At 41.8% G+C, this 72,089-nt stretch overlaps 2 protein-coding genes across 4 annotated transcripts; one reads left to right on the top strand and one right to left on the bottom strand.

Annotated features, from left to right (window-relative positions):
* Positions 1 to 17,962: 17,962 nt before the first annotated feature.
* LOC115155746 (macrophage receptor MARCO) lies at positions 17,963 to 26,351 on the bottom strand. 2 transcript variants are annotated; one of them, XM_029702662.1, is made up of 14 exons: positions 26,091 to 26,351; positions 24,697 to 24,798; positions 24,246 to 24,536; positions 24,042 to 24,068; positions 23,868 to 23,921; positions 21,963 to 22,043; positions 21,710 to 21,754; positions 20,366 to 20,443; positions 19,876 to 19,920; positions 19,617 to 19,706; positions 19,399 to 19,416; positions 19,153 to 19,218; positions 18,627 to 18,791; positions 17,963 to 18,436 (listed from the first exon to the last, which is right to left on the bottom strand). In XM_029702662.1, exons 1-14 carry the CDS (start codon positions 26,206 to 26,208, stop codon positions 18,306 to 18,308), a joined length of 1,311 nt encoding a protein of 436 aa, XP_029558522.1. In that variant the 5' UTR covers positions 26,209 to 26,351; the 3' UTR covers positions 17,963 to 18,305. The 2 variants fall into 2 exon arrangements, with proteins under 2 accessions (XP_029558522.1, XP_029558521.1); XM_029702661.1 differs by having other exon boundaries at positions 19,372 to 19,416; positions 26,091 to 26,348.
* A 13,733-nt stretch (positions 26,352 to 40,084) lies between these two features.
* Positions 40,085 to 44,540, top strand: LOC115155745 (homeobox protein engrailed-1-B-like). 2 transcript variants are annotated; one of them, XM_029702659.1, is made up of 2 exons: positions 40,085 to 41,012; positions 43,451 to 44,540. In XM_029702659.1, exons 1-2 carry the CDS (start codon positions 40,478 to 40,480, stop codon positions 43,771 to 43,773), a joined length of 858 nt encoding a protein of 285 aa, XP_029558519.1. In that variant the 5' UTR covers positions 40,085 to 40,477; the 3' UTR covers positions 43,774 to 44,540. The 2 variants fall into 2 exon arrangements, with proteins under 2 accessions (XP_029558519.1, XP_029558520.1); XM_029702660.1 differs by having other exon boundaries at positions 40,086 to 41,012; positions 43,454 to 44,540.
* The last annotated feature ends 27,549 nt before the right edge of the window (positions 44,541 to 72,089 follow it).

Genomic DNA, 72,089 nt, shown 5'->3' with positions numbered 1-72,089 from the left:
AGAGATCCCTTTTATGTCTCTATTTAGGTTTGGTCAGGGTGTGATTTGGGTGGGCATTCTATGTCTGTTTTTCTATGTTTGGGATTGCTTTGTTTTGGCCGGGTATGGCTTCCAATCAGGAACAGCTGTACATCGTTGTTGCTGATTGGGAGTCATACTTAGGCAGCCTGTTTTTCCTTTGGGTTTTGTGGGCAGATGTTTTCCGTATAGCTTCTGTGCCTTATGGAACTGTGTAGTCGTTGTTTGGTTTATTTTTGTAAGTGTTCACTTTTCTTCAAATGAAAAAGATGAGCATTCATATTCCCGCTGAGTTTTGGTCCTATGTTCCCGACGACTGTTACAGAACTACCCACCACAAGATGACCAAGCAGCAGGGATTGGAGCACCGGCCTGAAGATTGGACCTGGCTGAAGGAACGGCAATATTGGGAGGACAAGTTACGGGAGCTACGGGAACCTGAGAGGCACCTCCAATCATTTTTTTGGGGGGGGCACACGGGTAGTTTGGTGGGGCCAGGATTAAGCCCCAAGCCAACTCCCCGTGCTTATAGGAAGCAGCCTGTCATTAGTCAGGTCCCGTGCTATGGGGTGATACGCATGGCGTTGAGGCCGAGTATTCACAGGCCGGTGTGCGAGGTGCCAGCGCCCCGCATTTGCCAGGGAGAAGTGGGCATCCAGCCAGTACGGGCGGTGCCAGTCCTGCGATCAAGACCGCCTGTGCGCCTCCACGGCCCGGTATATCCACAGCCAGCATCACGCACCAGGCCTCCAGTGCGTCAGCCTGGTCCAACTCAGCCTGTTCCCGCTCCCCACACTAGCCCCGAGGTGCATGTCCCCAAACTGGCACATCCAGTACCAGCACCACGCATCAGGCTTCCAGTGCGTCAGTCCAGTCCAACTCGGCCGGTTCCTGCTCCCCGCACTAGCCCTGAGGTGCGTGTCCCCAAACTGGCACATCCAGTACCAGCACCACGCATCAGGCTTCCAGTGCGTCAGCCCAGTCCTGAGTGTCCGGCAACAGTACCTCGTCCAGAGTGTCCGGCAACAGTACCTCGTCCAGAGTGTCCGGCAACAGTACCTCGTCCAGAGTGTCCGGCAACAGTACCTCGTCCAGAGTGTCCGGCAACAGTACCTCGTCCAGAGTGTCCGTTAACAGTACCTCGTCCAGAGTGTCCGGCAACAGTACCTCGTCCAGAGTATCCGGCAACAGTACCTCGTCCAGAGTATCCAGCAACAGTGTCTAGTCCGGAACCGAGTGAGTCTGCCTACTCTCCGGAACCGAGTGAGACGGCCTACTGTCCGGCACCGAGTGAGTCTGCCTACTGTCCGGCACCGAGTGAGTCTGCCTACAGTCCGGCACCGAGTGAGTCTGCCTACAGTCCGGCACCGAGTGAGTCTGCCTACAGTCCGGAACCGAGTGAGTCTGCCTACAGTCCGGAGCCGCCAGAGCCGCCCCCCAGTCCGGAGCCGCCAGAGCCGCCCGCCAGTCCGGAGCCGCCAGAGCCGCCCGCCTGTCCGGAGCCGCCAGAGCCGCCCGCCTGTCCGGAGCCGCCAGAGACGCCCGCCTGTCCGGAGCCGCCAGAGTTGCCCGCCAGCCGGGCGCAGCCAGAGTCGCCGGGCACAGCCAGAGTCGCCCTCCAGTCCGGGGCCCGCTGCGAGGGTCCCCAGTCCGTGGTTGGCGGCAGTAGATCACGCTCTAGGGGAGCCATTGAAGTGGGGTGAGCCAGTGGTGGAGCGGGGTCTGCGTCCCGCTCCAGAGCCTCCACCGCAGAGAAATGCCCACCCAGACCCTCCCCTATAGGTTCAGGTTGTGCGGCCGGAGTCTGCACCTTTGGGGGGGGGGGGGGGGGTACTGTCACGCCCTGACCTGAGAGATCCCTTTTATGTCTCTATTTAGGTTTGGTTAGGGTGTGATTTGGGTGGGCATTCTATGTCTGTTTTTCTATGTTTGGGATTGCTTTGTTTCGGCCGGGTATGGCTTCCAATCAGGAACAGCTGTACATCGTTGTTGCTGATTGGGAGTCATACTTAGGCAGCCTGTTTTTCCTTTGGGGTTTGTGGGTAGATGTTTTCCATATAGCTTCTGTGCCTTATGGAACTGTGTAGTCGTTGTTTGGTTTATTTTTGTAAGTGTTCACTTTTCTTCAAATGAAAAAGATGAGCATTCATATTCCCGCTGCGTTTTGGTCCTGTGTTCCCGACGACCGTTACACCTCAGCCCCCTCTGTGGAAGGGTCAGGAGGGTACTAAACACTCAGAGACGGGCCTTTACCCATGACTCACACACTCTATCAGGGGACTCCACTATGGTATTCTGGGAGTGCCATATCATACTTAGGGTTCTTCAGGGCTCAGCTCCAGTCCATTTAGAATTCATTAGACATTACCTTATGTAGGGCTACATTTAAATACAACACATTTCTACTTTGTAGAATAATGTCAGCTTTAATTTGGGACTGTAAATAAGAACTCAACTCCTAAAGCAAAATAACTAATGCCTATTGACTCGTGTCTGAGTGTCTTGTTGATGAGTTTAGAAGCAGCCATTAGAGTGGATGTTTTGTACTAGTGAGAGGGAAAGAAGAATGGAGTCTGCTGCTGCTTGGCTGTGTGTGTGATATGACTGTCCCTAAAGCTCTGCAGCTGAGACCACAGTGATCGTCTGTAGGCCTGAGGAGGCGTTTATATTTAAACACACAGCACCTAAACAAACACCAGGCTCTACTAACTGAGCTACAGAGAACTACATGGTTTTTATTAGTACTACTCAATTCTACCACAATACCACTATGCTGACGCAATACTGACACAATACCAAAACACTACTGCTATACAATATATTCTGTTATATTCTGTAGTATGTGACTGCTTCACACAGACAATATGCTTTACACAGCTCCCCATTCTGTGTCCATGGTTGACTTGTTGATGCATTAGCTGTTAAATCATTGTTAGTCTAATGTAATGGGCATGGCTTCTATTTGTTCTTGGGAAACATGTTTCTCCACAAGGCGATGCGTCAGATAGCATGAAATGTTGGCTGTTTGACTATAGGGCGAGGCAGAAGTGGGGAGATATTATCACAGAATCAAAGAGAAAGAGAGAGAGAGCGAGAAAGAGAGAGGCAAAGAAAGAGAGAGATAGCTACTGTATATAGGGAAAGAGGGAATGGGAGAGCGAGAAAGAGAGAGGCAAAGAAAGAGAGAGATAGCTACTGTATATAGGGAAAGAGGGAATGGGAGAGAGAGAGAGAGAGAGGTAAAGGGAGGGGGAGAGTGAGGGGGATGTTAACTGAAGTGAAAAGACTGTCACTTTTCAACAAGTTGGCGTGACACTGCTCTCCGTTTTCCCTCTAAAAAGAACAGAATGTGTTCCCTCTAATCAAGCGTGCCACTGATGCTTCCCAGTCACTTTGACTGATTAAAAACCTACATCTCAGTCTCAGTCCTGCATGTTGATGTGGTTCAAGGTAGTAGTGGCCATACTGATTCTCAGAGCTAGACAAGAGCAAGAATTAGCAGCATGATGATTGAGAAGCCTACCTGCAATAATTCTCAACTGTATTCCGATTATTCAGAAGCCATAAATATGATTATGAAACTGTTACATTTCTAGTAAAAGTAAAAGTTTGGTGCTGAATCTCAATGAATGATTTCCTACTACGCACACACTGGTTGAATCAACGTTGTTTCCACATCATTTCAATGAAATTACATTGAACCAACGTGGAATAGACGTTGAATTGACATTTGTGCCCAGTGGGTTGTGAGTGAGTTATTTCCTCTTACTGTCAGACTCATCAGAATCATTCAGAGTTTGCCTGATTACCTTATTGGTCACACAGTGCATTCCATTGTGATGCAAAAGCATAATTTTCTGAGGGAAAGTACAGAGAATGCCTCTTTTAGTTTTCTATGCCAATGAACAGATGTCCTTCCCTTCAACTATTGTCCCTTCTGTGAGCCCCTTCTCTTTTAATCATGGTCTCATCTGTCTCTGAGCCACTTCTAATGAACTTTTAAAAAAACACAATTATATGAATAAATCTGCCGCCAAGGCAGATATAGCCACTCACAAACACCCACTGAAATGTCCTCCTTCTGGGAATAACAGTAGGCGAAAGTGGAAAAGGGGACTCATGACATCTTGAAAATCATTTTACAGAAAATGCTAAAAACAGAGAAAGGTGTGTATTGGAATTGTCTGACCTCAAAATAGTTTCCTCACCTTTAACACATATTCAGATTCTCTCATCTTTTCTCCTTCCTAATGCTTATCTATTTAATCATGTTTACACTTTATGTTGTCTCTTGAGGATGATATCAGGTTATCCTAAATAAACGGATTATAATCCGGGATAAATTATTTTCTCCGTACCTGGAGAGTTTACACACTGACCATCTAGCTGCTTGAATGACTTAAGCTGCTTATTGTATTTTTCCAATTATCACAAGTGTGTATGATTAGCTGACTAACTAATTAGCTAATTGCTCTGTACTTATAGACAAAACCCCCTGAATGAAAACAGATTTTTTTCCACTCTTTCCCTTCCTCCTATTGGACAGTCCTTTATTCTATCTTCTCATCTTCCTCCCCTGTATCCTTCCTCTCCCTGTTCTTCTGTCCTCATATCTTCTCCTCTTCCTCCCCTGTATCCTTCCTCTCCCTGTTCTTCTGTCCTCATATCTTCTCCTCTTCCTCCCCTGTATCCTTCCTCTCCCTGTTCTTCTGTCCTCATATCTTCTCCTCTTCCTCCCCTGTATCCTTCCTCTCCCTGTTCTTCTGTCCTCATATCTTCTCCTCTTCCTCCCCTGTATCCTTCCTCTCCCTGTTCTTATGTCCTCATATCTTCTCCTCTTCCTCCCCTGTATCCTTCCTCTCCCTGTTCTTCTGTCATCATATCTTCTCCTCTTCCTCCCCTGTATCCTTCCTCTCCCTGTTCTTCTGTCCTCATATCTTCTCCTCTTCCTCCCCTGTATCCTTCCTCTCCCTGTTCTTCTGTCCTCATATCTTCTCCTCTTCCTCCCCTGTATCCTTCCTCTCCCTGTTCTTCTGTCATCATATCTTCTCCTCTTCCTCCCCTGTATCCTTCCTCTCCCTGTTCTTCTGTCCTCATATCTTCTCCTCTTCCTCCCCTGTATCCTTCCTCTCCCTGTTCTTCTGTCCTCATATCTTCTCCTCTTCCTCCCCTGTATCCTTCCTCTCCCTGTTCTTCTGTCCTCATATCTTCTCCTCTTCCTCCCCTGTATCCTTCCTCTCCCTGTTCTTCTGTCCTCATATCTTCTCCTCTTCCTCCCCTGTAGCCTTCCTCTCCCTGGTCTTCTTTCCTCATATCTCTCCTATTTCCGCATTCTCTGTGTGGCTCTGAGGTCAAAGGTCAGCTCTGCTGGGTTTCCTGTCCATGCATACTAATGACAGCTCTCTGTCTTCTCTCATCCCTTCCCCTCATCTCCGACAGAGAAGAAACAGAGTGAATACAGTTCTGAGCAGGCTCTAAGGGTACATATGTAGCACAGTATGAAGCTTAAAGCCCAGATGTCTCCAAGCGTCAAGGTTGAACAACCCATAACATTTACCACCTCACATCCTATAATATCCACAACCTTCACTGAGAGTGCTCGAAACAGAGTGATGGTGAATAAGTCAAGTGACTGTGTCGTCATGACAACAACGTGGGGATGTGTCATCATCCTGACAATGGCCTGGATGTTCTGTACACATTGTCAGCCATTTGATGCAACAAACGTGCCATCGCTGTCCTGAGCGAGGTCCCCGGACCGTCACTGTGACCATTCCCCCCACTGAGAGGGACACACTGAGCACCTAACACTACATCATGCAGATGTAACAAATGTACTGTAGTATTTGTGGGTTACTACCACCAATATAACAGGAAACAATCCCGAAAAGAGATGAACTGTCATATTTGTTTTTGTTTTCTCTCTCTCTTTTCTTTTCGGATCTACAAAGACTAACTGGAACATGATGCCATGTTGCTATTGGAAGCAACAACATCTCTATTTAATGCCTGACACTTTTATCTATTTGCATTTTATTAAGTGCATAGTGACTGACTTGGCATTTTCAACCGAATTGAGTGATAAGATCCGAGCAAACAAACGTTTAACCCTTATCTGTTTACCATGTTTATTTCAAAGGCTGCTAAAAGTGCCATTCTACAAAAGCAGAAGACCACAGATTTTATGGGAGATACATTTATTATTTCATTTCCCCCATCACCACAAATGTTCAGAATTTCTAACCACTGTCACATCCTTCCTTCTCCAAAAAAAGACAGGCACTCAAAAAAAGACAAGTAAGCTAACCACTAACGGTAGTGGGTACTGTATCTTTTGTGTCTGTGACATTTATTACTATTCAGCTCATGTAAGTTTTATCAACTATTGTTGCTCTGGCCTCCTGAGTGTTCTCTATCTACCTTTCACCTCTCTTTCTGGGAGGGAGGTTGGGAGTAGTCTCTAATGGTACAACAAAGCCAGCAGTCATTGCTCTCGATTCCAGAGTAGACATCGTCTGAATCAGTAACTGTCCTCGTCCTGTGCCTGTCAGGTTCTTTGTGGCTTCACTGGACTTTGATGTCCCTGCTTTGAGCCCCTTTCAAAGGACCAACCCCAAAGACACCAGCTTATACAGGCAATTAGAATTCGTTTTTTAGTCTTCTAATGAATTTGACAAATTCTGGCTAAATGTAAAGACATAAGGCCATACTGAATGTTTGAAACCTACAGCATCAAAACAGTTGCTGATTCCCCCGTGGGAATCGAACCCACAACCCTGGTGTTGCAAACACCATGCTCTACCAACTGAGCCACAGGAAAGACATGCTTTCACAGCAAATATTTGGACAACCTGTAATAGTTAATCACAGGGCATTCTGCCTCAGTGCATGTTTGGTGGTGGAACTAGGAGTGCTGAGGCAGCTTGTCCACTCCTGTGATTCTCTATTTTGAGTTTGTACTGTTTTGATTCAGTGTCGTCTCAAAGAAGCGCTGTGGGAACGATCAGCTGTGACGGCTAGAGACAGGCTCAAGTCCCTGGACTTTGAAATTAAATGTGGGTCTGTAGAGGAGCAGAAGAGATAGGAGATAGGAGTCAGCATGTCCTATATTCTCCAACTTCACTGTAAAATGTCCTCTATTAAGCTCAGTGGTGAGTAATACTATACACAGATACAGCATTGAAAAGCCTGGATGTAAAATCCCTAGAGGAAAAAGAACATGAGTAGGAGTTTCTGACATTTATGTGGGACTGTGGAGTGAGCAAAGGAGATGAAAATCACACTGTCCTATAATCTCCAACCTCACTGAAATATGTCCTTAAAAACCTTCAGCTGGGATTGATACAGTAGCCACAGAGCCCATATTACAAACTCTACAAAAAGACCATTACGCTCTTTTAATCTCACACACAAAAGGTTTGCTTTGTGTGTGAGATGTATCCACCGATGTATCCACTGTGTCCTGGCAGTGTCCATCACTGAGACAGAGCCATAGTGGCTGAGTTATGTCTCTTCTCTCCTCTCAGCTCCGATATCTTTAAACTCAGGATCTTGTGAAACAGGCATGTTTCTTAGATGTGTCACATCTCTATTCATGGACCGTATGATTAATGCAGAAGTTACACAGGGCAGAGAATCCATCACCCAACATGGCCACCCCCAGGGCATCAGAGTGGACGGTGGGATGCGCTGCTGCTATCAGGAGTTTCCCATCATTCTCTCTGGAGTGGGCTAACGTCAGCATCGCTCCTTGACATTCACCACTTTAGTGGCGTCACACAGATGATCCCTCCAGCCACTTAATATTCTATAAAGAGAGAGAGAGAGAGAGAGAGAGAGAGAGAGAGAGAGAGAGAGAGAGAGAGAGAGAGAGATAAGGGAGAGGGACAATGGCAATATCATGAGTAGGCTACAGTAAGATGTGTATTATGTTGTAAAATCTTAAATAAATATATTAAAATGCTATAAAACTACAAAATGGCCAGACTTTGGGGTGTTGAGGAAAACACTAGATCCCTTTGATTTAGGGGAGAGTGGGGTAAGTTGAGCCAAAGGGGTAACCTCATCCCCAAATGTTTCTGGGAAACCATACACAAAATTAATAAGTTGACCAAGTATTTAGGAAGAGGTCATCATTTCATTGAGTCTGTGAAGGAAGAAACCACATGGAAAAAGTGGTAAGCAAGTTAGGTCCAAAAAACAGATTTTCACCAAGTCAAATGAATTTATTGTGTTCAAATCAAATGTATTGGTCACATACACATATTTAGCAGATGTTATTGTGGGTGTAGCGAAATGCTTGTGTTCCTAGCTCCAACAGTGCAGTAGTATTTAACAATTCACAACAATACACAAATCTAAAAGTAAAGGAATGGAGTTAAGAAATATAGAGTAGAATAGAATACAGTATATACATATGAGATGTGTAAAGCAGCATGTTAACATTATTAAAGTGGCCAGTGATTCCATGTCTATGTATATAGGGCCGGAACCTTCAAGGTGCGGGGTTGAGTTGTCACGACTTCTGCCGAAGTCGATGCCCCTCCTTGTTCGGGTGGTGCTCGGCGGTCGACGTCACCGGTCTTCAAGCCATCATTGATCCATTTTTCATTTTCCATTGGTTTTGTCTTGTCTTCCTACACACCTGGTTCCAATCACATTAATTACATGCTGTGTATTAACCCTCTGTTTCCCCTCATGTCCTTGTCGGAGATTGTTGGTGGTTATATGTTTGTGTATTTTGTATAGGTGTGTTGCGGGTATGTTTACCCATGTTATTTTATTTATGTACGTTGGTTTTTGGAGTTTGTTTTATCTTAATTAAACTACTCCAGTTACACTAAGTTGGTTTCTCCTGCGCCTGACTTCCCTGTCACCTACACACACGACAATGACATGAGTAGCCGGGTTGTAAAAATGTCCAAAAACCTGTTTTCACTTCGTCATTATGGGGTACTGTGTGTAGACTGATGAGGAAAATGGTTTATTTAATCCATTTTAGAATAAGGCTGTAATGTAACAAAATGTGGAAAAAGTTAAGTGGTATGAATACTTTCTGAATCCACTGTACCTCATAACTGGGTTAAGTTGCGCCAAGAGACTGTAATGTTTACATGAATTCTGATTATTTCCAGGGATACACAACATCATAAAATATATGTAGATATAGTGTATTTGTTAGACAGTTTACCATATTTCCCTTTACGAAGTGGTGCTGAATGTAAAAATGGCTCTACTTACCCCTCTCTCCTCTATTCTTGGAGTACACACATCTAGCTACAGTTCCTGTATTCATCTAGGTTTGGCACCACTGACACAGTCGGAGCCAACGCTGCTAAGAGGCCTATTTGGCAAGTCAGGGGAAACAGTCATGGATAATGACACTCCTTGTTACTAAACTCCCGTCCACACAGAGTGCTGTTTGCTTGCCCTTTAACACCTCATCTGACATGCACCGTATACAAATGAGACTATGTCTCCCACGCGGCCACTCTCAAAGGTTAGCGTCTGCACACCGCATGGCAGATGAGGCATTTTAATGAGCCCATTTGATTAGGTTGGCTGAATCAGACCCCACTCGGCTATCCAGGTACACATACAAAAAGAGTCAATAGGAGCAACGGCGAGGTTTAATAGATATTAAAGCTGGGTGGTAGGACCACACCTCAGCAATCAGGCACGCTCACATGAGTGGATATATGACTCGTTTCAGGAAACTAGGGGTATGTTGCGGGTCACTACTTCACAGGAGACTTTTTTTCAAATTAAAATGCATTTTGGGCAGAAATGCCTTCTGGAACATGTAAACTTTCATGTGCCTTAATAACAGACTTGTATACCATCTGTAAATACGAATAAAATTGTTAAATTACAAGCCTACTTGGTTTAGCTACAGAAAGCCAGCAACCTTCCTAATAGCCATTATTGGCTTAGATAATGAGTGGGCTGGACATGACGAGAGATGAGTTCGGATTGGTCTGCCATATAGCATTCTTCTGTCTATTTGAGCTGGTCAGTATGTGTAGGTAATCCTGTCTAAAGCGACTTTATTTTTTATGTATTGCACATTTGAACTGCATAAATGTTGCTCTCCACTTTCTGGAGGATCAAGTTTTGACATCAGTGGAATTAGAGCATGATAGCTAAGGAGATGGGGAAAACACCTGTCTCCAGATTACATCTTCAAACTAAGGGCAACCATTACATCTGTGACAGGGAGAAGCGTCCATCCATGTATACGGGTAAGATAGTCTAGCTAGCTACATTTTCAGATATTACACGTTTCTAATTTTGACAGATAGTTGTTTCATTTCAAGTTAAAGTGTACTGTTAGCAAGCTAGCTAACGTTAGCTGGCTGGCTCGCTAGCTAATGTCACATGTATTATCTTATTATTCGTATCTCAGAGCCATTTGCTTTGCTAGTTATACCCTAATGTTAGCTAGCTAATTGAACCTGGTTGGTTAGTTACCGGCAGATTCATGCAGGATAGTAATGTCATGAGTTGGGATTATGGCTCATTGTTTACCTAGCTAGTTAGCTACATGTCTTAACAAAAGACTCCACTATGCAAGTAACCATTTCAATGCAATGTCACTGCGACAACTGTTGATAAACATAGCTAGTAAATTTGCTCTGGCTATCTACTCTGATTTCAGAGCACTCTCGTCTGAGTGTGCAAGTGCACAGAATAACTTACGAATTTACGAAGCTCAACACCTGTTGAATATGGCTGGTGTCAGTAAATGTTGGCAAAACAAAGTAAATTGTTGCCAGCAGCACAGTTGCAGTCACCAACGCTCTGGTTCACATAAAAACAGCGTAACCAACTCTGCTAGGGCAAGTAAAATGGTCAGTGAGCTGTTCTCTCATTTGTGTCCGGAATTAGCTAACAAGCTAGCCAACGTTAGCTAGTTAGCTTGGGTGCTTGACAGTTGTTGTTAGAACAGGACGCTCAGATCAACCCTTAAAGAGATGGGTGGGGCTAAAGCTTAACAGGGTGTGAACGATGCTGAATGGGTGTAGACAAAGAAGAGCTCTTCAGTAGGTATCAAAACATTCAAAGGCCATTTTCTCAAAAGTGAGGTTACAAGTTTATTAACTTTCAAAGCAGAATTACTTTCCCATTGTTCCTCAAATGCAGTGTATGATATATCATTTTGTAGCTTTGTGTCTCTGCTTTTATCCAATGTTAAAAACACAATTTCAAATTTTGCTACGTAAGACCGAATCAAGGTGGTCGGTCACATATTAGAGCTGAAGAACTGAAAAGCTGACAGACCATGCTCCATTCTCAGGTGAACTCCATTTGATAATTCAACAGGTGTTCTGCTGAATTGTTTAAAGTGCTTAAAACTTGTTGATGATGTTAGAACAGTGTTTTATCATACGGTAGTGGTACACTTTCTCCATGTTCCCCACTGATACTTTGTCAGGGAAATGTCCAGCATCTTCATCAACATCTGAAGTCTAGTGATGAATTTAAGAGACAGTGACATTGATCCACCTCGATGATAGAAGCAATATAGCTTTGTGAGCATAATCAATTTGATTGACTGATTGCGAAGTGTTTGTCCCCCAGCTTTTTTAGAGGAGATGATTATGGGGGAAAGAGTGCTGCCTACAACTGAACACCAGCTAACCCCTGCTGCTTCCCTCTTGGCCCAAGATGGCTGCCACTGCCTGCTCAGTCAGTCGCTGTCGCCTCAAGTCAAATTATTTGGGGAAGAAAGATACTGGTGATAATTGCCTGTTAAGTAATGTTCACAGTACTTGTTTTCATTTTGCTGTAGATACTGGACAATTGCGATGCAAAGAAAGTGAATTGACGATGCGTGTGTGTGTGTGTGTTGGCAGTAGCTGAGGGAGGCTAGATATGTGCCCTCTGATCCCCTTTCCACCAGCTGTGCCTCGTCATGCCATCCCTGGGTGGGTGCCACCCCACCAGCCTGCCCTTACCCGGCACACACAATAGCACACTGCTACACACACACTGCCACGCACACTCAAACTGTCACACATTGACTAACTGGGACTGCCGGGGAAGTAAACTGTTTCAATAGTCATTTGAGCCAAAAAGGTCATAGGATTAAAAGAACACTTAACGATAGAAGAATATAATAAAGATGGGAAAATGTAGACAATCTACATAACCTGTCATTCTTGTAACCAGTCATTTGAAGGAAGTGATTATGAGGCTCCTTTAGCTCAGAGACAGGGTGAAATTAGGTTGTTTACAAGTAAGCCCTTCAAATATGCAAATATGCAGAGAAGTATATCTCTGTGTCCGTATGAAGGAAGTTAGAGGTAGTTTCGCAAGCCAATACTAACTAGCGTTAGCAAAATGACTGGAAGTCTATGGGTGTCTGTAAGCATGCTAGCAATGGATCGCTAGTTAGCAATGGCTCACGCAACTACCACAACTTACTTCATACTGGACACAGAGACATAAAAATGGTATCCACAAGTTCATCTGACTCTGGGGAAGTAGATAAAGGGCCTCATTGCCCAAATCCCGAAGTATCCCTTTAAGCCCATGCAGACTCACCAATGTGTCCCATATCCCCCTTTGGTCCCTGTGGTCCTGGCAGCCCAGGGGGTCCTGAACAGTTAGTGGCTACACTGTCTGTATGACACGTAGTCAGAGTTACTGTATACACACACACACACACACACACACACACACACACACACACACACACACACACACACACACACACACACACACACACACACACACACACACACACACACACACACACTATCCACTAAAGAGAATCAAATACATGCACATTATCACACCTAACACAGGGGAACTTCAGTACTTTTTAACATCATATAAATTATCTCTCTGTTTCAACAGATGTAGGATCTTAATTTGAGCCAGTTTGCTACAGCAGGAAAATAATAATAAACAGGAAATGTGAAATATTATGTGGATTATAATTAATGGACATTTTTGTAGGGGTTGATACATTTTTCAAAAGGGAAAATTGAGTCTGAAATTTCAATGTGGAAATTACAAACTTCAGAAGCCTTTTGAAACCTCAAATACACTATAGGTTTGAAATTTCCTGCATATCAGGAAAGTTATCCCGCAACAGGGTGATCAAATGAAGATCCTTCATCTGTATGTGATATCTGTCCTAGAGTACAAAAGAGATAACACTTCACCTCAAACTGTACATTTACATGTCACCCACTGGCCCTCTTTGAAACAAACGTGTCCCATGTAAATATAGGATTGCACAGCACTCTTCCTTAATTTAGCCTAATGTTTGCATATGAGGGCAACATTAGTATCTGAACACGCAATATCTTTGAAAACGTGGTAATACACTATGGTGATCTGTCAGGGGCAGCACCTTTGACAGATAATTAAATGTTTGCACCTTTAACTCTGCTCTCCTAGTACTAAGGATGACCAACCTATTTTGATCACTTTCAGACTAATCCAAAAATAGTGTAGACGTGTTGATTGAACAATGCATAGAAAAGACAAGTATGACAGCAGCTCATTTTGACTCAAGCCTTGTGTAAATGGAAGCAGATCATGGCCTATTAACGCTGAGTATTAGAATACATAAGAAACATAGACTTATCAGCAACTAATACAATATATTTGATATACCATGATGAAGTAAAGCCATGTTAAGTTCAGTTGATCCATAAAATAAGATATATTTCCCCCATGAAGCGTGGCACTGCTTTCCCTGGCTCTATGGCTGGCAGTTCTTTTGGCATGTGTGGCATGGCAGGTCCTGTCAATTTTTGAGTGGTCTTGGCAGAGCCTGTCTCAGGGAGCAGGTCTGACCCTGTCTTCTGTCCGAGGCCCATGGCCAGAGAAAAAGAATGATCGATGATTTGTCATCTGGACTACGCTGTGTTGCGGTGCGGCAGGGGCATCCAGCTGGCCTCGATCCACGGACGCCGTCCTGTCACGGAGTGGACACACCGACAATGTAGCCAACAGCAAACGTCACCCCTCAGCACTCCCCATGCTGACAGCCTATTGTTCAAAAGGTGAGGGAAACTGCCACTGTTATAAAATCGAGGAGGGTTACAGTTTCATGCAGTCTTATAACCAAATACTTCCCCAATTTTCTTGCAAGTGTCCTTTGTCAGTGTTAACTCGGTCATACGATTAGCACATAAATGAAATGATTTTCATTGAAATAATACAAAATGTTAGGCTTTAATGGTTCTTTAATGGCAAACACAAAGAAAGACTTTCCAAACATGCTCAGTGAGAATACCGGAGCAGAACACAATCCAATGGGCATGAAACCAAATTCCTAAAGGCCACTCAGGGAGAAAGGTGTGAGGATACAGATTTGTGGATCAAATGCTCCGGCATGCAGTGTGCCAAATTGAATGATGATGAGGACACTTCAGGCACAAATGGAATAAAAACACAGAAAGAAGTGTCTGGCCTTGGCTGGAGTGCTGCCTGCTCTAGTGAAAAACATGGACACACCATAATAAACAAGGTCAAAAGCTGTCAGGAGAGGTTACCTAAAAGCACACCACCATAATAGCCTTTTCTTCTCACTGCTGTTTAGGCAGAGAGTCACGCCAAGGTAGACCAGCAAACAATGGTCTTAACCCTTGACAGGAATTTCTGCTGTTGAATACAATGTGTCTCAAGAGGAACACTGGGCATTTACAGTTGAAGTCGGAAGTTTACATACACTTAGGTTGAAGTCATTAAAACTCATTTTTCAACCACTCCACAAACTTCTTGTTAACAAACTATAGTTTTGGCAAGTCGGTTAGGACATCTACTGTCTGCATGACACAAGTAATTTTTCCAATAATTGTTTACAGACAGATTATTTCACTTATAATTCACTGTATCACAAATCCAGTGGGTCGGAACTTTACATACACTAAGTTGACTGTGCCTTTAAACAGCTTGGAAAATTCCAGAAAATGATGTCATGGCTTTAGAAGTTTTTGATAGGCTAATTGACATCATTTGAGTCAATTGGAGGTGTACTTGTGGAAGTATATCAAGGCCTACCTTCAAACTCAGTGCATCTTTGCTTGAAATCATGGGAAAATCAAAAGAAATCAGTCAAGACCTCAGAAAAAAAACACTTGTAGACCTCCACAAGTCTGGTTCATCCTTGGGAGCAATTTCCAAACTCCTGAAGGTACCACGTTCATCTGTACAAACAATAGGACGCAAGTATAAACACCATGGGACCACGCAGCCGTCATACCGCTCAGGAAGAAGACGCGTTCTGTCTCCTAGAGATGAACGTACTTTGGTGCGAAAAGTGCAAATCAATCACAGAACAACAGCAAAGGACCTTGTGAAGATGCTGGAGGAAACAGGCACAAAAGTATCTATATCCACAGTAAAACGAGTCCTATATCGACATAACCTGAAAGGCCGCTGAGCAAGGAAGAAGCCACTGCTCCAAAACCGTCATAAAAAGCCAGACTACGGTTTGCAACTGCACATGGGGACAAAGATTGTACTTTTTGGAGAAATGCCCTCTGGTCTGATGAAACAAAAATAAAACTGTTTGGCCATAATGACCATCGTTATGTTTGGAGGAAAAAGGGGGAGGCTTGCAAGCCGAAGAACACCATCCCAACCGTGAAGCACGGGGGTGGCAGCATCGTGATGTGGGGGTGCTTTGCTGCAGGAGGGACTGGTGCACTTCACAAAATAGATGGCTTCATGAGGAAGGAAAAGTATGTGGATATATTGAAGCAACATCTCAAGACATCAATCAGGAAGCTAAAGCTTGGTTGCAAATGGGTCTTCCAAATGGACAATGACCCCAAGCATACTTCCAAAGTTGTGGCAAAATGGTTTCAAGACAACAAAGTCAAGGTATTGGAGTGGCCATCACAAAGCCCTAACCTCAAGAAAAAGCCATATCGCTGTCCAGTGTCTGTGTTCTTTTGCCCAATTTAATCTTTTATTTTTATTGGCCAGTCTGAGATATGGCTTTTTCTTTGCAACTCTGCCTAGAAGGCAAGCATCCCGGAGTCGCCTCTGCACTGTTGACGTTGAGACTGGTGTTTTGCGGGTACTATTTAATGAAGCTGCCAGTTGAGGACTTGTTGAGGATTCTGTTTCTCAAACTAGACACTCTAATAATGTACTTGTCCTCTTGCTCAGTTGTGCACCGGGGCCTCCCACTCCTTATAATCTGGTAAGAGACAGTTTGCGCTGTTCTGTGAAGGGAGTAGTACACAGCGTTGTACGAGATCTTCAGGTTCTTGGCAATTTCTCGCATGGTATAGCCTTCATTTCTCAGAACAAGAATAGACTGACGAGTTTCAGAAGAAAGGTCTTTGTTTCTGTCCATTTTGAGCCTGTAATCGAACCCACAAATGCTGACGCTCCTGATACTCGACTAGTCTAAAGAAGGCCAGGTGTATTGCTTCTTTAATCAGGACAACATATTTCAGCTGTGCTAACATAATTGCAAAAGGGTTTTCTAATGATCAATTAGCCTTTTAAAATGCTAAACTTGGATTAGCTAACACAATGTGGCATTGGGACACAGGAGTGATGGTTGCTGATAATGGGCCTCTGTACACCTATGTAGATATTCCATTAAAAATCTGCCATTTCCAGTTACAATAGTATTTTACAACATTAACAATGTCTACACTGTGTTTCTGATCAATTTGATGTTATTTTAATAGACAAAAAATGTACTTTTCTTTCAAAAACAAGGACATTTCTAAGTGACCCCAAACCTTTGAACGGTATTGTATGTTATGTGTCTGCATATTTCTCTTCCATTAGCACATATTGAGACATCTCTATACACTAGGGCCGTGGTAGTAATAGGCAGTAATGTGTTATGAATATTTGTCTAAACGTCTGTGCTGCTCATTGTCTCTGACTGCTCTGAGGTGGCTGAGTTCACACAGGTCAGGAGGACAGGGAGGTCACGCTCATTACCCTTTCTGTCACTGCCCGCCCCCCTCCTCTTTCCCTCTCTCCCTTCCTTCCTCCCTCCCTCCGCTCCTATCATTTATTTATCTGCGCCAGACCTCAAATACATTCGGTGGTTCAGGGGTCAGGGAGCGGGCCGGGGCGACCCCGGTTTCGACTGGCTAATGAACGAGGGAGACAGACCCCCTCATGTTTATTTCCCAGCTTTGCTGAGAGCAGGAGTCCCGGGAGAGACAGAGACAAAGCTGCTGAATGATAATCAGCACTTTGTGTTTTAATATGCCTGGTCCCCTGGCATATGGATGGAGAGATGGAAGGATGAGGAGAGAAGCGAGCCACTTATAGGAGGGATGATGGTGGTGTCTAAGGAAGTGACTCAGGTTCGCGTCCCCTGAAAGGGAATGGTCGTAGACGAATGAGCCGTGAATCAAATGCTCTGTCGCTCCCCTGAAAGCAGGTGGCTGTTTCTGTCTTACACTAAGAGCACCTCATTCTACAATACAGACCATTTCATTTTCACGAGACATTGCTTAACTGGGCAGCAAATGAAAGTGTTGGCATATGTTGAATGTGAAACATTTTGTTTCACACTGAATAGTTTCTTATTGCAAAGTGCAAAGCTGCATGTCTCAAACTGTTAGCCATTTTCTAGATCACGGGACCCAAATGTGCTTGGATACATTTATTTAATCATTTGGACACCAGCCCTAGATAATATTTACACTCAAGTTATTTTGGTCCCTTAACTTCACTTTATCTAATGTAACATGACTGACTGGCTGTGTCATATAGAAGTGTTGACCCCAATTCTGTATGTCTGTCAGGAAGGAGGTGCTTGTCCTTCAGACTGACTTTTAACCATGCTGGCCTAAGCAGAATGATGTCTTGGTGTGTTTGTGTGTGTATGTGTAAGAGGGTGATGGTGAGTGGGTGGAGGACTGGGATCAAGTGGGATAAAGAGGTGAAAGTAGATGTCACACAGCATTTCACAACATTTAAACAAACTGCATCTGACTCATTTTGTCTGATTTTTCACTGTTTTACTTCAAACTGGTGAAACTGGTTTACAAAATGCAATTCAGTTTTCTCTGTATAAACTTTCATCCAGGGTACATTATTACAGGTAGTTATAAGTTAGCTTCATGTTAGTTAAATGCCATGTTTATTGAAATGCCTATAAGTTATTAATGTTTTAATAAGATGAGACAAAGTAGATGCAACAAGTCTCAATACTATTAACTACAGTCTTTGACACATTAATATTTCTACGTGTGTGTGTGTGTGTGTGTATCTCTCTATGCATCTCTCCTCCAGTCTTTTCGATGGAGTCCAGGAGTCTCTCCTTTGGATCCAGGACACACTCACACACACTGCACCCCAGCGTCCTCATTGTGTTGACAATTGTTGATGCCCATGCCGTTGTGGGGGCAGTCAAACACACTGGACTCTGTGCCTGTGCAGCGCAGGTCATCAAACCAGATCTTACCCACTCCTAAAAGAATCACAACATAATCCACAGGCCAAGTCCAGGAGATTCAACAATGAACAATGACAAATTCATGAATATATATAGAGAAAAACAAAACTCAACCAGGAAGGATCTCTATACATCCTCAGTAGGAACAAACAGACAAAACCAAATGGAGGATCTATGGAAGTGATAAAGTAGAGGATGGACTCACCGGGGCTTGCCGTGAAGACTGTAGAGGCTCTTTGGTACCCCAGCATCTTGCAGAGCACCGTCCCATCCAATGTGTCGAAGCTGTCGTCACACACCGTACCCCACTGCCTCAACCACATCACCTCCACTCTCCCACGAGTACCCCCACCAACAATGCGCACATTCGCTGTCACAAAAGAGAGAGACATTTAAATATGCCTTATACACGCAAATTATTGAAAATGAACAGTACTGTATTCCAGGTCCATAGTCCAATGATTATTCACATTAATATTCAGTTAAATTAATACATAGCATTTTTACATACAGTTTATATTTATGTAAACAAATGCACACCAGCACATATGTGTGTGTGTGTGTGTGTGTGTGTGTGTGTGTGTGTGTGTGTGTGTGTGTGTGTGTGTGTGTGTGTGTGTGTGTGTCTGTGAGGCTCCATAGGTCCTCACAGTGTGTGTGTGTGTGTGTGTGTGTGTGTGTGTGTGTGTGTGTGTGTGTGTGTGTGTGTGTGTGAGGCTCCATAGGTCCACCTGTACTTTCACCCTTTTCTCCACGTGGACCTTGGCTTCCAGGACTTCCCTGCAACCCTGGAATACCTAGGACATGCAGAAGTTAAAATTAAACACACACACACACACACACACACACTCACACGCAATCCCGCACGAACGCACAAACACACAAATTAAACACACTCACACGCAATCACGCATGCACGCACACACACACACACACACAGACACACACACCAGCAGGTCCTCTTGTTCCATTAACACCAGCAGGTCCTCTTGGTCCTGCGGAAGAAGAACAAGAGCCACAAATTTGTACAAAAAGTCATACATGACACTTCACATGATTAAAATAACTAACGTTAGGATAATATAATAAAGATGGGAAAATGTAGACAATCTACATAACCTGTCATTCTTGTAATCAGTCATATGAAGGACGTGATTACGAGGCTTCTATAGCTCAGAGACAGGGTGAAATTCACCTTCAGGTCCTATGGGTCCAGGTTCTCCTGTCGGCCCTGTGTCACCCTTCAGACCACGGGCCCCTTTTACTCCATCACGCCCCTGGACACCTGGAAGATTCACAGCACACTATGTCACACTCGCTCTACAATGTGGAGGCTACAGTAAAGATGAAAATGCAAAAATCTGAAAAAATTTGCACACAGTCACACACACTAACATGTAAAGGCAACCTCATGCTTGGCCTCATGAAACAGTTAAACATCAACAGTTATTTACCAGTGTCCCCTTTAGTTCCATTCTGGCCTGATATCCCTGGTAAACCTGTGAAGAGGTTGGAAGGTAAAGGTTAGAGGTGGCAACAAGAGTAAAGAGTAGACCAGGTTCAGCTTGTTGTTGAATAGTAAAAAAATTGGTTGTTTACAAGTAAGCCATTCAAATATGCAAATATGCACAGAGAAGTATATCTCTGTGTACAGTACGAAGGAAGTTAGAGGTAGTTTTACGAGCCAATGATAACTAGCATTTGCACAATGACAGAACATCTATGGGTATCTGCTAGCATGCTAGCATAGGACTTCCAGCCATTGTGATAGACTTCCAGTCATTGCACTAGTTAGCATTGGCTCACGCAACTACCACAACTTACTTCATACTGGACACAGAGACATAAAAATGGTATCCACAAGTTCATCTGACTCTGGGGAAGTAGATAAAGGGCCTCATTGCCCAAATCCCAAAGTATCCCTTTAAGCCTATGCAGACTCACCAATGTGTCCCATATCCCCCTTTGGTCCCTGTGGTCCTGGCAGCCCAGGGGGTCCTGAACAGTTAGTGGCTAAACTGTCTGTATGACACATAGTCAGAGTTACTGTATACACACACACACACACACACACACACACACACACACACACACACACACACACACACACACACACACACACACACACACACACACACACACACACACACACACACACACACAGACTATCCACTAAAGATAATCAAATACATGCACATTAAAACATTAACATCATATACATTTTCTCCGGCACCATAGCAGTGGCTACTTGTCGTGAAGTGGCTATGCTAAGAACAATGTACTGTATTTGAACTGAAGCAAGCAGAACTCCAAACTACCTTTATTTCCAGAATGCATTCACTCAGCACTTCTAATTTCAATTCAGATGACATAAAATGGACAGATTTCACAATAATGATCTGCTGATATGGTTTCCGTATTAATGTGACAACAGGAACAGAAACTAAGGCTGAAATGGAAATGGAACTACTGCATGAAAAGGTCACAAGTTAATTTGAGGAAGTCATGATGACTTTATATTTATGATAACTCATAATATAGGATAATATAAAAGATACATTTAGTGGGGAATATTTATACTTATGACTGTTAACCCCAAAAGTGGAGTTTGAGTCTATTGTCAGGAGTCAATCTACTACCTATTCAAGGGAGGAAGGGAATCGAGCCTTGTGCTCACCAGGCTGTTAAGACTATTAACAGTGAGGGGGATTAAGTTCAAATATACATTTTCTTTCCTGGAGAGAAATAATAGTATCTGCCTGGGCAGCAGCAGCTTTAACCATCTAACCTACACTTTTTCAAATGCATTAATGTCACCCCTCGAAAGCTTTTGAAGAGTCAGGGCTAGGTTTTCAGCTATAAAAAATGCAATCAAATATGAATCAAGGGCATATTTATTTGGATTGGGCTGTGGGACATCAAGTGCACGACACACATTTAGTCTGTGACGGATGGGGTGAGAGCGGGGGAGAGAGGCGGAGTCAGAAGGAAAAGGGGGGAATATTCAGTATTCCTGACACAATTAGACAACTCCACCTGCAGACCCGGCCCCTGTGAAACTGTCAATAATGAATCTAGCCTCCGAATGTCTCTTAGACTAAAAGAGCTCACTAATACCACAGTACTTCAACCAAACTATGGTGAAATATTCCCAGGATGTCCACTAGGGAGCTGTAAAGTTAGTGTTGATGCATGGGTAATTGTCGTGGTAAACAGTCAACTTATCCACCATGTTCTCCACAACTCTACTGCTTGAGTTCTATACCATGTTAGTAATAATGGATTTACCGGGTGCACCAGCTGGTCCTTGTGGTCCAGTGGCACCATCTTCACCTGAAACATTGACATGTTATAGAGTTGAGGTACTGAATGGAGATCAATAGTGGTATAACCACAAGTGTACTCTGTGTGAGCCAGTGGACATGAGCATTAAGAACCACAGACTACTAAATGCATTGTTATGACATAAAAGACCAGTAATAATGTCACATTTCCTATTGGGGTTTAGATTGAGGTTATCAGTAGGAGTAAGGTGAATCACCTTTGGGTCCTGGTTCCCCTGGTTTTCCCTTGGCTCCAGTCTGGCCATCAACTCCAGGGTCTCCTTTTTGTCCTGTCTCACCTGGAACACAGTAACCCTCTCACTATCTACTGTCTCACCTGGAACACAGTTACCCTCTCACTATCTACTGTCTCACCTGGAACACAGTAACCCTCTCACTATCTACTGTCTCACCTGGAATACACAGTAACCCTCTCACTATCTATTCTCTCACCTGGAACACACAGTAACCCTCTCACTATCTACTGTCTCGCCTGGAACACAGTAACCCTCTCACTATCTACTGTCTCACCTGGAATACACAGTAACCCTCTCACTATCTACTGTCTCACCTGGAATACACAGTAACCCTCTCACTATCTACTGTCTCACCTGGAACACACAGTAACCCTTTCACTATCTACTCTCACCTGGTACACACAGTAATCCTCTCACTATCTACTGTCTCACCTGGAATACAGTAACCCTCTCACTATCTACTGTCTCACCTGGAACACACAGTAACCCTCTCACTAACTTCTGTCTCACGTGGAACACACAGTAACCCTCTCACTAACTTCTGTCTCTCACCTGGAATACACAGTAACCCTCTCACTATTTACTGTCTCACCTAAAACACACAGTAACCCTCTCACTAACTTCTGTCTCTCACCTGGAACACACAGAAACCCTCTCACTAACATCTGTCTCTCACCTGGAATACACAGTAACCCTCTCACTATCTACTGTCTCACCTGGAACACACAGTAACCCTCTCACTATCTACTGTCTCGCCTGGAACACACAGTAACCCTCTCACTATCTACTCTCTCACCTGGAACACAGTAACCCTCTCACTATCTACTGTCTCACCTAGAACACACAGTAACCCTCTCACTATCTACTGTCTCACCTGGAACACAGTAACCCTCTCACTATCTACTGTCTCATCTGGAACACAGTAACCCTCTCACTATCTACTGTCTCACCTGGAACACACAGTAACCCTCTCACTATCTACTGTCTCACCTGGAACACACAGTAACCATCTCACTATCTACTGTCTCACCTGGAACACAGTTACCCTCTCACTATCTACTGTCTCACGTGGAACACAGAAACCCTTTCACTATCTACTGTCTCACGTGGAACACAGTAACCCTTTCACTATCTACTGTCCCACGTGGAACACAAAAACCCTTTCACTATCTACCGTCTCATGTGGAACACAGTAACCCTTTCACTATCTACTTATATAGAAAAGCAAACATTAAATGTTACTGAGTGAATTACATCAAATTAGCTTTACATAGAACAGCCACATATCACTTGACAGAGAAAGGTCTGTATGAAACATAATTGATATTGAGTTTGATGGATTCTTAATTTTTCTTTGATGAATTATGTTATAGTGAAAAATACAATCATTGCCTCAAAAAAAGGCACTTATCCATGTTATCTGACTGAAACTGTCTGCCTGCTTACGAAACGGGTGTAGTTAGCATCCACTCTATAGTGTGATGAAGGATGGCATTTTGGTAGGACGACCTATTGGAAAACACTTGACTCAGACTCTAATGATAATATGTTAGCTTGTGTGAAAGTCCATCCCTGATTGAGACTTCATACAGGGGTAAATGCATTGACTAAGCAGTGGGTTATTATGAAACGGAGAGGCAGGAAGATAATTCATCCTCCACTTTCTCTGATCCTGATTGGAGATGACAGGTCATCAGTTCATCATTACTGGACAGACGAGAAGCTAAATGCTAATGCTACATATTTCCTCTCCTACAACCCTCCAATGTGTGGTAGAGTTAGATTGGTGCTGAGCTAACATTGGCTGTTGCAGTGACACAGTGATGCCACTACAATGGAGCAATGTAAAGCTTTAGGTGGACTCGCCTGTGTCTCCCTTCTCCCCCCTCGCACCAGTTGCCCCGCTCACACCACGTGGACCTAGGGAAACCATAGCATCAAATTACATGGGAAATACAAGCTTGTGGTGTAAGGGGCATTGATACCTCTCTTACTCTCTTCTGTGGTTGTTGATTTTGCACTAAGGATGAGGGGACTTACCAATAGGTCCTTGTGGGCCTGGTGGAGCTGCAATGCAAAAATAACCTGCATTATTACACCAGATACACTCTTGTGTTGTAATTTGTACTTTGCAAAGCATAATGACAAAATATGTGTGCATACCTATGTCCATGTGTAACCATATTTTCTGTAAAATGTAAGATCTATCAACCTGGACATCCTGCCATTTCTTACAGTAACTACCTTTGAGGAATCTGAGTGCATTCACTGTGTCCTGAAGGAGAGTGGTGCTGGCATTTATCACGCCCAGGTCTGTCCTCAGCTGGCCCAGCTGTCCATCCTCCCCACATAGGCTGCTGACCTGGGTCTGTAACCTCCCCAGGTCTCCTCTGAGAGAGTTGGACTCCAGGCTGGTGTTTCTGGCCAGGGTATGTAGGTCCTCCTCCTGGTCCGTCCCCAAGGGGATGTGGATGCCGGTCAGCGCCGTTGTCCTGGAGCCAGAGGAGGAGAAACAACAAGACTCCTTCGAAAAGACTGGGGGAGAGGTGCACAGAGACAGACAAATACTGTCACTAATACAGGAAGTCGTGTGTTGACGCAGTTCAAGATATAATGGAAAATCTGGTTTCTCCTTTACATTAGACAAACGTGCTTGAACCATTTTGGACATAAAACCAACCAATGGTTGATGTACCTTTGTAAAGGAGGAAGGCATTCAGTGCAGTCAGAAGGATGAGGTAAACGACAATAACATTCAGACATCGCTGTGCTCCTCTGGCCTTGGCTGGTTTCAGATCTGAAACATGTTGACATGAACACAAACAACATTTATGCTACATTCCAAATGGGCCCCTACCACCTACTCCGCTACGCACTTGTCCAAGTCAAGCAGTGGGTTACTCTGGTAGAACGAGCTGATGTGATCCTCTCCTCTTTCTACTGATGTCTCCATGTTACTCCAAAGTGACAGACAACACCCCTGAGATCCTCATCAAGACCATCTTATAACAACGCATCATTACGTAAAAAACATAAAAACCCACGCATTTGACACATAGCGAAAGTCATCTGATTTGGGGCTGAGGTTGCAAAAATGAGCTATATTGACAGTGTTAACAGCAATCTGTTGAAAAAGGAAAGTAGCATGGGGTATATCCGTTTGGATGATCCTGACACTAAATTCTACATCTCCTGCTAAGAATGTCAGTTCCATTGCCTTTCACAGGAAGTACTGTTTCTCGAGAAGTATACCAAAAGTATACAAAAACATTATCTTTCATTGAAACTGCTACACAAAAGCATACAAGCAATCATATTGCTTAAACCTATCCAATTCATGTTCTGTCAAGGGGTGGGGATTACAGGTAGGGATTTAGAATTCAGATAAATGCATCCCTTGGAATATGGAGAAATGATCTCAACAAACCCACAGACATGGCTGCACTCTTCTGGCCATTTCTCTATTTCTGCCTCAGTGTAGAAAGTCAGGATGTTGAGCTTGGTTAATAGCACTCATCTACTGTAGGTTGCCACAGCAGGTGCGTCTGGCCAGCGAATATAAAGTTACAATTCGGTGCTGTCTGCGGTCTCTGCACATGGCGAAAGCTCTTTGGCTAGAATGGTTCTTTTTTGCAGTGCACAGGCAGTACTTCTACTTCTGTTTCAGTCTCCACCACCACTTTCAGATTGTGTGTACCATAGCAATCTTATCCCTCCCAGTTATGTCCTCACAAGGATTGTCTCCCTGAAGAGTTTGAATGTAGTTACAATAAATTACCATTCACTGCATTGAAGATCATCCAAGCCACTTTATAATGTAATAATATAATACATCCAGACAGTTTTATCCAAAGCGCCATGCTCTACCAACTGAGCTACAGCGGATCACACTTTGCACCAATTCAAGGTGAATTGGGTAAAGAACATACTTTGAAATAAGAAAGGCCACATAGAGCCCTAGCACCAGGGGTGGAATATAAGAAAAATCACACAAATAGCTCACTACTGTTGAATCACCAGGCCTTGGCGCAAGAAGAACTTACAAGTAAAAATGTTGCCCCTGTGACCCCCAGGTCCACCCATGCTTACCGCTGCTCTGGAAGGTGTACATGTCTGTCCTGCTCAGTTTCATGTCCAAGTCAAGCAGTGGGTTACTCTGGTAGAACGAGCTGATGTGATCCTCTCCTCTTTCTACTGATGTCTCCATGTTACTCCAAAGTGACAGACAACACCCCTGAGATCCTCATCAAGACCATCTTATAACAACGCATCATTACGTAAAAAACATAAAAACCCACCCATTTGACACATAGCGAAAGTCATCTGATTTGGGGCTGAGGTTGCAAAAATGAGCTATATTGACAGTGTTAACAGCAATCTGTTGAAAAAGGGAAGTAGCATGGGGTATATCCGTTTGGATGATCCTGACACTAAATTCTACATCTCCTGCTAAGAATGTCAGTTCCATTGCCTTTCACAGGAAGTACTGTTTCTTGAGAAGTATACCAAAAGTATACAAAAACATTATCTTTCATTGAAACTTACAAGCAACGAAAACAACATTACAACTCTCTCTCTCTCTCTCTCTCTGGTGGGGATCTCAGTGGGTCAAAGGTTATATAGGTTACTGTTACCCCCTGTTGCCTTCTCTCTCCATCTATGCTCTTACTCCTTCTTTCTCCTTTCTTCCTTCAACTGTTTTGTTGTCTCTCTCTATCCCCTCCTCTCTCTCCTTCTCTATCCCTCTCTCTTAGATGTGAAATCCCAACGAGAGGACAGCACTGAACAGGCTCATCTGATTTTTGATTGCATCCTGCCACCTTGTGGTCATTGGACAGAAGGCAATCTAAGGAATGAAAACAACACTTCCCTGCCTTTATTTATTTATTTATTTCACCTTTATTTAACCAGGTAGGCAAGTTGAGAACAAGTTCTCATTTACAATTGCGACCTGGCCAAGATAAAGCAAAGCAGTTCGACAACATACAAAAACACAGAGTTACACATGGAGTAAAACAACATACAATCAATGATGCAGTAGAAAAAAACAAGACTATATACAATGTGAGCAAATGATGTGAGATAAGGGAGGTAAAGGCAAAAAAATGCCATGGTGGCAAAGTAAATAAAGTATGGCAAGAAAAACACTGGAATGGTAGATTTGTAGTTTGAAGAAAGTTAAAAGTTAAAATATAAATAATATGGTGCAAAGGAGCAAAATAAATAAAATAAATAAATACAGTAGGGGAAAAGGTAGTAGTTTGGGCTCAATTAAAGATGGGCTATGTACAGGTGCAGAGATCTGTGAGCTGCTCTGACAACTGGTGCTTAAAGCTAGTGAGGGAGATAAGTGTTTCCAGTTTTAGAGATTTTTGTAGTTCGTTCCAGTCATTGGCAGCTGAGAACTGGAAGGAGAGACGACCAAAGGAGGAGTTGGCTTTAGGGGTGACCAGAGAGATATACCTGCTGGAGCGCGTGCTGCAGGTGGGTGCTGCTATGGTGACCAGTGAGCGGAGATAAGGGGGGACTTTACCTAGCAGGGTCTTGTAGATGACCTGGAGCCAATGTGTTTGGCGACGATTATGAAGTGAAGGCCAGCCAACGAGAGCATACAGGTCGCAGTGGTGGGTTGTATATGGGGCTTTGGTGACAAAGAATTTTATAGAGCCAATAGCTTACCTTTAGAAGTGTTTACTTCAGGCTGACTACTAGCATATATTGTGTTGCAATGTCCCATAACTGTCAAAATCAACTTGAATATCGACTAAATTAGTTTTGCAGCGACACAATTCGAAAGGAAGGCTACAGCTACATTTTTCCCTTGTACTGTTTGCAATTCACATATTATTATTTTGATTCCCATTATTATATTAATTAAGGAATAATGCCCTCAGAAGCCAGTGTTTGAAGGATATATTGGTACAGGTGTCAGGCCTGAGACGAAGTCGAGGGCTGGCAAACAGTGCCAATATATCCTCCAAACATCGGCATCTCGGGCATTATCCCTTAATTAATATAATAATGGGAATCAAAATAATAATTTGTGAATTGCCAACAGTTACCAATATATTCAAATAATGATTGACATATTTTCATTAAAAACATTATTTTGATGAATGTACTCATACTATTTCATAATTCCACAAGATATAGTCCCTACACAAATCTAGGGTTGCTGTACTTTGGAATATAACCATTAAGACACATGAAATACCCAAACATATGTTCAACAACCACACCACAGTACAATACTATAATGCATTTAAAATATCCACACTCTATACAATACTACGTTATCCTTCAATATAATATCAAACACATTCTGTATCCCATCTGGTGATAATGGGCTGCGTCTAGACATGGCAGCCAGACCCAGATCTCCCGCCTAAACACTGGCACAGGATCTGGTCTGACCAGTCGAAAGACCACTGTTGCAAAACATCAGAACCGGGCCACCCGTGCGAACGCAGCCACTGACTCACTCCAATATCTAATACAAAATCATACACCTAACAAGACAAACAGAGCTCTAGTGGGCAAACCAAAAATAAATAATCATTTTTAAAAAGATTTTAAAAAACAACAACAAAAATAGGGGGTTAACTAAAGCTTCATAGGCTACACATCATAATAATCTGTTCTGAAAAGGGGTCAGAGAAAGGGGGTAGTAGAACTTCTCTAACGTTTTTCAATGTGATACAAGTATTGTATTTTTTCCACTTCCCAAAGAAATGTGTCCATTCTTCGTATTAGTCGCAAAAAAGATAATCTGTCAAGCTGCTACCCTGCTAAGTAAGAGGTGCCATTCTCCTAAAGTGGGAGTGTGAGCTGACTTCCATTGTTGAATTAGTAACCTTCTACCTAACACCCCTGCAGGTTGGACCCAGTCCTAGTCTGAGGTGGAAAGGTCCTCAGTAGAGGAAGGGTCTCCCAGCATATATAGCCAAGGACAAAATGGGACCTGGAACCCTACAACCCTCAATGCTTTCATGTACCTGTGACCAGAACTCTTGAGCTGTGGGATTGCCCCACAAGACATGTACAGGTGGGCCCTCTGCAAGACATCTCCAGCAGTCAGGGTTGTCTTTTAACTTGGCCCAGTGGAGCTTGGAGGGTGTCCAGTATATTCTGTTGATGACCTTAAAGTGAATCAGTCTGGTTCGAATTTCCCTTGACATTTTCCTGGAATTTTTTGGGATGTCTGACCATTCTTTTTCTGAGAAAGAAACCTCTAGATCAGCTTCCCATACAATTTTTGAATGAAGAGGTTTCTGAGCACTCCTTTAGTAGCAGGCCATAATAGAGTGAGGCTTCGTGTCCCTTGCCATAAATAGAAAGGATATGTGAAGGAACGTTACCAGAGAGAGGAGCGCCAGGGGGTCCAAAAGTACTTCTAAGCAAACTCAGAATTAGTAAATGTCTCCAAAATTGGTGCCAAATTCCTCCTGCAGGTCCCCAAATGATTTAATGTTACTGTCCCAATAGAGGTCACCTTATACCTTTCTGAAGCCATACGCTACAAAAAAAATGGGATTTGGCAATACACAATTTAGGGTCCACCACAAACTGGAGCCTAGATTTGAAAAAGAATCAAAAAACAGCATACTGTATGTGAGACTCCAGACCCATTGTAAGCACATGTGATATGATGGGATGGGCTCATGGCTCAGATGGCAGGGCAGCAATAACACAGCTAAGAAGAGGAAGAGGGTGACAGAGGTGATTTTCTAAAATGTACCATGGAGGGGTCCTTTCAGGGGACAGGGAACAATGCGCTAGATGTCTCAGACTAAATGCATAATTGTAAAGCAATAAGTCGGGGATCCACAGTCCACCCTGGTCCACGGGTCTCTGAGGTTTTCGCAAAGCGCATTTTAGGGCATTTTCCATTCCACTAGATATTATTACACAGCCTATGTAACTCAAGAAAGTCTTTTATAGGTTTTCTAATAGGGAGACCTTGCAGAATGTAGTTCAATTTTGGAACAACGTTCATTTTTATAATATTGGCCTTACTCCACAGAAATAGGAAAAGGGGGGTCCACCTATCAATATTTCATTTTAATCGATCTAGGAGGGGCTCTATGTTCAGACAGCTGGGGTGGAAATGTGATACCAAGGTAGTTTAAGCCCTTGTCTGGCCACTTAAAGTTGCCTGCCTGAAACAGTGTTTCAGGGCAGTAGGAGTTCAGGGGGAGGGCTTATCCTGATCATTTAGAGAAACAACTGATAGTTGACAGTAATGATGGGACAGATTTTCCTGGGTCTGAAACAAACAGCAATATGTAATCGTCATAGAGCATCAGTTTGTGCGTAGTTGGACCTATCTGGATACCAGGAAAGTTGTGGTCGAGACGGATAGCTGCCGCTAATGGTTCCAGTGCCAAAGCAAAAAGATGGGGACTAAGTCCGTAACCCGGTCTTGAGCCTCGGTACAGCGAAGCATGGTGAGATAAATCCATTTCTTACCACTGCTGCAGTTGGTTCACTATATAACAACCAGATCCACATAATATCAACTGAGCACCTGACATTATCGGAGGAACTGTGATTGCGAATAAACCCCACGTAATCTGGACCAGGGTGGATACAACCTTATCCAACCTGTTTCTAGGATCTTTGGTAATACCTTTCGGTCACAGTTAATAAGATAAATTGGTCTATAACTCTTACAGTTTGTTGGGTCCTTATCCTTTTTCAGAATAAGTGTGATAAGAGCTTGAGAAACAGTGGAGGGTAGCGAGCCACTATCCATAGACTCCTCATACGTGTCCAGTAACATAGGAACCATCTCCACCACAAATTGTTTATAAAATTCAAGGGTAAAGCCACCTGGCCCTGGAGATTTGCCTGAGGGCAGTTTTTTAATCACATCCACTATTTCCTCCACTGTTATGGGGGCCTCAAGAGAATCCTTTTGTTCACTGGACAGAGTGGGAAGATTTAACTTGCTAAGAAAGGATTCAATTTCCCTGGGTTCTGCATTAGACTCAGAGCTATACAGACCTACATAAAAGTCCTTAAAAGTTGTATTAATATCTGTTGTTCTGGTCAGCAGTGAGCCCGCCCGGTCTCTAACCCCGGATTCTTCCACTTGTATCTGCTTCTCAAGTTCCAGTTGTTTGGCAGCGCTCTCCTTTTTTTGTGTGAGGTATGTTGGATTATGTGGCCCCTAAGGAAGACCTTGAGAGCCTCCCATGCCACCCCAGGGGATGGGGCAGAATGTAGATTAGTCTCTTTATACAAGTCAATTTGAGCATTCAAAGAATACCTGAAGTCAACATCTAATAATACACTGGAATTCAGCCTCCACCAATGAGATATACTTTATTTACTAAAGGGAACTATTCAGAGACTCATTGTGCATGAGAGGGTGGAGAAGAGGAGAGGGCTAGAAATGAGGAAATAGTCAAGCCTAGAATAAACATGATGTGGGGAGGAATACAATGTATAGTCTCTTGTTGTAGGATTAAACATTCTCCACACATCAAACAAACCTAGAGCCTTACAGAGGCTATCTGATACCCCAAATGACATACGTGGGCGGGAGGGAGATGGGCTACTCCGGTCCAGAATGGGATCAAGAACCTGATTATAGTCTCCTCCCATTAGAATTGGATAATCACCCATCCCAGCCAGTCTGCATTATAGGTCCCCCAATAAAGCAGGATCATCGATGTTGGGGGCATATATATTAGCCAGAATCAAAGCATGTCCCTGAATCTCAGCAAGAATAATAACTATCTGCACATTTTCATCCTTAGATACTTTAAGAAATGTAAATTGTAGATGTTTATGGACTAAAATTGCTACACTGCTCTTACTAGACCCAGTAGAAAAAAGTACATGACCCACCCAGCCTCTACACAGATTCTTGGACTCCATCTCTGAGATGCATCTCCTATCGAAAGGATTAATTAGATGACTCATTCCCTTTGTGTTCAATGTTGAGAAGCTCAGCCCCTTATTTCCGTCGGAAAGCATTAAATCGACATGCATGATGCGTTAAGCACAGCGTAGCCTTGGGAAGGGAAGAAGAACTACACCCTACAAAAACAAAACAACAAAACTGAAATGGCATGGTCATAAGTGAGCAGACCAAAACTATTTGGCACTCAACTACACTAAACATAGGGCCCGTGATTCGCTAACTAAAATGCGGCTGAAAAGACGGCACCACTGCATGAGCTAAGAAGTGCCTTCGGAAAGTATTCAGAAAGTATTTCCACATTTTGTTAGGTTACAGCCTTATTCTAAAATGTATTAAATTGGGTTTTTTTCACTCATCAATCTACACACAATACCCCATAATGACATCGCAATACCCCATAATGACAAAGCAAAAGCCGTTATTTAGAAATGTTTGCAAACTTCTAAAAAACGTTTTACTGAAATATGACGTTTACATAAGTATTCAGACCCTTTACTCAGTACATTGTTGAAGGACTTTTGTCAGCGATTACAGCCTCGGGTCTTCTTGGGTATGACGCAAAAAATTTGGCACACCTGTATTTTGGGAGTTTCTCCCAATCTTCTCTGCAGATCCTCTCAAACTCTGTCAGGTTGGATGGGGAGCGTCGCTGCACAGCTATTTTTAGGTCTCCAGGGATGATCAGGTTCGAGTCCGGGCTCGATCTGGGCCACTCAAGGACATTCAGAGACTTGTCCCGAAGCTACACCTGCGTTGTCTTGGCTGTGTGCTTAGGGTTGTTGTCCTTTTGGAAAGTGAACCTCTGGAGCACATTTTCATCAAGGATCTCTCTGTACTTTGCTCCTTTCATCTTTCTCTCGATCCTGACTAGTCTCCCAGTCATTGCCGCTGAAAGACATCCCCACAGCATGATGCTGCCACCAACATGCTTCACTGTAGGGATGGTGCCAGGCTTCCTCCAGACGTGACGCTTGGCATTCAGGCCAAAGAGTTCAATCTTGGTTTCATAAGACCAGAGAATCTTTTCTCTCATGGTCTTAGAGTCTTTAGGTGCCTTTTGGCAAACTCCAAGCAGACTGTCATGTGCCTTTTACTGAGGAGTGGCTTCCATCTTGTCACTCTACCATAAAAGCCTGATTAGTGGAGTGCTGCAGAGATGTTTGTCCTTCTGGAAGGTTCTCCCATCTCCACAGAGGAACTCTGGAGCTTTGTCAGAGTGACCATTGGGTTCTTGGTCACCTCCCTGACCAAGACCCTTCTCCCCCGATTGCTCAGTTTGGCTGGGCGGCCAGTTCTAGGAAGAGTCTCGGTGGTTCCAAACTTCTTCCATTTAAGAATGATGGAGGCCACTGTGTTCTTGGGGACCTTCAATGCTGCAGAAATATTTTGGTACTCTTCCCCAGATCTGTGCCTCGTCACAAACCTGTCTCGAAGCTCAAAGGCCAATTCCTTCAACCTCATGGTTTGGTTTTTGCTTTGACATGCACTGTCAACTGTTGGGGGCAAAAAAAAAGCTCAAAGTAAAAAACTGTTATTTCGTCCCTGAAACCTAGCTAAGTTAACTTACATGTAAAAACCGAACACTGTTATGATGAGTTGGGGGAGACAGCATAGAACCGCGAATAACAAAAAGCCCTCTTGGAAAGCTATATAAAAGTGAACTCTTGCTGACAACAACTTAACAAACTAAGCACAGTCTCAGCTTTCCTAGCGATGTAACCAACAACTTACTTGGTTCAAGTCTGGGCTGAATACCTATGCTACTGTCCCGCTATGCGTTAGCTAGCTACGGGCAGCCATCAGCACTTGCCAGCCAGCTCCCCTTAGCTAGCTAGCCAGCCATCATTCCATCCAATGTTCTCTCGTAGCCTGCTCACACGCACCCCACACCAATGTTATGGCGAGTAGGGGTCAGTAACGGATAGTGAGGATGGGTAAGTGTTTGAACTGTCCCTTATGATGAACTTGACAGGGTGGTGAAAGTGCAAGGTGATGAGCTTGATGCTCCTTTCCAATGGGTATCCAAGGGCTTATTCTGGTGACATGATGATCAATGCTTGGCTGCCATTTGACAAATTAAAATTATCTCGCTCTTTTGTCCATAATAATTTGATAATGTAGGCTATAACCGCACTGTATCTGCAAGCTGTTGGCTAGAGCACTTGCCAATACCAGTGGGCACATTCGTTATATAACGCACAAAAGACACCACCATGTCAAACAAACAAATTATCTGTGGCATTTATAAAATTGTACCGAAACTTCCTGTTTCCATTACAGCTGTCGTGATTTTTTTTATATGGTATGACTTTACAATAATAAATACTGGGGTTAGTGTGCCTTATTCTTAGCCTCGTCAACCAGCCTGATCTCACGAGCTTACATGAATGGTCTTGTAATACAAGGCTACCTTATTCTGGCTTAGGATCAATAATGGTAGGACGAAATTGGAAGGGACTTGTGAGGGTGTGCTGCTGTGAATGACCACTAGGTGGTTCCCTGACATTGCACTAACAGAACTGGCATCAAACACACTGCTAAGACATTTGATTCTGCTATGATAAGCTGTTATATTTTGACAGTTATTGTCTTCTACCCCACATTTCAAGTGATCCTTAATTACATTACTGACGTTCTGATATGAAGAGACATTGTTTGTTGTCCCTTAATGATTACTATTTATTGTTTTACATTTTGTTCTCAGACAACAGCTACAGTATGTCTGACAATGCCAACAATGTAGGTTCATATCATACAATCTCTTGTCCCATATAATTGGCATGTAGCGAATATCTTTGTATTTTCTATCCCTAAGAGTTGTAGGGCCTACACACTTGTTCCATAGAAAATAGGCTTATGTATTATTAGGTTAGGTGCCTTCAGAAAGTGTTCACACCTCTGGACTTTTTCCACATTTGGTTGTTACAGGCTGAACTGTAACCCCATAAAGTGGAATTATGCCTTTTGAAATGTTTACTAATTCATTTAAAATGAAAAGCTGAAATGTTTTGCGTCAATAAGTTTTCAACCCTTTTGTTATGGCAAGCCTAAATAACATTCAGGAGTAAACATTTGCTTAATAAGTCACATAATAAGTTGCATGAACTCACTCTGTGTGCAATAACAGTATTTAACATGATTTTTGAATGACTATTTCATCTCTGTACGCCACACATACAAGTAAGTTACTGTAAGGTCCCTCAGTGGAGCAGTGCATTTCAAACACAGATTCAACCACAAAGACCAGGCAGGTTTTCCAATGCCTCGCAAAGAAGCGCACTTATTGGTAAAGGGGTAACAAACAACAAAAAAAGCAGCCATTGTATATCCCATTGAGCATGGTGACGTTATTAATTACACTTTGGATGTGTATCAATACACCCAGTCACTACAAAGATACAGGCATCCTTCCTAACTCAGTTGCTGGAGAAGAAGGACACTGCTCAGGGATTTCACCATGAGGCCAATGTTACAGAGCTTAATGGCTGTGATAGGAAAAAACTGAAGATGGATCAACAACATTGTAGTTACTCCACAAAACTAACCTAATTGACAGAGTGAAAAGAAGGAAGCCTGTACAGAATAAACATATTCCAAAACATGCATCTTGTAGTGCAATAAGGCACTAAAGCAAAACTGCAGAAATTAACTTCATGTCTTGAATACAAAGCGTTATGTTTGGGGCAAATCCAACAGAACACATCACGAAGTACCACTCGTTACATTTTCAAGCATGGTGGTGGCTGCACCACGTTAAGGGTATATGCTTGTCATTGGCAAGGAGTACATAGTTTTTTTTATGATGAAAATAAACAGAATCGAGCTAAGCACAAGCAAAGTCCTAAAAGATAACCTGGTTCAGTCTGTTTTCCAACAGACACCGGGAGACAAATTCACCTTTCAGCAGGATAATCTATAACACAAGGCCAAATATACACTGGAGTTGCTTACCAAGAAGACATTGAATGTTTCTGAGTGATCTAGTTACAGTTTTGATTTATATTGGCTTGAAAATCTATGGCAAGACTTAAAAATGTCTGTTTATCAATGATCAACAAGCAACATGACAGAGCCTGAAGAATGTTTTTAAGAATAATGTGGAAATATTGTGCAATCCAGGTGTGGGAAGCTCTTAGAGATTTACCCCAAAAGACTCACAACTGTAATCACTGCCAAAGGCGATTCTAACAGACTCCGGGGGTTGAATACTTTTCTAATCAAGATATATTAGTGCTTTATTTTTCATGAATTTCTTACAAATGTTAGAATTTTTCTTCCACTTTGACATTACAATTAAATACATTTGAATCCCACTTTGTAACACAACAAATATGGAAAAAGTAAAGTGGTGTGAATACTTTCTGAAAGCACGGTATGTTAAAAAAATGTTTTTTAAATAATGTGTAGTTTGGTAATTAGGCTATCAAATTATTACTGGCCATTGGTGGACATATTAGATTATTGTTCTACCATGCTTAAAAATATCGCCCAATATAATAATCTGGCCTATGTCTTGCAGTGTGATAGGTCATTCTGCAGTGTAGAATTCTGTTTTATAAATAGTAAATTAAATCTGTTTTCATTTTAGTTGTTCCAGTATACTAGGCCCTATAGTGAATTGTAAAGACAGAAAATCGTAAATTATCTTATAATTAAAACCATATGCGCCTTTATCTCATTCTCCTAACTTCCAGTAAATTCTCTGTTGAACTTCATTGCCCTATGTCAGGAAAGATTCACACTTACAATTCCATAATACCATATAAAAGAAAAACACATCATGGATAAAGAGAAAATAGTTTTGAAGTTTAGGCCTACTGTTGATTAATACCCATGACCGCTATTGTTGAGGATATTACAGATTTGCATGTCTGTTTCAAAAGGAAAACTGTGGATTGGAGGCACGCATATGAATGTTTATTAAATTCTGCCGAACAACCCGCAGGCATCCTTCTCTGTCAGATACGACATTTCCCTAATATTTGTCTATACACTGGATGGCAAAACATACAGTTGAACTGTCCTAAAAGTTTGTAAACAAATGACCATCAGATTGAGAGAATAATTTTACTTTAGTAAAATCACTTTAGTAACGGATTATATGTTATGTATTCCTTTTAAATGACAAAGTAAGCTTGTGGAATGTAGGCCCAATCGTCCTACAAAGGGTAACAAATAAAATGCTTAATTGAACTCAGGCATAAAGCATTGAAGTAGTACATTGGTGTTGGCTAATTAAGCAATAAGGCCCGAGGTGGTGTGGTATATGGCCAATATCCCACAGCTAAGGGCTGTTCTTAATCTCGACGCAACGCGGAGTGCTAGGACACAGGCTTTAGCTGTGGTATAATGGCCATGTATCACAAAATCCCGAGGTACCTTATTGCTATTATGAACTGGTTACCAACATAATTAGAGCAGTAAAAATACATGTTTTATCATACCCATGCTATTCGGTCTGATATACCACGGCTGTCAGCCAATCAGCATTCAGAGCTCGAACCACCCAGTTTATAATATAGCCTGAATGAAACAAACGGGTCAAATATAAAACAAGATGCGTATCATAGGCTATAGGCAATCAATATATGCTTTGTAATGAAATATTATGGAAAGGTAGGCAGGCCCTATATATATATATATATATCAAACTCATTCCACAAAAGGCCGAATGTCTGGTTTTTTTCATCTTTCAATTAAGTCAACCACAAATACCTTACTAATTAGTGACCTTAATTCATCAATCAAGTACAAGGGAGAAGCAAAAACCCGCAGAGACTCGGCCCTCCGTGGAATGAGTTTGACATATATGTATATATGCAACGTTTCAAGAACAACTGTTTCCAAAAAGACGTGAACATTCCAACTGTATGAACAAAGCGCATCGTCAGTTCCAAAGGCATCGCCACCCCCAGACAGCCTGCATGTACAGGTGACTGACTGCATGGTGTGACTTATGAAGTGAGTTGAAGCTGGCTGATTAAACGCTGCATGGTCAAAATAATGAGGATAAATCCTCCATCGAATGGATCTTGAAATTTGAATGCTGGCCTATGGATTAATTTGTTGACGTTAGGACACAGATAGTCAGTCTGTGCGTGTGTGCGTGTGTGCGCGAGCGCGTGCGTGTGTGTGTGTGTGTGTAAGAGAGAGGGAGAGATACTTATAGTATCAAACTATCATATATTATTTTCAAACAAATTCACCGCATCTAAAAAATATGCCACCTAACATATGCCTCTCCAATAGCTTACTAGGCCTGTAGGCCTGTGTTCCTTTCACAGCCACTGCGCGATGCATCATTGATGTGTAACAACCGTTTTGGAACACCTTGTTCTCTGGATTTGTCGAGTAAAATGTGCTTGTAGTCTTCATGGTGATTCAACATTTAAATTAATAATTTGATACCGCAGAAACGGCTTTTTCCGGTCCATTTCCCGTTAACGTATCCAAAGGTGTTTACATTATAAAAGCTACATCCATATCTCCGCCGTAGAGGACCCGGCTCCAGAAGGCTACATGAAAGGTGATATGAATTACTGAACGTTACACCGTCAGTAAAGTCATCTGTGTAAATGGCGTCTCCGAGGACCCTGGTATTATTCAGTGCGCTTTATGAGGACCCTGAGAATGAAGTGCTTCTCCCATGCCTATATTTGAGCCTCAGCCCCGTGCACTTTTTTGATTAATCCTCCTGCGCGGGATTGATGACAGAGCTTTTGACTGACTTTTTCCTCTGTTCGGTGTGATGGACGCCTAGCTGATCAAGCGGAATGAAGAGTAATTAAAAGCTATAAATTATCCTTAGCAGTCCCTCTCAAGGCGTCTCTTTGCAGGCAAGATAACAGTTCCTGCGCCCATTTACCGTCTGAAAAGAATTGCGTCTCACAATGGCTACTTTGCAAAATGGAATAGTGATAGTGTCCTAATTTAAATGTAATTAAGTACCAGCAAATAGCTTGTCGATAGAGATTTCCGTTTTGTAGGCCCAACTGAAATGAAACAATGTGGGCTGGACGTATGATTGCGTTGCATCTGCATGGCCTACACGCTAGTCATTATAATTATTCATTTGTTTTGAATTCATGTGAAGCGCATCGCTTTTGCTATAACGTTTTGGTGTGTGCGTGTGCGTGCGTGTGCTCCTATAATGCCATTACACCCCACAGACAGGTGTGTTAGTGGGCCTATACATAATTAAAAAAAATTAAATTGATAAACAAAGAATCGAAAGACGGTATAGAACACGGGCTCATGTTGTGGACATGAACATGCATAAATCAAAACACATCATGGATCACTCATCTGGTTATGATGTATTTGATTATGGGTGAAGCCACTCATCTGGTTATGATGTATTTGATTATGGGTGAAAGCCACTCATCTGGTTATGATGTATTTGATTATGGGTGAAGCCACTCATCTGGTTATGATGTATTTGATTATGGGTGAAGCCACTCATCTGGTTATGATGTATTTGATTATGGGTGAAGCCACTCATCTGGTTATGATGTATTTGATTATGGGTGAAGCCACTCATCTGGTTATGATGTATTTGATTATGGGTGAAGCCACTCATCTGGTTATGTCTGCACATTTGTTTGTGGGACCAAGGCACACGTGAATTAAATTAGCCTGCATATATCAATATTCACACACACACACACACACACACACACACACACACACACACACACACACACACACACACACACACACACACACACACACACACACACACACACACACACACACAAATAAATAATCAATAGACCTATATATTAAAAATCAATGAATGAATTGTGCGCTATCACCACGTTGTTTGGAGTAGCATTTGTGCAGGCATAAACCCATTTAGCTTCCTATTCATTTGGGCATATATCATAAAGATAAAATCTAACCTATAAAAAGGCGACGTATGTGGGCTATACGCATTTGCAATTGTATAATGTGTATACATCCGTATAGTTTAGGCCTACTACTGTGTTCTCCAATCGGTCTAGCATTCTTTTGCTGAAAATACAACAGGCAGGTTTGCAGCAGGAGAGTAGCGGTGATAATCTTGTTGGGTTTTCTTAAAACCCATTTGGTACCATCTAGCCTACTTACCCAGAGATGCGAGACTTTATTGGATCTCGTCTCCCGTGTCCAAAAGTGTCTCGGTCATTGATTGGCCCACTGCACGTTCGAAGGGGTTCACGCGCTTCCGGTTAGTGTGGGAAACGTGTGGGAGAAGCTGAGTGATGTGAGGAGTTGGTGAAGATCGAACTGTCATATAGACAGTGGTGAAAAGCTTGTGGCTGCGAGAGGAGCGTGCAATGCCTTGTCAGTCTTGTCATAGTCGACTACCATGACACGTTGGTGCGTTACGCACGAGGGATGTCAACAATTTAGAAATCAAAATGTGCACCAAATCAGAAAGGGAGTAATTCTCCTTTAGTGTGCACCGTATTGCTTCATTCTTGTCATATTTGGATACAAATACACACAAACAAGTGGAATTGGTTAGGAGCCTGCATCGACCCCTTTGCAACCATTTTCAGTGATGGAGGGGCAAAGGGATCTACACAGCCCGGAGTTGAGTGAAGGGGAGAGCGTTTCTCCTTCTCCCAGTCTGCCTTCGCCGCCCATCCTGCCTCTCCAAGCAGCGCAGCAGGCGCACAGAACCACCAACTTTTTTATTGACAATATTCTACGGCCAGATTTCGGCTGCAGGAAGGAGCAGGGCTTAGGTGCGAGGGAGAGGGAGAGGTCGCAGACTTCCAGCCGAGAGCGCGCCCACCCTTTGGTCGCCAGACCGACTCATCCTGGAACGCCATGCCAGGACTCCAATTGCAGCAGCGACAGCACTTCTTCCTCCACCTCGTCCTTGGCTTTGTCTCCAACCCCCAAAAAGAGCACCTCGTCCTCGAAAGCCAACGAGAGCTCCGGAGGCAGCACGCCCAAGTTCGGCGAGAACACTTCTCCTGTTATGGTTGTGAACGGCGTTAGTGGCGGCGCAGCGCCCTCCCCCGAGTCCCAGCCGCTGCTGTGGCCTGCCTGGGTGTATTGCACTAGATACTCGGACAGGCCCTCATCTGGTGAGGCAATAGTTGTTTAAAAGCTTTATCAGGGTATTGTAGCCTAATGCGTGATTTTATAAATGCGCAATAGTCAATTTGCAGAAATAGTAGTCTTTCCTCAACATGCTTGTATTTGATATGTTTTAAATTAATTCGTACCTTTATTTGTGAAATAAAACTATATTTTATACTCTCTTTTCGCACTGTGATGAAGGACAAAATATGTAGGCTATAGTGCATGCTTAGTGGTCCTGTTACTGCATGAAAATAATGATTGCAAAATATAGGCTAACATAATCAATGTTCAACTGGAATCAAACCTTCTCCATTTTAAATGATGCTATAAGCTATTATTTGTAAAGAATCCTTTATTTATTACAAAAATATAAGGAGCAAAAAAGCACAATTAGGCCACCTGGACAATTGTGTGTTGATATTATACATAACTACTGTAATAGGATTGTGTAGCATCAGTATTAACCTACTGTATATTTTGTAATTTATATATTGATCTTGAGTAATGTATTGATTTGATGCTATTCAAGATGGTCTACCAATATCTGTCATTCACGTGGTGCAAGTTGGAAAATATTCACTGATTGGCTTAGTTGTCTGATAAACTTAGTCTAGCATGTGCACATTCTACAAATAAAGTAAAATGAATGGAAACAGTGAAACATCGAGTAGTTTGTTTTCAAGAGCATATTTGAGAACATATCAGAACATGTTAACAACATGTCGTTGATGACTGTGTGGCCGAACATGACCACTGGTTGCATCTTGTAGGCTAAAGGCCTACAAAAAAATCCTTGCAGATGTGACATGTTTTAAAATAATGTAACTTAAAATGAGAACATAGTCCATTAATTGAATCGAAAGAGAGATATAGTTCTTACATTTGACATAATACAACTTTAGGCTCATACAGGGCCTATATAGGCTATACGTGTATATTATTCATTACCTACAATCATTTTAATGGACCGTGTTCAATATATTTTTAAATCTCAATGAGACTATAAAAATCAAGGTTGAATATAATTAAGTTAAAGAAGGTGCACTTGAAAAACGAGAACCTGGAAAATAATCTCATTGCTGTCGACATTTTGAATTAATTAACAATTTTGACTGTCTTGATAGAGGATGTATATTATCTGTGTATGCACTTAGTGTAATTCTCCCAACTTACTTTGTTAATCATGTTTACGTTAAATGGTAAGCATGCACAATGTTTATTTTGTTTGGACTAAGAAAGTCCAATGGTTCCAATGGTGTTTTGGCATGTGAATAAATTAGCTTTTCATAATTAAAATACACTTGTCCAAAAGACTGCGTTTTATATATATTTTTTCATTTAACTAGGTAAGTCAGTTAAGAACAAATTCTTATTTACAATAACAGCCTACCGGGGAACAGTGGGTTAACTGCCTTGTTCAGGGACAGAACGACAGATTTGTACCTTGTCAGCTCGGGGATTCGATCCAGGAACCTTTCAGTTACTAGTCCAACGCACTAACTACTAGACTACCTGCCGTAGGTATTGACAAAATCATTGCAAAAATAATGATAGGGAATCTAAAGATAGGCCTATATAAATCAATATAAAATAAAAAACAATTTACTGAATATTTTGTATTTGTGTTAGAAAAAGTAGATAGGCCTAGCATCAAATAGTCTACAAAAGAAATATTAACGGATACATTATATTTCCTGTTTCCTATCATATTGTTTATTTGTGGCTGTTTGTTTGTCTCAAGCCCCATGATAATGTTGTATATTTAAATATATACTGTAGCGTACCCATACGCACATAGGCCTATACCTAAATATGCATTTTGGGCGAAATATTTTAACGTAAATTCAGGATATCTGAATGAATGCCTTTATTAGCCTATGTCAACAAAGCTAGAGATCACTGAGCTTTAATGATTCTGTTTTTAGTAGGCTTTTGATCAACACGGCCTATAACAGACACACTTGCCAAAAGTCCTAAAACTTGTATGTTGTAAAATTGCTGTAGTTGGCTTTAAGTTTTAGAGTTTGCATATTTTTGCTAAATAATTATGATAGTCGACCCACAGCTACTTCACACAAAGGCCTGCCACTGAGTGCAGCATGGACCTTACTCTTTTCACTAGCCAAATGTTATTCACAGTGATTATTAAAGGCCTACCATTGGGATGGCCATTACGTTATATAGCCTACAGCAAATACTTACCCTATAATAACGTTTAATTTATTATTGTTTATTATTATTAGCCTACCATCATTACATTGTTTATTTATTATTATTATGAATATAGGATCATGGTTATTATTAGGGCACGTTGCTTTTATTATTTGGCTATTTTTATGAAATCTAACCTAAAATCAGCAATGGAATTGTTTCTGGTTGATGAAGGATCTCTGGCGCTCGCTGAATATTTATATTCCCGTTTTTATTGTCGTTCCTACTGTAGGCCCAAGGACACGGAAATTGAAAAAGACGAAAAACGAAAAGGAAGACAAGCGACCCAGAACGGCGTTCACGGCTGAGCAGCTTCAAAGACTGAAGACGGAGTTCCAGGCCAACCGTTATATCACGGAGCAGAGGAGACAGTCTCTAGCCCAGGAGCTCAACCTCAATGAGTCACAAATCAAAATCTGGTTCCAGAACAAACGGGCCAAAATCAAAAAGGCCAACGGCTATAAGAACGGCCTGGCTCTCCAGCTCATGGCGCAAGGATTGTACAACCATTCCACCACCACCATTCAGGAAGACAAGGAGGAGAGTGACTGAGACTTCGTTTTCCCCAAATGTGCTACAAACTCGGAAAACTATGGTGCAGGAGTCACCTTTTGGGGACGAAATATTTGTGGATAGTCAAGGCTAGTGTAAAATATGTTCAATTTGTTGAAAGGCTTGTGTATGAACATAAACGATAAAAAAAATATGCATACAAGCTACGAACATGATGGAAAATGAATAGCCAAAAATTAGACTGTCTAGATAATTTAAGAAGGGGATACAGTACTACTCACCCTGCACTTGGATAATGATGTGATTGTTATCTTTGTCGCTTTAGGCCTAATGTTGTGTGATCTCTCTCTCTTATATCAAACCTCGATGAATTTACAGACTGCGTGATCTGCCACTTCAAGCCAAAGATTTTATCGAAGAAAAAAAACAGCCTGAAAAAACCCATCTATGAATCTCTCTCTTATAGACTATACTTTCTTCCCGAACTGCGAGTCCCTAACAATCAGTAGGCCACTGTTTTTAGATAGTTGCCTGCCGCTTGATGTATGCCTCAACCTACGTTTGGGCCTGAAAGATTGGCCTATATGACTCATCTCGTGTTGGATTCGCGATATCTTGGAATACTACAACGAAATATGTTATCTCCCTCGACAGTTAGAGGGAATATATTATCTACTACATCTAAACCATGTTTCCAAATTAACATTTTTTTATTGGAAAAAAGGCAGCACTACTCTTTTTTGTATTGTGCACTACTCTGTGCAATAGGTTCAAGGATTAAATGAATAAATCGTAGTGTGTATGGAGTTGGTTTGCAGCTCATTGATTCAAGTGAGTGGGGTCACTGTATCCATATTCACATGGTGTATTTTACAAAGGAACATTTTATTATGAGGCATGATGATATCAGGCCTGTTCAGAGCGTTGCAGGGCAAGAAATTGCCTTGCCGTGCACTACTACAGTTCTCACACATTTCCTTAACTCTTTGTGTTGCACTAGAAAGATAAAACTCACCATTTGCTTGTGTAACGAATGAGAGCCAGTCAGAGCACGCGGCTCAAAGTGTGGCTGGATTCATAGGTCACGCGACTCCCTTCGAGATCATGCGCACGGTCTGTGTGCACAAGGTTGGGTCCACGAGTAAGTAAGATTGCTTACTTTTTCACTTTAGGCCTATATTGCTGGTAAATAAAACATGAAAATAACATTATTAATGACAATTATACTCAATTATGACACAATTATGACATGCCGTATTCTTGCATTCTTCTTGATATAACATTTAGATTTAAAACATCTTCCCAAACATTTGGATATTATAGCCTGATCATTTGAAAATAAATGATTCATTTGAATTCTGATCTGCTCACAACATAACGCTGCATCTGATCTAAACGGATGAAAACGACGAGCAGGTAAATAGCCTTTAATGAAGTCCATAAAACTCAACTCACCCTAATGTATTAGATCACATGTTAAGCATGATAAGATGCGCTTTCCTTTTCCGGGGATAAACGGGCCCAGATACATAATAATACAAGTGCACTGCCCTTTGTGTACAAATGTGGCTTATTTTTTTTGACAAAACGGAACCCATAGCCACACACATCTTATAGGCCTATAACAACGATGCATGAAGGAGACTATTGACACGCAACCCCTACAAGCCTATTCGACCTGTCTTTGCCAGGAATGTAGGCCGAAGGCTGTCGTAAACATAAGTAAACTGTAGCCTATAGATCGTTTTACATGTTTTTACAGTTATGAGCAAACTGACAAATATTCAGTGTCTCTCTCTCTCTCTCTCTCTCTCTCTCTCTCTCTCTCTCTCTCTCTCTCTCGCTGTGTGTGTTTGTGGGAGTACTTGCGTTTAGAACAGCTATAGGCCCTACTGTTTCAGAGGACATATGAATAGGCTTATATAGGCTAACATATACATTTGTTTGATAAAGTACCACATGAGCTAGCGTCAACATCCGTTGTATGCCTATTGTGTAAGCGCTGATGTCGATTCAATCTCAGATGCATTTGGCCCAGCCCTTGGAAAATCAAAGTTGGATATCGCCAGGTGAACTCAAAACCAATAGGCCTATGCGTTGTTTCTGTCTTCCCGTTGTCAATCCATTTTTTGTTGTTGTAGATTACTTTACCTTATTTAAAGGGATCATTTGAGATCAGTACATTGCCTACTTTACATAGGGAGGGCTGAATTTGAGACGCTGTAGGCTAAAACCAATATTCAGATGAACATGTTTTGCCAGTTGATGACTGCCTGTTGGTTACCGGATTATTTAAACTAAACAAGTAATAATAATAATAATAATAAGACTAATAATAATAATGACAACAATAATGAAAACAGGAAAATGAGTACGTTTTCCACTGACCTATGACCATTGGTGACCTAGGCCATGTCTATCTAGTTTATCTTATAGCCAACCCGGAATTGAAGTAACATGCCCGAAGTTAATTCATCCACAAGCTTTGATTTACAATTTAAATATTTATGAATGTTTTTGCTAATTTGCTAAATACGTTTTTTTCCCCTGCCCATTCCAAATATGCCAAAACCTTTTCTTAATCGAGAGTTTTTAATTAGGGCCTACACCCTGATTTCTAAGTTAATTTCAATAATAGGCTAAGCAATGCTTTTTCTTTTGTTTTACTAATATTTGAACTTACATCATCAAACGAATGGTTTATTATGGTAGAAGAAAGTAACTCTTCTTATATTATTTTCCAACCTGAATTAACCAACAGCATACAGGTAGAATACATAATCATACAGGTAGAATACATAATCATACAGGTAGAATACATAATCATACAGGTAGAATACATAATCATACAGGTAGAATACATAATCATACAGGTAGGCTATATAATCATACAGGTAGAATACATAATCATACTGGTAGGCTACATAATCATGCAGGTAGAATACATAATAATTCAGGTAGACAACATAATCATTCAGGTAGAATACATAATCATACTGGTAGGCTATATAATCATACAGGTAGAAAACATAATCATACTGGTAGGCTATATAATCATACAGGTTGGCTACATAATCATACAGGTAGAATACATAATCATACAGGTAGGCTACATAATCATACTGCTAGGCTACATAATCATACAGGTAGAATACATAATCATACTGGTAGGCTACATAATCATACAGGTAGAATACATAATCATACTGGTAGGCTATATAATCACACAGGTTGGCTACATAATCATACAGGTAGAATACATAATCATACTGGTAGGCTACATAATCATACAGGTAGAATACATAATCATACTGGTAGGCTACATAATCATACAGGTAGAATACATAATCATACTGGTAGGCTATATAATCATACAGGTAGAATACATAATAATTCAGGTAGACAACATAATCATTCAGGTAGGCTACATAATCATACAGGTTGGCTACATAATCATACAGGTTGGCTACATAATCATACAGGTTGGCTACATAATCATACAGGTAGGCTACATAATCATACAGGTAGACTACATAATCATACAGGTTGGCTACATAATCATACAGGTTGGCTACATAATCATACAGGTTGGCTACATAATCATACAGGTTGGCTACATAATCATACAGGTTGGCTACATAATCATACAGGTAGGCTACATAATCATACAGGTAGGCTACATAATCATACAGGTAGGCTACATAATCATACAGGTTGGCTACATAATCATACAGGTAGAATACATAATAATTCAGGTAGACAACATAATCATTCAGGTAGAATACATAATCATACTGGTAGGCTATATAATCATACAGGTAGAATACATAATCATACTGGTAGGCTATATAATCATACAGGTTGGCTACATAATCATACAGGTAGGATACATAATCATACAGGTAGGCTACATAATCATACTGGTAGGCTACATAATCATACAGGTAGAATACATAATCATACTGGTAGGCTACATAATCATACAGGTAGAATACATAATCATACTGGTAGGCTATATAATCATACAGGTTGGCTACATAATCATACAGGTAGAATACATAATCATACTGGTAGGCTACATAATCATACAGGTAGAATACATAATCATACTGGTAGGCTACATAATCATACAGGTAGAATACATAATCATACTGGTAGGCTATATAATCATACAGGTAGAATACATAATAATTCAGGTAGACAACATAATCATTCAGGTAGGCTACATAATCATACAGGTTGGCTACATAATCATACAGGTTGGCTACATAATCATACAGGTAGGCTACATAATCATACAGGTTGGCTACATAATCATACAGGTTGGCTACATAATCATACAGGTTGGCTACATAATCATACAGGTTGGCTACATAATCATACAGGTAGGCTACATAATCATACAGGTAGGCTACATAATCATACAGGTTGGCTACATAATCATTCAGGTAGGCTACATAATCATACAGGTTGGCTACATAATCATACAGGTAGGCTACATAATCATTCAGGTAGACTACATAATAATTCAGGTAGACAACATAATCATTCAGGTAGGCTACATAATCATACAGGTAGGCTACATAATCATTCAGGTAGGCTACATAATCATACAGGTAGGCTACATAATCATTCAGTTAGGCTACATAATCATTCAGTTAGGCTACATAATCATACAGGTAGGCTACATAATCATACAGGTAGGCTACATAATCATACAGGTAGGCTACATAATCGCAATGGTATATGTTTATTAAACGCCCACAATGCAGGCCTAATTCACGTTGTAATTTGAAATAAACAATAATAGGCTATCTAAGTAGGCCTACATTGTTTTTCACTTGAGCTGAGTTTTTTTCATTAGGATATACTGCGAGAAATTCACGATAACTATATTTTTCTTGAGCCACCATCTTATGATTTTTAAAAATGTATAGCACTCGAATAGCATGTATATAGACCAATATATTGATGGATGCAATTATCACAATACGTTTTTATTAAACATCGGGTAGGCTATAGACAAAAAACAAAAGGAAGATATTTTTTAAATAATCATAGCTTAGCTCTTGGACAATGTTGTGCGTAATGATAAAATGAGAAGGATGTCCCTCACCATCCATCACGCTTTTAGACACCTCTTCTCCTCACAACGGCACTCGCCGTCTTATCAGCATTGATATTACACGCAGTCTACAACTCACGTCGAACACAGTAGACGTTGTCGAGCTTAATAGCCTGTATTGTTACAAATACTGGGATTGGGCCCATTTTCTGTGACAGTAGGACTACAGTGTAATTACTTTTGGCCAAATTACGTATCGCGTTTATGTCTTCCTGAAAAAAATACCTATTTCCGCTGGCAGAGAACATCCGTCATCCACGATACTATGCCGGAGGATATAGGCTAAACCTCTGCTACAGTACAGTAGAAGCTCAGAGTCTTCATGAAAATTGGCGTTTGTCTTTCAGAGTCATTCTGGATTTTGTCCAATCGAAAAGGTAACACTTTGTAAATTCCATTTGTCAGATTCAGAGACAAATGTTGTGACAGCTGGGCTGGATCTCTGCCTGAGCTTGCTTCCTGTAGTTTGTCTGTTTTCTGAAATGCAGAGGTTTGTAGAGTGGCTAGGGGATCATGGACATAGAGCCACTGTGCATACCATAAAGAGTAGTCCACAAAATAAAAAAGTGAACAATGTAGCAAATAGAAATGTTATGACAGAAATTCTATAATGATGCCTTAATATAATGGGGCAATGCTGATCAATTATTTTAGTAAAATGTATTTTTGTTTATACAATATTTTAAACCACACCAGATAATATATAAGACAAAAGTGTATGATCACAGATGGGGGCACAAACAACAAAACAATGAACTCAATTAGCATTTTACCTCCAAGTAGCTTTCGGGATGTGCTGTGAGTGTGCTGTGTTTTTACATATTAGTTTGATCATGTGATGCAGGAAGACCCTAGGGTGCAGAGTGTCCAAAACACAGCCTGTCCTCCGGCTACAATACAGCTTTCATTTACATGCAAATGAAGGCAATAAACAGAAAGCACAACAGAACCTCACTGCATTGTCTTCTGTAATGAACAATCGACTGGATGTTGCACTCAGTGCTATTACTCCGACCTATCAAAACACCCAAACTCTTCTGCTTTCTGTTTTTTTTCTTATGCCCCTTAAATGTGGGAGGGGCTCTTGTGCTCCAGGACAGCCATAGAAGACAAGACAACAGACAGGAATGTCCCAGTGTTGCTCTGGGAGCTGTGGACCTGTCTGTCTGGGTCATGCAACACTGATAAAACCTGAGTGGAAACCTACAGGCCGACCAGAGCTAATACAATGCTAAGACTGGGATTAAACACACTCTCCCTCGCACACACACACACACACTCTCCCTCACACACACACACACACACACACACACACACACACACACACACACACACACACTTCGAAGATTGGGGCAGACACTGCTATAATCCTGTTTCAACATCACTTTGAAGATATCCTCAGTGGCCCCGGCTCTAGAAACAGGACACTGGTCTGTTCCCACCATGTACAGTCAGTACCCCATAACTCACTCTACTTTAGTCTTTTTGAACCTTGGGAGATAGACAGCGTGACAGACAGACAAACTCACACGTACACGCACCTGCCTGTGCACACAGACACAAACACACATACACACATGGAATGGGCAAACCATTGGGCAGACCCTATGCAACGAAAGGTTGTGTTCCTGAAGTCATTTCAGACAACCCCGCATGCCTTCCTCTGTCTGCCAGGGTGTGGACAAGTGGGCTGCCTGCATGTGAGAGGCAAGGCAGCAGTAGTGGTGAGAAGGACTGCTGGTGTTTTATCAGGATGAGTTAACAAAAGTAGTATTGAGATGTAGCCTATAGGCCTCCTACGCTGCCGCTTAGTGTATGCGTGTGTACAGCGTATGTGTGGATGTGTGTTTGTATATGTGTATGTGCTTGGCTCACAGCCGTGCAAATCATATGCTATTGCATAGATTACAAGGTGGATATAAGCAGAAATGATGATGTCTTTGTGTGTGTGTTCAGGGATTTGTATAAATAGATACAGCCTGTTGGTTGGGGGTATTAAACCCCTCCCTGGCCCACCATGCTAACCAGATTAGCCCACCCTCAGACAGACAGACAGACAGACAGACAAGGCCATGGAATGTAGAACAACGTTGAGCCAGTTTGAACACATTGCTCACAACAGTGGACCGACTATTCCACGTATTCCAACTAGACAAACGTGATGATGTGGCTCAATATGACATACTGTACTACAAAACCGTCTTGTCTGGGACATTATGGTTTTAGACTAGCAGGTGGGCGATTGAATGCTATGTAAATATATCGTTTTGTATAGCTTTTGTACTCTTTGATATGTCAAATCCATGCACATTACCAAAGAAGATGGGAAAGATAAATTGTCTTAATCCAACTGTAATTGAACACTATTCATCTAAGGATATATTGGATTCTGTTACAGATTTCCTCTTATGAATATTAGAAAAATAGTTCTGGACCATGGAACAGATCCAAGACTGGGGAAACGGAGGAAAACTGTCATTTGAAACAGCTGCAGTTGGTATGGACAACAATTTTGTGCATTTAAAAAATGTAATGACAGTCTGAATGGTTAAATAAATGGTTTACTCGCCCATTAAAAGTTCTTGCCTTTAAAAGTTGCATTGGGGTGTATTTTTCAGTTGCATCCCTCTATTGGGAATTATAACGCTAGGTTATGCGTCTGAAAATAAAGTGATTATTGGAGGTCAGAGGTTACATATCTGTCGTGTTGGCTGGATAATCTTACAGTGTAGTGCAGTGTTCTGTTGCTATGTCACAGAAGCATCCTGGTGGGTTCTCTAATTGAAATTGTTGAGACAATAGAACCACTGGAAATATATTCCCACTTCAAACAAGGTTTTCCTTCAAAGCCAGAGAAAACCCAAACTCTACCATTTCATTTGGAAAACTGTTTCCTTCACTGTCTTAAATGTCCAGTATGATATGTTATAAAAATTACTTTTAATCTACAAATTGACAGTCCTATGTTTTCTAAATAATAGGTCTGCAACCGTCTATACAGAGTACAGTCCCTTCTCAACAAACTGTGTCTACACAAGAGTAGCCAGAAAACAAGTGTATCCTGCTGTGGTTTCTAAGCAAGCTTTCAGCAGTTTGTTTTGTCTTCTTATCTAAGTGCAATATAAAGTAGAATTTCACTTGGTATATAGTTATTGGATATGTGGATTCTATTCTTAAAATACTCAGATTCTCATCTTAACATAGCCTGAAGTGGTAATAAAATAAAACAAAATCATATTTCAGTTATGTCTTTGGAAGACAAAAAACAAATCCTCTTCAAATGTCAAAGAGCTAGTATCTTGGTAGACACAAAATAGAAATTTGTACCTACATTTAAAAAAATATAAATATATAATGTTATTCCCTCATCACATATAAAGATTCATATAAAAATGATATTTGTATGTTTATTTCTATGTAAAATTGAGAATAATTTTTCAAAGTAAGAATACTTTGTTTCTCTAGCTATACAGACAAGGCCACAGATGACAATGGCCATTAAATATGAGATGATGTTAGCTAAATCATTTGATGAAACGCATAAGTACAGAGTGCCTTAGAAAATTCTCTGTTGTTAACGGATAGTGTAAAGTCATCTTGCTTTAGTTGAAGTGAATCATTCATTGGAGAAGGGTTACTTGTATGATGCTATACATGATCAATAAAATACTGTTGCTAAACGTTAAAGACTCAGTTTTATTCATTTTATACAATCTATTATGAATTCATATGAATTCATTACTCAATTATGGATAATTCATAAGACAATTATAATTCATAACACAATTGTAATTATGAATTGGTAAGTTAGTAGTTGATTGGTAGTTGATTACAAATATTAAATTATCCTATGGCACGTTAAACTTTTCTTTGTTTCACTGTCATAATGGGACAATAAAATAAACTATTCAGTCTAAGTTCATGACTGTAGCTATTTACAGTGCATTCAGAAAGTATTCTGAAGCCTTGACTTTTTACACATTTTGTTATGTTACAGCCTTACTGTGAAATGGATTAAATCGTTTTTTCCCCCTAATCAATCTACACACAATACCCTATAAAGACAAAGCAAAAACAGGTTTTTAGAAATGTTCATAAAATGTATAAAAATAAAATAAATAAAATATCACATTTATATAAGTATTCAGACCCTTTACTGAGTACTTTGTTGAAGCACCTTTGGCAGAGATTACAACCTCCAGTCTTCTTGGGTATGACGCTACAAGCTTGGCACACCTGTATTTGGGGAGTTTCTCCCATTCTTCTCTGCAGATCCTCTCAAGCTCTGTCAGGTTGGATGGGGAATGTCACTGCACAGCTATTTTCAGGTCTCTCCAGAGATGGTCAATCGGGTTCAAGTCCGGGCTCTGGCTGGGCCACTCAAGGACATTCAGAGACCAGTCTGAGGTCCTGAGCGCTCTGGAGCAGGTTTTCATTAAGGAACTCTCTGTACTTTGCTCCTTTCATCTTTCCCTCGATCCTGACTAGTCTCCCAGTCCCTGCCGCTGAAAAGCATCCCCACAGCATGATGCTGCCACCAACATGCTTCACTGTAGGGATGGTGCCAGGTTTCCTCCAGACGTGATGCTTGGCATTCAGGCCAAAGAGTTCAGTCTTGGTTTCATCAGACCAGAGAATCTTGTTTCTCATGGTCTGCGAGTCTTTAGCTGCCTTTTGGCAAACTCCAAGCGGGCTGTCATGTGCCTTTTACTGAGGATTGGCTTCCGTCTGGCCACTCTACCATAAAGGCCTGATTGGTGGAGTGATCCAAAGATAATTTGTCCTTCTAGAACGTTCTCCCATCTCCACAGAGGCACTCTGGAGCTCTGTCAGAGTGACCATTGGGTTGTTGGTCACTTCCCTGACCAAGGCCCTTCTCCGCCGATTGCTCAATTTGGCCGGGCAGCCAGCTCTAGGAAGAGTCTTGATGATTCCAAACTTCTTCCATTTAAGAAGGATGGAGGCCACTATATTCTTGGGGACCTTCAATGCTGCAGAAATGTTTTGGTACCCTACCCCAGATCTGTGCGAGGATAGAAAACATGGAGGAGAGGAGCAAACTCCTCTGAACGAATTGACACTCCTACTGTACATAAAGTATGGGGACCACTTATCAGTTTCCGGGTGACGGAGTTGTTGAGGAGAGGGCAGACTGTTGCCCAATCGCCCCATGACAGATGAACCCTGGATCTGAGAGCAGCACAGACACACACACACACACACACACACACACACACACACACACACACACACACACACACACACACACACACACACACACACACACACACACACACACACACACACACACACACGCTCATCCCATGTGTTCTTCAAAGAGTTCAGGTTACAACTGGGAGGCATCTTGGGAATGGAGCTCGGCACAGACCGTGGATAACTGCTTTAACACCAGCCAGCATCATGTGTGGTCCCAACGGAATTCTCTCTGTGTGTATGTTTGTGTGTGTGGTGACAGATATCAGAAGCCAGTGCCAAATGTGGACCAACACTAATTGCATTGATATAAATGAATCCTAATATTTCATTGTCATATGAAGTTATTAGACATATTAAACTGTAGTGGGGACTACTACATTAGTGATAAAAAACAATATGTATTAGTATGTGTGGAGCAGTTGGCTTTCACAGCTGGTCATGTGGCTGTTGTGATGTCATCGGCAATATCTTTTGCCCGAAATGCATCTGGGCAGGGGTGAAAAAACCCATTGGTGTGTTTGTGTGTGTGTGAAGTCAAGGTTTTCCTTCATTAACTGAAAGCTTACAGTGTACTGACAGCTTATGGAATCAATGCCTGAGAAAACTTGTCATAATCATTCATTCTGAACTACAGTTTTTATTTGCCCTTTTTAAAAATTAATTTAATGGTGGTAGTGGCGCATTAATTAAAGGGCCATTCCATGTAATTAGACAAGGGTGGGGATGGTCGATACATGGCTAATTAAGCATAGCTATGTCCATTCGACTTTTCACTGGGCAGTTTACTGTTAAGGCACAATGCTTACAATAATTAATCCCAGTAATGACCTTGGTATATCTGATGATAATATAATTGAATGGTACCACACAACAGGTCAAAACAAGCGCTACAGCCGAAGAACCAAAATGGTTATTCGGCTGTCCACATAGGAGTACCCTTTTTGGCTCATGGTAGAACCCTTTTTGGTTCCAGGTAGAAACCTTTCAGGTTGCATTTAGAACCCTCCGTGGAAAGAGTTCTACATGGAACCCAAAAGGGTTCTAACTGGAACCAAATAGGGGTTTTCTAAAGATTCTCCTATGGGGACAGCCAACCAATCCTTTTAGGTTCTAGATAGCACTTTTTGTTTCTAAGATGTATGGCATATTAGCAAGGGTTAGGCCTCCTCACAGTGGCTGATACTGGTGAGGGTGAGAAATGCAGATAACTGAGGGATAGCTAATGCTCATACATCGCTCATTTCACACATCGGTTCTGGGCTCTTTAGCAAGGACTGAATGGTTCCTTTGTTGAACTACTATTTGTAATCTTCCCTCTTCTAGCATAGGGGGAAATGTGCAGCTTTACTGGAGACCTCCAGTGTGCACAGCTGGTCTGTATAATCTCACCCAGACACTGACTGATTAATTTACTGCAGGTGCATGGCCAGTCTGCGCTGCCCGCCCGCCTGCTCAAACCCAGCAGTCTATCCCCCTATTATATACTGCAAGCTTGCCCAAGCCTTTACCATTCACTTTACTGTATGTTGTCCTAGATACAGCAGTCACACACAACCAAGACATGATGTGGAATTGGATGGCACCGAGCGGGGATGTCCGTGCTTTTTGGAGCGCATAGTCAGTCACATGAATGCCAGTGGAATAACAAGCTAATTATGTTGGTTGGAAAAGTAAGACAGCACGGTCCATAGCATCATGTTGTACTGTATATGACAACAAACACTTCGGACTACTCCTCTCTTTCCCCATCTGCCAAAGTGAAACCCACCCACCCAGACACTAGATCTACACTCCCAGGCCGATGAAGGTCTATCACTTTCTATCACTGTGCCTTGATGATACACTCTGGTTTAAAGCCCTGATCTATGAATACCAGTACATGTGCACCTCAAAGGTTGATAGACTGCCTCAGCCTCGGTGGTGGACTTGGAGTCTGCTCACACATGTGGAAGCCATTACACAGTTGCTCCTCTTTTGGTGTTGAGGAGAGAGAGAGAGAAAGAAAGGTCAACTACGTGTTTATGTGCCCTGAGGTGTTTGCGTGTAAACAGAGTAACCATATCGCAGATTAGTTTGTGGAGTTGTAAATCATGCTTACCTATTTATCAGAGCTGGTCTGTTGTTTTTAAATGAGGTGCTGGGTAAAACGGGTTATTGACGGTCGGACAGAGCAGAGGTCAAGATGAGAGTCTGTGTGGTCTGCTAACACCTTATATGTGTTTGAGAGGAACCTCTGCTCACAGGGCTGAGTCGAAAGGTAAAATACAAAGATATCCAATACGGAGGTCTATGTACTGTTAACAGCCCTTATGGAAAAAAACACATGATTTCACATGTGGAAAATCACATGATTTCATATGTGATATTTCCACATGGTTTGCACATGTGAAATTATGTGAAACCATGTGTTTTTGGAACACTTCACGTGATGATATTTCACATGAAGTTTCACGTGTGGATTTTCACGTGATCACGTAATCTTTCACATGTGGATTCAAACGTTCACATGAGATCTCACAGGCCATGCCCTGCAAACAAAATGAGTTGTTATGATACACAGACAATGCTTTTAACGTGTAGTGTTCTCAACGTACATATCTGACACACATGGCTACGTTGTGCATGTTTATTTAGTATTCAGATCTTCCTGCTACGCCACCATGTCTGTGTTAGAAACTGATTTCACCTGCATTGCTACGCTTTGGACTTCAACGTCAATCTCAGCTTTGTCCAAAATACACTCAAGAAAAGCTATTCTATTTCTATTCATCATAGGGAGTCAGGATGAACATTAAACAGAATAAAATGCCCCAACAACATTACACAACTATACAGAAAACCCCTCAAATTGCTGAAATAAGTGAATGAAATCAATGATGAGAGAATAGTCAGAATAACTAAAATAGCTATTTTGCTAAATACAGAGATGTATTGTATGTATTTAATGTGTAGAGGAATGCTACAGACTTTGTGGCGCAGCAGAAAGATCAGTGTACCTCAAATCTAGAGGTGGGGTTATACACTGCTCAAAAAAATAAAGGGAACACTTAAACAACACAATGTAACTCCAAGTCAATCACACTTCTGTGAAATCAAACTGTCCACTTAGGAAGCAACACTGATTGACAATACATTTCACATGCTGTTGTACAAATGGAATAGACAACAGGTGGAAATTATAGGCAATTAGCAAGACACCCTCAAAAAAGGAGTGGTTCTGCAGGTGGGGACCACAGACCACTTCTCAGTTCCTATGCTTCCTGGCTGATGTTTTGGTCACTTTTGAATGCTGGCGGTGCTTTCACTCTAGTGGTAGCATGAGACGGAGTCTACAACCCACACAAGTGGCTCAGGTAGTGCAGCTCATCCAGGATGGCACATCAATGCGAGCTGTGGCAAGAAGGTTTGCTGTGTCTGTCAGCGTAGTGTCCAGAGCATGGAGGCGCTACCAGGAGACAGGCCAGTACATCAGGAGACGTGGAGGAGGCCGTAGGAGGGCAACAACCCAGCAGCAGGACCGCTACCTCCGCCTTTGTGCAAGGAGGAGCAGGAGAAGCACTGCCAGAGCCCTGCAAAATGACCTCCAGCAGGCCACAAATGTGCATGTGTCTGCTCAAACGGTCAGAAACAGACTCCATGAGGGTGCTATGAGGGCCCGACGTCCACAGGTGGGGGTTGTGCTTACAGCCCAACACCGTGCAGGACGTTTGGCATTTGCCAGAGAACACCAAGATTGGCAAATTCTCCACTGGCGCCCTGTGCTCTTCACAGATGAAAGCAGGTTCACACTGAGCACGTGACAGACATGACAGAGTCTGGAGACGCCGTGGAGAACATTCTGCTGCCTGCAACATCCTCCAGCATGACCGGTTTGGCGGTGGGTCAGTCATGGTGTGGGGTGGCATTTCTTTGGGGGTCCGCACAGCCCTCCATGTGCTCGCCAGAGGTAGCCTGACTGCCATTAGGTACCGAGATGAGATCCTCAGACCTCTTGTGAGACCATATGCTGGTGCGGTTGGCCCTGGGTTCCTCCTAATGCAAGACAATGTCAGCAGTTCCTGCAAGAGGAAGGCATTGATGCTATGGACTGGCCCACCCGTTCCCCAGACCTGAATCCAATTGAGCACATCTGGGACATCATGTCTCGCTCCATCCACCAACGCCACGTTGCACCACAGACTGTCCAGGAGTTGGCGGATGCTTTAGTCCAGGTCTGGGAGGAGATCCCTCAGGAGACCATCCGCCACCTCATCAGGAGCATGCCCAGGCGTTGTAGGGAGGTCATACAGGCACGTGGAGGCCACACACACTACTGAGCCTCATTTTGACTTGTTTTAAGGACATTACATCAAAGTTGGATCAGCCTGTAATGTGGTTTTCCACTTTAATTTTGAGTGTCTCCAAATCCAGACCTCCATGGGTTGATAAATTGGATTTCCATTGATTATTTTTGTGTGATTTTGTTGTCAGCACATTCAACTATGTAAAGAAAAAAGTATTTAATAAGATTATTTCTTTCATTCAGATCTAGGATGTGTTGTTTAAGTGTTCCCTTTATTTTTTTGAGCAGTATATTTTAGCTGAACAGTGTACCACTTACTTTATTAAAAGCCCCATACCATTTAATTTCATCACTTTACTTATACAAGTTTGGGATGGTTTGATCTGATGTGATGTTAATGTGTTAACATGCTACAACATGATTTCACATGTGAAATGTTACGTTAAGTGTATCAAAAATGTGTTCACGTGATATGTCACGTGAAGTGTTCCAAAAACACGTGTTCACATGTAAAATGTGACTGTAAAATGTAAAATGTCATAATTTCATAATTAATCAACATTATCTCAAAAACCCACAGAAAATCCGGTGTTTCTATGTCAAATGGTTTTGTTATATTTCAGTCTTCTATGATGTATATAAAGTGTAATATTGGGATGCAAACTAAACATTTTATGCATTTAAAATCTCTATCTGACATGGTACAGGTGTCTTTATTTAAGCCCATAACCATGTGTGTGAGGTGTATACTTATGTTTTAAAGGAGATTTGTTTAAGACTACCAAGAAACTCTGTTTGTGACCCTGATTTAGCCCACTGCAGTAAAAGGTTTTAAATTAATGCAGCTCCGTGCAGCAAATGGCAATGTCCGCTTTAGGTATAACGTGTCCGCTTTAGGTATAACGTGTCCGCTTTAGGTATAACGTGTCCGCTTTAGGTATAACGTGTCCGCTTTAGGTATAACGCCGGGAGCCACTTGTGGATTTGACAGCTGGAACACTTCCAACTCCAAAACATCTGCTATGCGGGTGTCCGCTAGTGATAGAATCTAGACCTAATTTAAACTTGCAAGCTTTTGGTCTGGAGTGCATTAATGTCAGAGCAGTGCCACCAGATGGTTATTTGTTACTGAGAACATACGCTGAGTATACAAAGCATTAAGAACATCTGCTCTTTCAATGACATAGACTGACCAGGTTAATCCAGGTGAAAGCTATGATCCCTTATTGATGTCACTTGTTAAATCCACTTCAATCAGTGTAGATTAAACCTTGAGACAATTAAGACATGAATTGTGCGCCTTTCAGAGAGTGAATGGGCAAGACAAAAGAGTCCCTTTGAATGGGGTATGGTAGTAGGTCCATCACCCAAAGGACATCCAGCTAACTTGACACAACTGTGGGAAGCATTGGAGTCAACGTGGGTCAGTATCACTGTGGAACTCAATATTAGGGTGTTCCTAATGTTTGGTATCTTCAGTGTATATCCACACACTCTCAAATATAAGAGTACGGTTATGGTATAGTGTTGTTCCCTGGTGTACAAAAAGTGTAAAGGTACACATAAGGAACCTTCAGAGGTACACACAGGAACTCACATTGTACTGGTCTGTACCGTTTAGGTTACATGTGCGGATACAGTGAGGGAAAAAAGTATTTGATCCCCTGCTGATTTTGTACGTTTGCCCACTGACAAAGAAATGATCAGTCTATAATTTGGTAATGGTAGGTTTATTTGAACAGTGAGAGACAGAATAACAACAAAAAAAACCAGAAAAACGCATGTCAAAAATGTTATAAAATTATTAGCATTTTAGTGAGGGAAATAAGTATTTGACCCTTCTGCAAAACATGACTTAGTACTTGGTGGCAAAACCCTTGTTGGCAATCACAGAGGTCAGATGTTTCTTGTAGTTGGCCACCAGGTTTGCACACATCTCAGGAGGGATTTTGTCCCACTCCTCTTTGCAGATCTTCTCCAAGTCATTAAGGTTTCGAGGCTGACGTTTGGCAACTCGAACCTTCAGCTCCCTCCACAGATTTTCTATGGGATTAAGGTTTGAAGACTGGCTAGGCCACTCCAGGACCTTAATGTGCTTCTTCTTGAGCCACTCCTTTGTTGCCTTGGCCATGTGTTTTGGGTTATTGTCATGCTGGAATACCCATCCACGACCCATTTTCAGTGCCCTGGCTGAGGGAAGGATGTTCTCACCTAAGATTTGACGGTACATGGCCCCGTCCATCGTCCCTTTAATGCGGTGAAGTTGTCCTGTCCCCTTAGCAGAAAAACACCCCCAAAGCATAATGCTTCCACCTCCATGTTTGACGATGGGGATGGTGTTCTTGGGGTCATAGGCAGTATTCCTCCTCCTCCAAACACGGCGAGTTGAGTTGATGCCAAAGAGCTCCATTTTGGTCTCATCTGACCACAACACTTTCACCCAGTTGTCATCTGAATCATTCAGATGTTCATTGGCAAACTTCAGACGGGCATGTATATGTGCTTTCTTGAGCAGGGGGACCTTGCGGGCGCTGCAGGATTTCAGTCCTTCACGGCGTAGTGTGTTACCAATTGTTTTCTTGGTGACTATGGTCCCAGCCTTGAGATCATTGACAAGATCCTCCCGTGTAGTTCTGGGCTGATTCCTCACCGTTCTCATGATCAATGCAACTCCACGAGGTGAGATCTTGCATGGAGCCCTAGGCTGAGGGAGATTGACAGTTCTTTTGTGTTTCTTCCATTTGCGAATAATCGCACCAACTGTTGTCACCTTCTCACCAAGCTGCTTGGCGATGGTCTTGTAGCCCATTCCAGCCTTGTGTAGGTCAACAATCTTGTCCCTGACATCCTTGGAGAGCTCTTTGGTCTTGGCCACGGTGGAGAGTTTAGAATCTGATTGATTGATTGCTTCTGTGGACAGGTGTCTTTTATACAGGTAACAAGGTGAGATTAGGAGCACTCCCTTTAAGAGTGTGCTCCTAATCTCAGCTCGTTACCTGTATAAAAGACACCTGGGAGCCAGAAATCTTTCTGATTGAGAGGTGGTCAAATACTTATTTCCCTCATTATAATGCAAATCAATTTCTAACATTTTTTAAATGCTTTTTTCAGGATTTATTTGTTGTTATTCTGTCTCTCACTGTTCAAATAAACCTACCATTAAAATTATAGACTGATCATTTCTTTGTAAGTGGGCAAACGTACAAAATCAGCAGGGGATCAAATACTTTTTTCCCCTCACTGTAATCTAGTATAATGGTACATTTTTTGACCCAATATATTACATTTAAAGCTGCGGTCATAACCATGTGGGGGGTGAGAATACCAGTTGGATGCATTCATGTGCTTTGAACTCATCAAGAAATGCCAATTGGAGTTCAAAAACCACATCAACAGATTGCTTTTTATAAATAATGTTTTGTTGTTACTGCCGAAAATGCTGTTAGTGAGGTCATTTCCTTAGTAAGTGACATCAAAGGTCAGCATGTGGGAGAAGTTGGAGCTCAGGGATAATGGTGCTTTCAAGACAACTGGGAACTTTGACAAATACGAGGTCAAATCATGATGTCAGTGATCTTCAGGTTGGAAAGTCTGAGCTCTAGAAAGAGGCCCAAGTTACAGACATGGAATTCCGAGTTGGACGACTGTTAAAAAACATTTTTCCCAGTCGGAGCTTGTTTTTCCACAACTCTTGAATGCACTGAAGTCGGAAGTTGTTTTGAACGTGGCATGATACACGCATTTCCAACTAGTGATTACCAGTTTTAGGGCCGTTGTGATAAATTCCCACTGTCACGTTGGTATGAAGGGTCGGGAGACAGGCGCAGGAATGCATAATATTTTTTTTTTATTATACCCCAAATTACAGCATGCTGTGTAAAGGCACGAGGAACGAAGACCAAACAAACACTATACAAAACACAGGGTTGAAACCCAAACAAAAGAGCGAGGAGTACCTTGAATAAATAACACAAGCGCACAATGATTAGCACACAGGACAAGACCCGTAATCATCTGCACAATCCACAATGGCACAAAAGCCAAAACACACGGCACAGGTACTCACACAAACCAATGGACATTGTAACAATAACCGACAGCCCAATGGAAACCAAAGGGCAAATATATACAAATACAATCAGTGGGAATAGGGGCCAGGTGTGCGTAATGAAAGTTCCGTAGGGATCCGTGACAGTACCCCCCCCTCCCAGCGCAACAACACCGGGCTCGAGGGCGATCACAGGAACGCAGTGCGGGTCGATCAGGACCCGATGTAGCTGTCGAAGTTGCGTCATCGTCGGATGGCCAGTTGCAGTGGCGTCGGATGGACCAGTTGCAGCTGTTGAAGTTATGTCATCGGACGGACCCTTTGTGGCAACTTCGGACGGCTCAGTTGCAGCTGCCAAAGTTACGGCGGCGCCGGACTGACCAGTCGCAGTGGCGTCGGACAGACATGTTGTGGCGGCGTCGGACGGCCCAGTTGCAGCTGCCGAAGTTGCGGTGGCGCTGGACGGACCAGTCGCAGCATCGTCGGACTGGCCATTCCTGCTGTCTCCCTTAATGGCCGATTATTCTGTCACGTTGGTATGAAGGGTTGGGAGACAGGCGCCGGAATGCGTAATAGTTTTTTAAAATTATACCCCAACTTACGACGTGCCGTGTAAAGGCACGGGGATGAAGACCAAACAAACACTATACAAAACACAGGGTTGAGACCCAAACAAAAGAGCGAGGAGTACCTTGAATAAATAACACAAGCGCACAATGATTAACACACGGGACGAGACCCGTAATCATCTGCACAATCCACAATGGCACGAAAGCCAAAACACACAGCACAGGTACTCACACACACCAACGGACATTGTAACAATAACCGACAGCCCAGTGGAAACCAAAGGGCACATATATACAAATACAATCAGTGGGAATAGGGGCCAGGTGTGCGTAATAAAAGTTCCGGAGGGATCCGTGACACCCACCAGGTTATGAAAGTAGTTTCAGGTACAATCATAGTGCACTTTTGGTGCATTGGTAACCATGTGGGAGGTGGGAATTTACCAGTTATGAAGTCATAAATATCAGTTGGATGTATTCACGTGATTTCAATTTGTTGAGAAACAATGATTGGATGATGGCCAACAAGCTGCGTAAACCATAAATTAAAACTACATGCTTGTAAAGAACTTATAGTGTTCAAAAACCATATGAATAGATTGCTTTTTATAAACAATTGTTGTTGAATTTAACTGCCGTAAATGCTGTTATCAAGATAATTTTCTTAGTAGTTGACTTCAGAGGTCAGGATGTGGGAGAAGTGGGAGCTCAGGATGATAGATACGTTTCCCACATCTAATTACCAGTTGGAGGGCCGTTCAAGTGGATTTCTTCCAGTCATATGTAGTAAATTCCCACTTGGTTACGAAAGCAGCATAAGAAATGTAAGTGGGGGCAATGAGCTGGTGGGTGCTCATTAGCATATTTGTGAAGCACTGGAATCAACAGGTGCCAGCATCCCTGTGGAACGCTTTTGACACCTTGTAGAGTTCATGCCCCGGCGAATTGAGGCTGTTCTGAGGGCAAAAGGGGGTGCAACTCAATATTAGGAAGGTGTTCTTAATGTTTTGTACACTCAGTGTATATTCTAAGCAATAAGTATGAACCTGCTGGCACTGCAGAAACATCGAATGCACGCCCAACCAAATGGTTGCAAGTTCAAATCCACAAATAATTGACGTGTACTCTATGTCAAGCGTTCTTGAGCACTGTTACATTGGTGGTGATAATTGGACAAATATTTACTTGATTTTGGGCAGCTTTAAGCAAAGTGCAGAAATATATTCTTGCCAATAAGTCTGTGGCCATATCTTTTGTGCACTCACAGATCTGGTGGTGTAGCTGCACTGTAGCAGGACATTTCAGGTTGCTAGCAACCAAGATGTTATGAGTTCAAATCCCATTTAAGGTTGAGTCCCATTTGTGGTCATAGTACAAAATGACAGATTTTACAGTAATTTAAATCAGTCTACAGCAGCATACTGTCCTTTTATAGAAATACCACAAAGTTGTTGTATATATTCACTTTATTTTTACTGCAACTTTAGACAAAGTGCAGAAATCTATATAGTGAATCTTCATTATGCCCACAGACCTGGTGGTGCAGAAGGAACTTCAGGTCGCTAGCAACCAAGAGATTGTGAGTTCAAATTGCAAGTGAGGTTGGGTCCCAAGTAATCAGCATACAGCAGCATACTGTCCTTCAACATTAACACCTTAATTTAACTATAAATATACAGAAGTTGTCGTAGATTTAACATATTTTCACCGCAACTAGACAAAAACCTCCAGGGGACCATGACCCAACGTCCCTGGGGACTTCCCTGGAACAAACTGGTAACTAGACAAAACCTACAGGGACCATGACTATATCAATTACATTAATTTTAATTAGGCCTTCAAATTTAAATATTCTAAATTACATTTGTCACCTGGGCTTTCACAGGTTCTCAAATGTTGTCACATGTTCAATTTCATGGTATCACATTGACATTTTGCATCCCCATGTTGTCACATTTATTTCACATGAGATCATGCTCTCACATGTTGTCACGTGTAGTTTTATGTTATCACATGTTGCTTCACTTGTTGTCACATGTTGCTTCACTTGTTGTCACGTGTTATCACATTAACTTCACATTAAATGTCTGGAACCAACAGGAGGACCCTGAACAGTTTCTACCCCCAAGCCATAAGACTGCTAAATAGTTAACCAAATAGCTACCTGGACTATCTGCATTGACCCTTCTTGCAGCTGCTACTGTTTATTATTTATGCTGTTGCCTAGTCACTTTATTCCTAGTTATACAGTTGAAGTTGGAAGTTTACATACACTTAGCTTGGAGTAATTAAAACTTGTTTTTCAACCACTCCACAAATTTCTTGTTAACAAACTATAGTTTTGGCAAGTTGGTTAGGACATCTACTTTGTGCATGACACAAGTAATTTTTCCAACAATTGTTTAGAGACAGATTATTTCACTTATAATTCACTGTATCACAATTCCAGTGGGTCAGAAGTTTACATACACTAAGTTGACTGTCCCTTTAAACAGCTTGGAAAATTCCAGAAAATGATGTCATGGCTTTAGAAGCTTCTGATAGGCTAATTGACATAATTTGAGTCAATTGGAGGTGTACCTGTGGATGTATTTCAAGGCCTACCTTCAAACTCAGTGCCTCTTTGCTTGACATCATGGGAAAATCAAAAGAATTCAGCCAAAACCTCAGTAAAAAAATTGTAGACCTCCACAAGTCTGGTTCATCCTTGGGAGCAATTTCCAAAAGCCTGGAGGTACCACGTTCATCTGTACAAACAATAGTACGCAAGTATAAACACCATGGGACCACGCAGCCGTCATACCACTCAGGAAGGAGACGCGTTCTGTCTCCTAGAGATGAACGTACTTTGGTGCGAAAAGTGCAAATCAATCCCAGAACAACAGCAAAGGACCTTGTGAAGATGCTGGAGGAAACACGTACAAACGTATCTATATCCACAGTAAAACGAGTCCTATATCGACAAAACCTGAAAGGCCACTCAGCAAGGAAGAAGCCACTGCTCCAAAACCGGCATAAAAAATCCAGACTACGGTTTGCAACTGCACATGGGGACAAAGATCGTACTTTTTGGAGAAATGTCCTCTGTTTGGCCATACTGACCATCGTTATGTTTGGAGGAAAAAGGGGGAGCCTTGCAAGCTGAAGAATACCATCCCAACCATGAAGCACGGGGGTGGCAGCATCATGTTGTGGGGGTGCTTTGCTGCAGGAGGGACTGGTGCACTTTGCAAAATCAATGGCATCATGAGCCAAGAAAATTATGTGGATATATTGAAGCAACATCTCAACATTATTATTATTATTAGGTCGCAAATGGGTCTTCCAAATGGACAATGACCCCAAGCATACTTCCAAAGTTATGGCAAAATGGCTTAAGGACAACAAAGTCAAGGTATTGGAGTGGCCATCACAAAGCCCTGACCTCAATCCTATAGAAAATTTGTGGGCAGAACTGAAAAAGCATATGCGAGCAAGGAGGCTTACAAACCTGACTCAGTTACACCAGCTCTGTCAGGAGGAATGGGCCAAAATTCACCAACTTATTGTGGGAAGCTTGTGGAAGGCTTCCTGAAACGTTTGACCCAAGTTAAACAGTTTAAAGGCAATGCTACCAAATACTAATTGAGTGTATGTAAACTTCTGACCCACTGGGAATGTGATGAAAGAAATAAAAGCTGAAATAAATAATTCTCTCTACTATTACTCTGACATTTCACATTCTTAAAATAAAGTGGGGATCCTAACTGACCTAAGACAGGGAATCTTACTAGGATTAAATGTCAGGAATTGTGAAAAACTGAGCTTAAATGTATTTCGCTAAGGTGTATGTTAACTTCCGACTTCAACTCTATGCACATATCTACCTCAATTACCACATACCCCTGCACAACTTCTCAGTACTGGTCCCCTGTGTATACATCCAAGTTATCTTTACTAATTGTGTATTTATTATTACTTATATTATTGTGTTATTACTTTTCTATATTTTCTCTATTTTCCCTCCCTCTGCATTGTTGAGAAGGGCCCGTAAGTATGTCACTGTTAGTCTACACCTGTTGTTCACAAAGCATGTGATTAATAACATTTGATTTGATTTAAATCACATGTTCCCTTTTGAAATTCATGTGTTTGAATTCATGTGTTTGAATAATTGTTTTAAGGTGGTCACACCAGAAAGAGTTTAGCTATTTGATTTAGAATTTGCGGACCCCTTTAGGTATAAAACCATTTTTACAAATATATTTGATAAAATATTGAATTTGTCCTTTACTGCTATAGCCAACGCATTGAATAACACATTCATAAATGGCAAAAAAGACCATTAAAATAAATCATAAGGAGTAAGGCTTTGAAGTGCCTGTCCTATATCTAGGAGATATAAGAAAGCTCAGGGAATATTTATGGACACATATTTAACCCCTTATTTTTGTTGGCACAAAGATAACTCCATACTTCCATTAATTTGTAAGGATTACCTTCAGATGAGTCCCGTGACATTAGTTTGTAGTCAAAACGGTTCGGACGCTACAGACAGAAGTTGGCACATCAGCCTTACCGACTTCAGACGAGTCCCTTGGGGCTTGTGGGGGAGAGTGGTCAGTTTTCTAGGCCAAACCTTTCGGACGCAAAATACGTTTTTCGTGAGAAGGCCAATTTTCGGGATGTGTCATGGTCTGACAAACACTGCTGTAGCTTGGCCAACTTTCATCGCAGATATGGAAGGCCAACATAGGTGGATGCGGTGGGTTGAGACACAGCCCATGCAAAAAGATCTCTAGTTTAAACTGACAGATTTTCATGGGGATTTCTTTATTATGTTACTTAGATTGACAAATGGGTACATCAGTAGACTCTGAAGGATTTTAACACCGTCTTTACACTTAAAAAAACAACAGTTGAATATTAGTTGTAGTGTTGAATGTACTTTCATATTTTCTTTACAGTTTCAGTAATTGATTCAGCAATTGTGATAGATTTTTCATAAACGAAGAAACAGTAATTTTTCATACAGTAAGGTTACTCACACTAACAACAATGTAACACGAGCTAAATAATTTGGCAGCATTCTGTACATTCACTAAAACTATATGTTTTGTGATGCCAAAGTTGCTGTATCGTTGCCTTGTGGTTCCTGACAGGAACATTGTCAGCCATATGTGCTGCCATACTGTTGGCAATGAAACTTCTGTTGAAACATCAGGTGAAGTACCTGCACCTCATTTATTTTCACAAGTAGGTACTACATGTAAACACACTGTATGTATCATTGAATCATACCTCTTCTGACTTATTGTGTAAATTTCACATTTCGCTTTTACGTTTATTTTTTTTACATTATTTAGTATTTAGTACTTTCATTTACAACAGAAATATACTTGAGATCCTTCTCTTTGTCAAAACATCACTCTAGGATTGATTTAAAAAAAGGGAAAACAATCTTCGACTTCAACTTTAGCAGTCGACCTTCAGCTACTGGGTTAAAGTGGCAAAGGTCAAACAGAGATGGAGAGAGTTTTAGGCTTGTAAAACTGGGCACGTCTGACCCAACCCGTCTAATAATCCTCAACCCTGGAGGATGGTCTTTACCTGTCTACCTATAGACCACACTCATGCATGCGCACGCACATAAACACACATGCACACATGCTTAAAATAGCCCTATTTTTACACACACCAAACACACCTTTATACAGTCTCAACCTAAGGTTACAGCCAGGCATATATGAGGACTATACTGTAATGATCCCTTGTTATCAAATACATGCGCACACAGGCACACAGCACAGGCATTTACATGCCCACAGAGATACTCACTTTGATGGACAGCAGATGAGGCAGATGCCACAGTCTAGTTCTAACTTCACCTGAAGGGTTTGAGTATTCCACTCCACTCAGTCACACAGTCAAACGCATGACAAGGGGAATGTCTCAATTCAGCTGGATAACAAAATTGGATCTGAAAGTTACCCGAGTGTACGTGCATGGGAGTAGCCTGCCTCCATTGTCGAGCAAAGGGCCCAACACCCTGAGTTTGCACTCACTGGCATTAGACCATAGTCAGTGCCACTTAGGTACAATAAGATATCTCACTGGTCTGTCTGCCTGCCTGATGTCAGCCTCTCAGAGTAAGGCGCATATGCTCCACACACACGCACACACACACACACACACACACACACACGCACACATGCACACATGCACATGCACACACGCACACACGCACACAAACACAAAGAGAGAGTGACAGAGTGACAAGACTGTCACCTGCTCCTGAAGGATTGAGAACAATTTGCATCCCACTTACCAGTAATCTGACAGAATGATGTGTGCCAATGTAGCTTTGCCTCTTACCTGACTCACCGTCACAGACCTTTGAACAGAAAATATCAGCTCAGCAGCACAGAACTCTCTGCTCACCACCACCTCTTTCATTGCTAAATCTTAGAAGCTGCTTTCCATTTAGCATAAATCAAACACATACATTTTTTTAAGTGAAAGGCATATCAATGTCCATGTCTACATTCCTAGAAAAATACATAGAATGTATTTTATAATAAACAAAATCATTTTTAGACCACGTTCTTTTGCATTGGTCTGCTGTACATTATGAAAAATACATCACATGCAATGTTAGTCCAAATGAACTCTGTTCATGTTTAGATACCTGATGCCCTGACACCAGAAATGCATACATTCCCCTAAAATAGCTCTCTGTTATTCAGAAGCTGTAGAGGCTTGGATTCCACAGTATGCCTGGTTCTCATAGATACCCTAGATACCCTGTTCAAAGTGATTTGGCCCAAGAACTTTGGCCATGTAGGAGTACTTGGGCAGAAAAAAATACATTTGATGAAAAATGCTGCATCAAGCTCATAGGTCTTTTTCATTTACACCCCTCATACACAGTCCTATATGAGATAGATATCAGCAGACTCATGTTTTACTCTCCCTATGACTCCCCAGATAGCATGCCAGAGTTAGCAATTGCCCGAGTTTCGCCCATACAGAGTAAAATAAGATATAATGAGAACAAGATACATGTCCAGTTCAAGACATTCAGAATTAACATTGGAGAGGGAGATGGGACCAAGTGCCACTCTGCGTCCTTCTCAGGAACCTTGAAAGAAACTCTTATCACCAACAGAAGATAAGCCAATTAGGGACATAAACTGGCTAATTTCGCGTCCACATATTTACACTGATCTAACAGACACTTCTGGTCCGCACTTAGAGCTAGCCAATAGTAAAAGTGGACCTGTCGTTCACTGCCGTTCTCTTATCAACACATAGAACTCTTTGCCAACCATTTGCGAATTTAGGCTGACACTTATCCAAGTTACTTGGCCACATCCAGGGGACACGTCGGTCAGTGTCCATAGAATAGCCATACCAGAGCCGTATATACATGTGTCTCTTACACCTACGAGATTACGTAATGTCATACAAACCTGTCAGAGAGAATGTTTAGCATGACACTATGTTGACATCATAGATGCAGAGAGCTGTTTGTAAACTGGCCATACTGTGTCTGTCTTATACATACAATATCTATCATCTGGTAAAAATATTATTTCTTCTCTTTTTTTCTTGTACTTTTTTGTATATTTTCTCATATGGTTTCAGATCTTTGTGGTTACGACCCCTTTCGGCAACTGAGAATTGTTGGAGAGAATTTCTCAATCACATCAAGCAACATTTCACATAATGAAAAACTGCAGCGCCAGCCAGTGTTGGTTCAAGTGCACTCAATGTTAAGAGTAGCGGGGGTTCCAATAGACTGTTCTCAGAATCAATAAAAGCTCTGGCGTAAAATTCCCGTGACCCTCGCTCATGTGGAGAGAAAATATATGAAAAAATCTAAAATGCCAGCGAGCCTTTGGGGACTGTGTGTGTGGAGTCTAATAGCCAGCGTCCTTTGGTGGTTGTGATTCAAAGCACATCGAACTCTAGCCAAAAGCAGCTGTGAACATCCCTTGATCGCAGTGCCGTTGCCTTTCATTAGATTTAATATTCAGAGGTAGGTCGAGAGCTCTATGTAGAGGTGTGTGTGGTAGAAAGAGATCAGGTTGAGAGGGACATGTACATTTTCTCACACCAAATATGCTTGGGGTGCGTTTGAATATGGGCTAGCTATGTATGGCATCATATTTGATTAAAACATTATTGTACATTATCAAGTTGCAAAACGTTGGGATTTTTAATCGAAAATAAATATATATAGTAGAGTCCAAAAAGTATTGACAGGGTAAAAAATACATATTGTAAGCAAAAACATGTATTTTTTTCCTCTCAATACTGTATTCAGGTGTTTCCCATCGTGAATTCCCACTGGGGTAGCGAATTAAAAAATATATATATATTGAACCTTTATTTAACTAGGCAAGTCAGTTAAGAACAAATTCTTATTTACAATGACAGCCTAACGTGGTCAATTTGTTCCATCCCATTTGATTTTATTTTGAGTTGGATAGCTGCCTGCACAATAAATAACTTGTAATATTGGTAGTAAACTCCTGGATGCCACCATGATACAGTCTACAGCTCTATGGTGAAAGTAGGCTGTGCAGGCCAGTGTTGTGCCAAAAAGCTGCCCCCTGCCAGAATTCTCCGCCCCCCCTCCTTCGCGTGAACGCGCACACACTCAATTCTTCATCGCTGTGACTTGCTTGCTAGTTGAGATTTCTGATCACGTTAGGCTGCGTTTCATTTTATTTTTTATGTCGGTTTGATGGCGGGGGAGGCACTAGTAATGTCTGCAGTTTTCGGTTTGGCCATTTGTTTCAAGTGTATTAGTCTATAAATACATCTCTTTTCCAAAATTCATCATCTCTCCCATGTCTTATTTGACTAGTAGTTGTTCTGAAATGTTTATTGCTTGCCTACATTTGACTTTTTCCTCTATGTTTAATATAACACACATAGATTAACTATACATTTTGGTTGCCTATCCTGATGTGAAGTTTGTACTATAGAGAGTATTTGACTCTAACCACAAAATTAAGGAAATTAGAAGGGGGGGGGGGGATTTCGGCAAGGCCATTTTCTTGCCCGCCATTTTCTTGCCTTGCCTGCAAAGATCTAAATACACATTTAGATCTTTGCATAATAAGA

Source organism: Salmo trutta, chromosome 20 (assembly GCF_901001165.1).
Source record: "Salmo trutta chromosome 20, fSalTru1.1, whole genome shotgun sequence".
NCBI classification, from domain to species: Eukaryota; Metazoa; Chordata; class Actinopteri; order Salmoniformes; family Salmonidae; genus Salmo; species Salmo trutta.
The sequence above is the reverse complement of the archived record's forward strand: the minus strand, read 5'-3'. Positions and strand labels throughout refer to the sequence as shown.

Coding starts and splice junctions, on each gene's coding strand:
- LOC115155746 (XM_029702661.1), bottom strand. CDS start 26,208: ATGGAGACATCAGTAGAAAGAGGAGAGGATCACATCAGCTCGTTCTAC. Junction 19,707..19,875: donor TGGAACTAAAGGGGACACTG/GTAAATAACTGT, acceptor TGAATCTTCCAG/GTGTCCAGGGGCGTGATGGA. Junction 19,417..19,616: donor TGGACCCATAGGACCTGAAG/GTGAATTTCACC, acceptor CTTCTTCCGCAG/GACCAAGAGGACCTGCTGGT.
- LOC115155745 (XM_029702659.1), top strand. CDS start 40,478: ATGGAGGGGCAAAGGGATCTACACAGCCCGGAGTTGAGTGAAGGGGAG. Junction 41,013..43,450: donor CTCGGACAGGCCCTCATCTG/GTGAGGCAATAG, acceptor TCGTTCCTACTG/TAGGCCCAAGGACACGGAAA.